Raw genomic sequence first — 72089 nt, 5'->3', positions numbered from 1 at the left:
TATTTTGTAGGAATTAATCCTTCCTGTATAACATTTAAATCTGCACCACTATCTATCATAGCAATGAAATTCTTTTTATAAGAATTATCAATTAATAAAGTAATATTAGTATACCATTTTTGAGATATTATCATACTCAAAACAGATAAATGTTTCTGATTATTATCAGGAAAGGAAATATCTTGAATATTTTCAAAACTTTCAGAAATTGAATTATTATTATTTTCAATGACTGAAATACGATAATTTAAACTATTATTGTTATTATGTAAAAATTTTACTTGTTCTTTTAGATTATCAATCTCTTTAACTAAATCCTGTATAGTAACTGGATTTTGTTGACTATATTTTTTCTGTAAAAGATTTTATACTTCTTTCATAGAATAAGCTTGTTCTTGTTTAACAAGAATGTTATTTTCATTACTACTTGTTGAAGCAGTATTCTCCATTTGATCAATAATTCTAGATTTTAATATTGGATCCTTAATCATTTTAAGGAATTCTAAAATATTATTGTTAGTTAAAACATTAATACTTAAATCTTGAAATTGAGACATAAGTTTATAAAACTCATCATTTTTATTATTATCCTCTATATGATTAATACAAGATTTTCCTAGTATACAATTACTGCATTCTTCTAAATCTGAAATATCAGATTCATTATCAACAATTTCTTCTGAATTATAAGATTCTGAAGAATTTTCAGTTTCACTATCAGAATAATTAATAGAATTCATTATTATTTTAAATAATGTTTCTTTTAGATTATCATCTATTTCTAAATTATTAATTTTATTTTTAGCCCAACATTGATTAACATAATGTCCTGGCTTTTTACATTTTCTACAAATTATTATTTTATTTTTATCTTTATCAGCTTTTCTCTCAGCTTTCCATGATTCACGGAGTTCTTTTCTTTTCTTCTTTCTATCTTTTTGTCTATCAGACAAATGTCTTTTCTTATAAATCTTATCAACTTTTTCTTTAATTTTATTTTTACCTTTATCGGGTAAATCTATTCCAAATTGATCACAAAATTTACCTAGTTGTTTTTTCTCTAGTATATTCTGTCTTTTAATTTGATTGTTTAATTTTATTTCATTACAGAGAGCTAAACCCTCTTGAATAAAAGTATTTATCAAATTACCATAAGTATAATTATCATAAGAAATATTTATATCATCTTTTCTTAAAACTTTTCTAACCCTTTCAGCAAATAAGAAAGGTAAACCATCTATGGATTTAGCTTTCCACAGACTATTATTACAGTCTGGAATTTCATATATACGAGATAAGAAAGTATCTTTATACCATCTAAAATCAGTAAGTGTTTTACATTTTAGATTACTTAATAAAGTTCTAATTTGCTCACTATTATCAGTGAATTTTCCAGTGAAATATTCAATCATAGTTAATATTAATGTATAAACTACATTTTCTGATTGAATATTATTATCTATTTTTATGGAATTAAAGATTTCATCTTTTTGAGAATAATGTAAATAATTATCCCACCAACCTTTAAGTTGGCCAGTGAATCCTGCTGTTATCATTCTAGCAATATTTTTGTCAGTATTACCTGATGATTTACACACAGTACTATACATAAGCATTCTGTGAGCAGTATTATAAATTTGTCTATCACTATAACCATCAGTATTCCACTCATAAATGTTTTTCCCATTATAACTATTAGCGAAAATATATTCATTTTCTTCAATAAGGACATCCATGAGAGTAGGTTTATTATAATAATATTTGGATGTAGTAGGTCTATCAGCCCATTTAATTTTATTAATTTCTTGCTCAGAATGATTATTAATCTTATCTAATTCTTCAAATTCTTCATTAAGAGTATTCAAATTAAGATTTCTAAATTTTTCTTCTAATAATTTTTCTATATCAGAAACAGAAGATTTAAATTTAAAATCCTTAATATCAGGAGGGGATTGTATAGATGAAGTAGCAATAGAAACAATATTATTTTTGGTTCTTCTATGTGAACATCTAGTTTGATTTTATTGATAGCTAAAATAATTTTATCAACGCGATCTTTAAGAGAATTTATTTCTTCTCCTATAATCGTAAGATATAAATTTGTATAATTCTGTTTTTCAATTATCTGATTTATATGTTTAACAGTAATTTGTAACATATCATTCTCAAATAATTTTGAAAAGGCGGTAAAATTTAAAATTTTATTATTCTTTTCTATAATAAAAGATTGTTGAGGAGGATAAACAGATTTTTGAATCTGTCCTGAAGAAAGCTTATAATTTCTTTCAAGAATAGAAATATAGTCTATAATAAATGTTTTAAAAAACCAAGGAACAAAATGTATTAATTTATTCTGGTTTTCACAATATTTAAAAAATGTTGAAACAATATATTCAAACTCTTCTTCAGAAAAACTTTTAAAGTACCAATCTCTGAAAGATTCCATTTGGGTAAATAAAATTCTGCATTGATCTTTGCTCTAGCAGAAGATCCTTTAGTAAAATCAATTTTTGATTTACTATCCATTAAATACTAAAATTCATTTCTGAAACTGTATCAGTTTCTCTAACTTTTTGAAATTTACTTTTATGAACAATATTGTTTTGATTTATAATTAAATCATCTACTGTATTAGTAGATTCTAATTCTTCTCTAACTTGAGAAGTAGATGCTCTAGAAGTTTTTGGTATATCTACCATATAATCTAGAGGTGAAATAAAAGAATGACTAGATCTTGATCTAGCATATATAGAAGATGATAATAATCTTCTTTGTTCATTATTAAACTGTATTTGAACAGATCCTTCATTATTTTGAATAATTTGTTGTAAATATCTATTTATTATAGGATTTCTAGGAACAGCTTGTTCAATTATCCAGTTTTCTGGAAATTCAATTTCTTCCCATTTTATAGATCTACGGGTTGTAATATTAGATCTATTAAAATTAGTTTCTATAAGAATAGTTTTATTTAATTTTTTATCTATTCTTTTACACATAGGATTCAGTGTAAATAATGGTTTATAATATATACGATAACAGATACATATAACTTCTGTTCCAGGAGTATAATTATAACCATGAGTTTTAACATTTAATGTTAAAGAATCTAATATATTAATATAAGACAAAGATAAAGATAAATTTGGATAAACATCAAAATATATGGACCATGAGCCAGACTAGATTGAATTATTCCCATAAGGGATTGTTTCCAATTCAAATTTCTACCATCTCTTAAAGCAGCTATAAAGCTTTCTGGTAAACCTTCTAAAGTTAAAGGTCTAAAAGCAATTTGAATTAATCCTATATGAATAAATTTATAATTTTTCATGTAAGACATAATATCTTTATTGTTTAACAATCTAATAACCATTTCTTCATTATGAACATGTACTGATGATTCTGTAGTTTTAACTACTTGTTTAAAACCAATTCTTTCAAAGGTTCCTAACTTATAGATCATTTTAGATTCTATCTTAGGAATAGTCTATTTATTTAATAAATCTAAATTTTCAGGTAAATCATATTCTTCATTTAAACTGTTATGAACAGTTTCTTTTAAACTGAAAATATTCATTTGAATAAAAAGTGCTAAATTATTAACCAGACTATTTCCATGGCTCTGATACCATCTGAGGCTTGGAATCAAAGAGGAATCTGATACGTGGCATTGTTTTACCAAACGTTTCCTTAGTGGCTTTCGCACACATGGAGATTATTGGTTTCCAGCCTATATACCATCTTCAACTCAAATTGAGCTAAGAAAAGGAAAAATTTAAACTCCAGAATAATAATGAATATAAGATTCTTATTTGGAATTTTACAAAACATAAAAGGATTTACTAAAGATATTCCAGAGAAATATTATTAATGGTTAATAAATACATTATAATATAATTATATGTGAGTTTCAATATAATGAAATTATTAGAGTCTTTATGGGAGAGGAACTCCTAATTAGATTAGGAATCTCATTCTATATATACACCAATATGATTCATAATTACTAACCTAATTTTGCACATAAAAAAAAATTAAATTCTCTCCAATCCCTCAAGAAAACTCACGGCCAACCATAGAAAATTGAAGCAAGAAATTTTCGGCCATCAAGTGCTCTTCCATGCCGCGACGCACGTCTTCGGATTTTTTCAAAATATTGGGTCGAATAGATATTATATTAAATATGGACGATTTTACCCCTACAATAATTTTGATAAAATCGATTTCTTATGAAATAAATAATTGAAATATGATTTTAATTATTTATGGTAAAATGTGTTTACAAGAAATTTAATTATTTGAAATTAAGTAACAGTGTTTATTTAATTTGATAATTATGGCGGTCAATGTTAATTTACGAGATACACGATTTATTAATAATATGTGATATTATCGGATTTATATAATATATGACATTATATGGTAAAAGGATGATCGAGAGCTATGACCAATGTGCTAGGTGTATGTTAGGATTTTTTACATGTTATAATTTTTTATTATTTGATAATTAAAAGTGGACATGGTTTATGGTTCGTTCCCACCTCTAAATTTGTATCCCAATGTGCCATGGATATTTTATGTAAACATTAAAATTAGTGAAAGATCAAGATTTGAATACAGTGGGCCCGATCCTCGGAAGGAGTTTTGAAGATCGAAGACATGGCTCGTACGGATCAATTAGCTCTTGGTTATCGATCATCTTTTAATATTTATGATGTATATAATATATTATAAATAATCAGTATGTGTGTTATTATTAATATAATCACAAGAGCGTGAATCCGGCAATCATACAAACAAACATGGCACGAGTTTTTTAAAATTAATGATGAGACAAATTTTTAAAATTAAAAACCCTCTTTTGGATGAGATCCAAAAATTAAATCAAGCTCATTAAAAAGGATAATTTAAAGAAAGTTTAATAATTCCATGCCTCCATCAATGGTGGTTGCATGATGAACGCTACCCGCGCTCTGTGTTTGGCTCATATTATTAGGGAGACCTAAATGTCGGAAATCTGTGACTTCTACCTACATATTTGATGTGAAATACGTTGAATTCTCATGACTTCGGCTCATATTATTGGGGTATCTCATAGCGACAATCCATTAAGGTTCGACATTGATGGGTCGGGCTCAACACGTGAAGAGAAAGTGGATCATATTATTGGACCATCCTCAAACGTGAGGCAAAATTATGTAAGGGTTGCAAGGATTTCAATTGGGCTCTACCTTTTGGAAATTATGGTTGGCTGATATTATTCGGGATCATGAATTTGCAATTGGACCTTGTGTACTGTAGTAACCCGATTCCTAATTTGAGTTAATTATCGGATTAATTATATTTTCGGTGGGATCGGAAGGACCGAACAAGTTCGGATCGTCCGATGAGTTCGGATCGTCCGATGAGTTCGGATCGTCCGAGCCAGTGTCGGACCGTCCGAGACAGGTGGCTGGACACGTGGAAGGGTTCTGGACACGTGGTAAGGTTCGGATCATCCGATTGGGGTTCGGATCGTCCGAGACAGGTGGCTGTACTCGTGGAAGTCATGCAAGGATCGGATCGTCCGATCAGAGTTCGGACCGTCCGAAGTGTGCCGGATCGGAGCTTCCGAAATGGTTCGGATCGTCCGAACATTGGCTATAAATAGAGGCGCGAGGCTTCATTTGTGACTCGCCAATTCAGAGAGTTCCATAGCATTTCAGTCGTTTCTGTGAGATTCTAGTCTTTTTCCGAGGTTCGGGCACTAGCGGGGAGCTGCTGGTCTTGTAGCGGAGCTGTGCTCTAGTTGGGAGCTAGCGGCATCAGTGGGCTAGCGACGGACGAAGGTTTGGAATTGTATCAGTATTATCTCAGGATTATCTAGTTAAGTCTGGTAGATAAGTTTTAGTGATGGTTTTCACTTGATGAATAGGCTTGGACTAGACCTGTTGTCTGGTTATTCCAGTGGATTAGGATTGCTGTGATAGAGGTACGAAAGTACTATCCGAGATATCCTGGTTGAGTATACATCCTTATATGTGTTGCATGATTATGTGGTGCATTGATATATGTCATATGATGCATGCTATTATGTCACGTTTATTACTGCATGTTGCATTTCATGTTGAGCCGTATCTCCTTCGAGATAGCCTTTACTGTTGAGCTGTATCTCTTTCGAGATAAGCTATATATCTTGTGGGGCCGCTCAGCCCTGTCTTGTCTTGTGGACGCATGGACACCGAGAGTACACAGTGGCCGACGGGTCGGGAGGGCTTCGGTGATCCGGGACATTTTAGGTCCACGTCTGTTCTTGCAGTGGATGCAGTGACCCAGAGGTAGTACCGCGCGGCACTATCCACTTGGCGCCTCTAGACTGAGCATTTTGAGATCTTTTGTGACTCCTGTTTCTTGACTACCCTGGTATCATATCATAGCATGTGCATTTCATATAGGTTTGTATACTCATGCTTTTGTACTGGGCGTTCTTATCGCTCACGTCCTCGGTTTTGTTTATCTTGGACACCCCATTTCCACGGGGCAGGCCTCAGGTTGGATGGCTCAGGAGGAGCAGGAGGAGGACATTGAGTAGCTGGTTGGTTTAGTTTTCAGTGTTTTCCATTTGATTTGATATGATTGTAGCAGATACTTTCAGTTAGTTGAGTATTTTGGATTTCGATTGGGTTGTATAAACTATTGTTGTTAACCATATTTCCGCTGTTATCTCTGATTTTTATTAATTAAGTTAATTGCATGCTTAGTTCTCAACTAGTAGGTGATTCTGGAACGGGTCACTACATTTATGGTATCAGAGCATGCTTACGATTTTGGGATATAGATTTCTGTTTTGGGATTTTCGTTGACCATTTTACCCCATTCTATCTTGTAGCGATGGCTGACCACTTTGATGACGAGAGTAGTCAGGGGAGTGTAGGTCGTTGGGGCGACCAGGATGATCATAGGCGTCATCGTGAACATCGTCATCGTCGGGATGGTCCTAGGCGTTTTGAGTTGCATCGTTTTATTCAGATGGGGCCTAAGCCTCTAGTCGGTGGAGAGACTCCCGATGATGCTGAGGACTGGTTAGAGCGCATGGAGAGTTGTTTCCGTGCATTTCAGTGCACCGAGGAGCAGAAGATAGAGACCCTTAGCTTTCTTCTCAAGGGCCGTGCGCGCAAGTAGTGGCGATCGACTTCTGCGCCGATAGTCCAGTCCCAGGGTAGGGTGACTTGGGTCGATTTCCGTGCAGCTTTCATGCAGCTGTATTTTCCTCCAGCCCTTCGCCAGGCGAAGACGATTGAGCTCCTGAACCTTAAGCAGGGGAGTATGTCTGTTGATGAGTATCAGCAGAAATTCTTCGAGTTGTTACCCTTCGCTCCTCATATCAGTGGCAGTTCTGAGGCCAAGTATGACCATTTCCTCCAGGGTCTTAACCAGGAGATCTTTGACCGAGTCACTGTCTGTGATAATCCTACTTCTTATGATGGGTTAGTGAACCGGTGTCGCCAGGCAGAGATCAGTCTCCAGCGTGGTAGGGCTATTCTTTCTTCTAGACCTCCGAGTACTTTGAGGCCTCGATCTCAGTCGTTCAAGAAATCTGGTTCGTCTTCTTCTGGATCTGGATCTCGATCTAGCGGTGTTTTCCGTTTTGGTAAGAAGAAGGAATCTTGTGCGCATTGTGGGAAGAACCATCCATCGGAGCAATGCCGAGCAGCCGCAGGAGCTTGTTATCAGTGCGGAGAGATGGGGCATATTAAGAAGAATTGTCCTCAGTTGCGAGGTGGAGCAGGATCCAGTTCTGGATCTCAGACGACTGTTCAGCAGAGGAGGCAGGGTCAGGCAGTGGGTAGTTCGAATCTTCGACCTCGTGCCCAAGGTCAGGTGTTTGCGCTGAACCAGGATCAGGCTGCAGATGAGACCGGGAGAGTCATAGCAGGTACTTTTTGTTTATGCGGTATTCCTGCTTTTGTTCTTATAGATACCGGAGCATCTCATTCATTCATTTCTGCACGATTTGTTAAGCGTCATAAGTTACCGTATGTTTCTCTAGACGTTATTCTTTCTGTTTCTACCCCGATGGGTCATTCGGTTTTAGCCAAGCGTCTAGTGATGGGTTGTCCTTTAGATTTTGAGGGTAACGAGTTGACTGCGAATCTTATGATTCTGGAGATGGAAGACTTTGATTGTATTTTGGGTATAGACATTTTGACTACCTACCGAGCTACTGTGGATTGTTACCAGAAGCTTGTTCAGTTCCGTACGACTGAGAGCTCTAGTTGGTTTTTCTATGGTGAGGGAGCGCGACCTCCGATGCCAGTGGTATCTGCTCTGAAAGCCTGTCGTGCTTTAGAGGCGGGCGGGGAAGGCTACCTCATCTATGCGATTGATACGTCCACAGGTAGTGTTGGTATAGAGGATATTCCAGTGGTTTGTGAATTTCCTGATGTTTTTCCAGATGAGATTCCTGGTTTTCCTTCGGTTAGAGAGGTGGAGTTTGGCATTGAGTTAATGCCAGGGACTGCACCGATTTCTCGTGCCCCTTATCGTCTTGCGCCGTCAGAGATGAGGGAACTGAAGCAGCAATTGCAGGATCTTCTTGATAAAGGTTATATTCGCCCGAGTGTTTCACCTTGGGGAGCTCCAGTTTTGTTTGTCAAGAAGAAGGATGGATCGATGCGATTGTGTATTGATTATCGCCAGCTGAATCGTGTGACGATCAAAAACAAGTATCCATTACCTCGTATCGATGACTTGTTCGATCAGCTTCAGGGTACCTCTGTTTACTCCAAGATTGACTTGCGATCGGGTTATCATCAGATGAGAGTCAGAGATGATGATATTTCCAAGACTGCATTTCGTACTCGTTACGGGCATTACGAGTTTCTAGTTATGCCATTCGGATTGACGAATGCGCCAGCGGTGTTCATGGATCTGATGAACCGAGTCTTTCGTGATTTTCTAGATCAGTTCGTTGTGGTTTTCATCGACGATATCTTGATTTATTCTCACAGTGTGGAGGAGCATGTCCAGCACTTGAGGATTGTGTTGCAGATTCTTCGCGAGAAGCAATTGTATGCTAAGCTGAGTAAGTGCGAGTTCTGGATTGATCGTGTAGTATTCCTTGGTCATGTGATTTCCAAGGAAGGAATTTCTGTGGATCCCAGCAAGATTGAAGCAGTGCTGAATTGGTCACGTCCTACGACGGTGGCCGAGATCCGTAGTTTTCTAGGTCTGGCAGGGTATTATCGTCGCTTCATCGTGAATTTCTCCCAGGTAGCTAGACCTTTGACGCAACTTACTCGGAAGGATGTTCCATTTGAGTGGTCATCTGAGTGCGAAGATAGTTTCAGAGAGCTTCGTCGACTTCTGACTTCTGCACCTGTTTTGGCGTTACCGTCAGGATCTGATGGTTTCAGTGTTTACACCGATGCCTCTTTTCAAGGCTTAGGATGTGTGTTGACACAGAATGGTCATGTGATCGCTTACGCTTCCAGGCAGCTGAAATCTCACGAGGAGAAGTACCCTATTCATGATCTAGAGTTGGCAGCTATAGTGTTCGCACTGAAGATCTGGCGTCATTACTTGTACGGGGTTAAGTTTGAAATCTTTACTGATCACAAGAGTCTGAAGTATCTGTTCACTCAGGCTGAGTTGAACATGAGACAACGTCGTTGGATGGATCTACTGAAAGATTATGACTGCGAGATCAAGTACCATCTAGGCTCTGCGAATCTCACAGCCGATGCTCTTAGTCGTAAGGTGAGAGCCTCTGCACTTCAGACCAGTGCTATGATTAGTACTATTCAGGATTGTTGTTCGTTGGGATTTAACTTCAAACATCGGAAAGGTATGGAGAGCATTCGTGTTGCTACCATTTTATCTGAGCCAGCTTTGTTCGCTCGGATTCGAGATGCTCAGATGTCTGATCTGAAGACTCAGAGATTAGCTCGGTTAGCGGGTGGAGATAGCGGTTTCCATTATCAGTCTAATGGTCTTCTATGTTTGTCTAATCGGGTTGTAGTACCAGAGGATGATAATTTGAGGGAAGAGATCTTGTCTCAGGCTCATCGAAGCAAGTTGAGTGTCCATCCAGGAAGCAATAAGATGTATAAAGACTTGAGGACACGATTTTGGTGGAAAGGGATGAAGCGCAGTGTTTATCAGTTTGTTTCCAAGTGTCTTGTTTGTCAGCAGGTTAAGGCAGAGCACCGTCGACCTGGAGGATTATTGTTGAATCTACCTATTCCTGAATGGAAGTGGGAGCATATCACGATGGATTTCATTACTCACTTGCCATTGTCTTCGAGGAATAGTGATGCTATTTGGGTAGTGGTGGATCGACTCACCAAGTCTGCTCATTTTCTGCCTTATAACCGTGACTTCACTTTCGATCGGATGGCTCGCTTGTACATTCAAGAGATTGTACGTTTGCATGGAGTGCCAGTCAGTATTGTTAGTGACAGGGATCCTCGTTTTACCTCACGATTTTGGGGTAGTTTCCAGTCAGCATTGGGCACTTCACTGAGTCTGAGTACTGCTTATCATCCGGAGACTGACGGTCAGTCAGAGAGGACTATCCGTACGCTTGAGGATATGTTGCGAGCCTGTGTTATGGATTTCGGACCCGCTTGGCAGGATCATTTGCCTTTGATTGAGTTCGCGTACAACAACAGCTACCATCGTAGTATTGGTATGGCACCATTTGAGGCGTTGTATGGGCGACGTTGTCGTACTCCATTATTCTGGGATGAAGTTGGGGAACGACATGTTGAGGGACCGGAGTTAGTCCAGCAGGCTATTGATAAAGTTGCAGTAATCAAGAAGCGGATTAAGATCGCTCAGGATCGACAGGCTAGTTATGCGAACACCAAGCGGCGACCTCTTTATTTTCAGCCAGGTGAGAAAGTGTTTCTCCGAGTTTCGCCTTTTCGCAGGATTTTGAGATTTGGTCTCAAGGGTAAGCTATCTCCGAGATTTATTGGTCCTTTTGAGATTCTGGAATGTGTGGGAGATTTGGCTTACAGGTTAGCATTACCTCCGTATCTGTCTGGGATTCATGACGTGTTTCACGTATCCCTTTTGCGACGATATGTGGCAGATGAATCACACATTTTACATCCATCTGAAGTTCAACTTGAATCGGATTTGTCTTACGTGGAGCGACCAGTTCAGATTCTCGATCGCAAAGATAAGGTGTTGCGGAATAAGATCATTCCTCTTGTCTTAGTTCAGTGGCAGCGTAGAGGCACTGAAGAAGCCACTTGGGAGCTAGAGAGTCGTATGCGTTCGGAGCATCCAGAGCTCTTTTGAGTTGTACTGTAGTTGTACTATGGATGTATGTATGTTTTCCGTTGTAATCCAATTATCAGTTGTGTTTGGCAACAATTGAGATGTAATAACAATGTTGTTATTTCAGTTTTGTTCATCCTATAAACTTGATTTCGAGGACGAAATCTTTTAAGGGGGGGGAGAATGTAGTAACCCGATTCCTAATTTGAGTTAATTATCGGATTAATTATATTTTCGGTGGGATCGGAAGGACCGAACAAGTTCGGATCGTCCGATGAGTTCGGATCGTCCGATGAGTTCGGATCGTCCGAGCCAGTGTCGGACCGTCCGAGACAGGTGGCTGGATACGTGGAAGGGTTCTGGACACGTGGTAAGGTTCGGATCATCCGATTGGGGTTCGGATCGTCCGAGACAGGTGGCTGTACTCGTGGAAGTCATGCAAGGATCGGATCGTCCGATCAGAGTTCGGACCGTCCGAAGTGTGCCGGATCGGAGCTTCCGAAATGGTTCGGATCGTCCGAACATTGGCTATAAATAGAGGCGCGAGGCTTCATTTGTGACTCGCCAATTCAGAGAGTTCCATAGCATTTCAGTCGTTTCTGTGAGATTCTAGTCTTTTTCCGAGGTTCGGGCACTAGCGGGGAGCTGCTGGTCTTGTAGCGGAGCTGTGCTCTAGTTGGGAGCTAGCGGCATCAGTGGGCTAGCGACGGACGAAGGTTTGGAATTGTATCAGTATTATCTCAGGATGATCTAGTTAAGTCTGGTAGATAAGTTTTAGTGATGGTTTTCACTTGATGAATAGGCTTGGACTAGACCTGTTGTCTGGTTATTCCAGTGGATTAGGATTGCTGTGATAGAGGTACGAAAGTACTATCCGAGATATCCTGGTTGAGTATACATCCTTATATGTGTTGCATGATTATGTGGTGCATTGATATATGTCATATGATGCATGCTATTATGTCACGTTTATTACTGCATGTTGCATTTCATGTTGAGCCGTATCTCCTTCGAGATAGCCTTTACTGTTGAGCTGTATCTCTTTCGAGATAAGCTATATATCTTGTGGGGCCGCTCAGCCCTGTCTTGTCTTGTGGACGCATGGACACCGAGAGTACACAGTGGCCGACGGTTCGGGAGGGCTTCGGTGATCCGGGACATTTTAGGTCCACGTCTGTTCTTGCAGTGGATGCAGTGACCCAGAGGTAGTACCGCGCGGCACTATCCACTTGGCGCCTCTAGACTGAGCATTTTGAGATCTTTTGTGACTCCTGTTTCTTGACTACCCTGGTATCATATCATAGCATGTGCATTTCATATAGGTTTGTATACTCATGCTTTTGTACTGGGCGTTCTTATCGCTCACGTCCTCGGTTTTGTTTATCTTGGACACCCCATTTCCACGGGGCAGGCCTCAGGTTGGATGTCTCAGGAGGAGCAGGAGGAGGACATTGAGTAGCTGGTTGGTTTAGTGTTCAGTGTTTTCCATTTGATTTGATATGATTGTAGCAGATACTTTCAGTTAGTTGAGTATTTTGGATTTCGATTGGGTTGTATAAACTATTGTTGTTAACCATATTTCCGCTGTTATCTCTGATTTTTATTAATTAAGTTAATTGCATGCTTAGTTCTCAACTAGTAGGTGATTCTGGAACGGGTCACTACATGTACTCACTAAAGAAATTGGATTTCTCTTTTTTCATCAGAGGGTTGTCAAAATGTCAAAATAGTAGGAGAAAATTCGTAAAAACAAAAGTCTACATTTTTATGTCTTAATTTTTTTTTATAGTCAGTAACTTTTATGCTGTTTCTTTTCAGTATATTTACAATGTCATCTCGAAACCCACTATCTGTTATTCTAGACCAAAACAAGCTAACATGACCGAATTATCATGATTGGCTGAGGAATTTAAAAATTATTTTCAATTCCAAAAAGATTGCATATGTGCTCACTAAGTCTCCTCCTAAGACGGCTAAACAAAATGCCACTGCGGAAGAACTATATAATTTTGACAAACAGTGGGACCATGACTTGCAAGCTAAGAGCTATATGTTAAATTTTTTGTCAAACGAGCAGCAGAGGCGGTCTGAGGAAGCTGTGAATATTGATGACATTTACGGCCACCTACAAGAGTTTTATGGTGAACAAACGCGTACACTGAGGCACGCTACTGTCAAAGAACTCATGACATCATGTCTGCGAGAAGGGGCCTCGGTCCATGATCATGGCCTGAGGATGATTGGGCTCATTGAAAAGTTAGTGGGCCTGGACCTTGTTATCCCCAATGAGTTGTCCACGGAAATTCTACTGTTGTCGCTACCGTCTTTGTTTAATGTTTTTGTGTTGAACTTCAATATGAACAAGTTGGAGGCCAGTTTTCAAGAGTTGATCAACATGCTGACTAGTTATGAAGCCACCATCAAAAAGGAAATTTTTTTTTTCTTCGTTGGCTCTTCGCCTGGGACGAAAAAGGGGCCAAAAAGGAAGGGCAAGAAGCGTTCTCGTCCTTCCAAGACAAACAAACCCAACAAGAAGCGAGTAGCAAAAACTTCTAAGGGGCCTGAAAAGACTGACAAGGGAGAAGACATTTGCTTCCACTGCAAGAAGCCTAGACACTAGAAGTGAAATTGCAAGGAATATCTCGCCCAGAAGAGTTCTGGCAATGGTATATTCTATATTGAAATAAATGTCTCAATTAAATCAACTTCTTGTGTATTTGATACCAAATGTGGATCTCATCTTTGCAATAATTTGCAGGTGATGACAAGAAGTAGAATACTGCGGAGGGTGAGACCTTCCTAAGGATGGACAATAGAGCAAGATTTTTTACGATAGCCATAGGGGACGTTTATTTAATATTAGAAAATAATTTTAAGTCACTTTTGAGAGATGTTTTCTTTGTTCCGGATTTAGTTAAAAACATTGTTTATATTTCTATGCTTGATAAAGATGGATTTTCTTGTATATTTAGCAAATGTGTTTGTAATATTTACAAGAATGAATTTTTGATTATAATGGGTAAAATACAAAACAACCTCTATAACTTAAGAATAAAAGATATTCCAAACAAACATGTCCAAGTAAAAACGATAACAAAAACGACAAACAAAAGAAAACAAGATAGTCTAAACCAAGCACAATTATGGCACGCTAGGATAGGACATATTTCCCAAAGAAAGATGCACAAGCTAGTGGGAGAGGGCATGCTTGACTCGTCAGACATAAACTCTCTAGAGACATGCGGGTGCTGTCTGAAAGGATAAATGACCAAGGCTCATTTCCTAGGGAAAATGGAATGTTCACATGATCTGTTGGATTGGATCCATACAGATGTGTGTGGCTCGATAAGTGTTAGTACGAGATTTGACCAATCCTATTTCATTACCTTTACCGATGATCACTTGAGATATGGGTATGTGTATTTAATGAAATACAAGTCTGAAGCCCTTGAAAAGTTAAAATAATTCAGAGTAGAAGTAGAGAAACAACTAGGAAAGAGTATTAAAACACTACGATCAGATCGAAGTTGAGAATACTTGAGTATTGAGTTTCAAAACTACCTTAAAAAGAATGAGATTCTCTCATAGTGGACTCCGCCTGCTACACCCTAATGAATGGTGTGTCAGAATGTTGTAATCGGACATTGATGGACATTGTCCGATCTATGATGGGATTAATTGAATTGTCGCCATCCCTTTGGGGATATTGCCACGCCCCGTGTCCGAAGCATTGGTGACATCCGGCATTTTTTAACAATTAAATTGAAAACAATAAAGTCTCGTATAAAATCAAACAAATTTTTTCATAAATAAAGTATTGTGTTACAATGACAATGAAATAAAATACATCAGAGTTTTAAATAGCGGAAACGAAAAGAAAGCAAAATCTTGAGTTCTGATCTTGATCTTCGATTCACCAACCCCAGAAAGCATCTTGCTCTTCTTCATTCAGTTGCTCTTCATTTTTATCTGAAATTTGTAAGGGGTGAGTGTTATGGGAAACACTCAGCAAGTGGGGGTCGATCGATTTCCAATGATACATATAGAACTTAATCTTTAAAACATTTCTTTAACAAACTTTCAAATCTTATTACTTTTAACTCATCATAACAGAAACGAAACAAATATGAGACAGAGGTTATCAGACGATTCAGAGCAATTTAGAAATAGATCGATTCAGAACAGAAAATATCAGAACAGACAAAACACTGTTACTCATCTCATTCCCATGGTCAAATTGTCCCCAATATGTTAGTCCTCTAAGGGGTGAGGCCAGAACATGGTTTTATACCCACCAATGGGGGCCGAACAGATTAAAATTCTCGTCCCATTTCAAATTCGAATCGTAACAGTGCAACATAATTCAGAGGTAACAGACAGAACTTTTCAGATTTTCAGATTTCAGAGTTTCAGACGGATTCAACGGAATCAAAGAATTTCGAAGCATAGAATAAAACACATAATCGATCGAAATTTTAAACAGAACAGATAGCAATTTTCGAAAATGAAGACACACATACATGCATGTCATGATATACATCTTCAAGTTTAAAAATACAAACGAATATATATCAAAAGCCCACTTACCGTATTTTGAAGGTAGATTCGAAAATGCAGACTTTGGCACGAACTTGTCACTTGAAAATTTGGCAGCACTTCGACGTAATTTTAACAATTACTGTCTTCACTTCGGCATCACCTCGACTTAGAAATTTATCACTCGAACCGCACGAGCTCCTCCTTCCCTTGGACGAAAATTTGGGACGATTTTTGTGGAAGGCTGAAAGTTGAGAGGCTTTTTGGAGTTTTTTTCTTCAACCCTTGTGTCCTATTTATAGATGCCAAAATGTCTCCTCACCTAGCCATGGCCGAAATCTTGAGGCCCAAGAATACATTGATTGTGATCATAATTGTGGTCAAGCTCCATCTTAAGCACCAAGGGTCATTTCCTGCATCAATAATGTGTCCTGGTCTCTTAGATCCTCTCTTAGCTCCTTCATGGATTATCTCAAGGGTCATTTCTTGCATACTTAATTTGTCTTAACCTTTAGCTCATCTCTTAGCTTCTTCCTTGGTTATCTCAAAGGTTGCTTCTTGCACATTAACTTGTCCAAGCTTTAGTTCCTCCTTTAGCTCCCTTTTTTGGTCATGTTAGGACAAGCTTGGTTGAGCTGCTTTGAGCTGAAAGATCGAGTCCTTGAGCTGGGGTTTTACTCCTCCCGTGACAATACTTTGATGGATGTGGTTACTTGTAGCTTAGCATCCCGATGAACTATTCCTCGAGCTTAGAATCTACTTTCTCGAGTTAAATTTGATGAAATTTATGTTATTATTCAAGTTGTTTAGTTGAAACGAAAATTGTTGAACTTATTCTAATTCATTTTCATATTAATTACTTGATTTGCTTCGGTCGAAATTTCCGGGTTATCACATCCCTCCCTCCTTATTGAAAGTTTCGTCCTCGAAACTTGCATTAACTTGATCTTTCGAACAAATGAGGGTATTGTGATCGCATCTTCTCCTCGAGTTCCTAAGTTGCCTCTCTTTCAGTATGATTTGACCATTGTACCTTAACATAAGGTATTGTCCGATTCCTCAAAACTTGATCTTTTGTGTCCACTATTCGGATAGGGACTTCTTCATATTTGAGTTCTTCGTTGAGGTTTCCCTCACTCATCAGTGGCACAACTTTGAGTACATGACTTGTGTCTGGGACATACTTCCTCAGCTGTGAAATGTGGAAAACGTCATGTATTTTGGACATATTGGGTGGTAGCGCCAATCGGTAGGCTAAGGTTCCTAACTTCTCTAGTATCTCAAACGGTCCCACATATCTCGGATTCAACTTTCCAGATTTACTGAACCGAACTACTCCTTTCATGGGAGAGACCTTAACGTAAGCTTTTTCGCCAATCTCTAATTCTAACGGTCTTCTCTTCAAATCGGCCCAACTCTTTTGCCTATCTTGGGCTGCCTTAAGTCTTTCCTTGATTATGACTACTTTATCAACGGTTAACTGAATGAGTTCCGGTCCGGTAACAGCTTTTTCTCCGACCTCGTACCAATATATAGGCGACCTACACTTCCTTCCATACAATGCCTCATATGGAGCCATCTCGATACTACTATGATAGCTGTTGTTATAAGCGAATTCGATCAGGGGTAACTGTTCACTCCAATTCCCAAAAAAATCCAGTGCACATGCCCTCAGCATATCTTCGAGGGTTTGAATTGTCCTTTCGGTTTGACCATCAGTCTGGGGATGATAGGCCGTGCTGAGAGTAACCTTGGTTCCCATAGCCTTTTGGAAACTTTTCCAAAATCTTGATACAAATCTTGGATCTCTGTCAGACAAAATACTTGCTAGAACTCCATGTAGCCTCACTATGTTGCCCATATACAAAGTGGCTAATTTATCCAAATTATAATTCATCCGAACTGGCAAGAAATGGGTAGTCTTGGTCAATCTGCCAATGATCACCCAGATCCCATCGTGACCTTGTCTTGATCGTGTTAGTCCTACTACGAAATCCATGGAGATGTTATCCCACTTCCACTCTGGTATCTCCAATGGTTGTAAAAGTCCTCCAGGCCTTTGATGTTCTGCCTTGACTTGTTGACAGACTAAACACTTAGCAACAAAGACAGCTACATCTTTCTTCATACCGTTCCACCAGTAATTATTTTTCAAATCCCGGTACATCTTGGTGCTTCTCGGATGTATTGAAAATCTCGATTTATGTGCCTCGGTCATCAATTCTTCTCGAATTTCATCGATGTTTGGCACATACAATCGTTCTTTCATGCAGAGTATTCCATTTTCGTCAATTTGAAATTCTGGAACTTTTCCTTCTTGGATTTGTTCCTTAATTTTAAGGATGGATGTGTCTTCACTCTGCTTCAATTTGATGGTCTCTCGAAGATTTGGTTGTACTGATAGGGAATTTAAGTTCACCTTCCCATGGTTCCTTCGATTTAACGCATCTGCCACCTTATTTGCCTTACCCGGATGGTAATTAATTGACAGATCATAGTCCTTGAGAAGTTCCATCCACCTTCTTTGCCTCATATTTAATTCCTTTTGAGTGAAAATGTACTTAAGGCTCTGGTGATCGGTAAACACCTCACATTTTACTCCATAAAGATAGTGCCTCCAAATTTTAAGCGCAAAAACTACTGCGGCTAGTTCCAAATAATGAGTGGGGTAATTCTGCTCGTATGGTTTCAATTGCCGTGAGGCATAAGCAATTACCTGAACCTCTTGCATAAGCACATACCCTAATCCTCCCTTTGAAGCGTCACTGTATAAAGTGAAATTATTACCATCCTCGGGAAGAACTAGTACTGGTGTGGATGCAAGTTTTGACTTCAGAGTTTTAAAACTCTTTTCACAAGCTTCATTCCAAATGAATTTTGAATTTTTCTGAGTAAGTTTGGTAAGTTGAATGGCTATCGAAGAAAATCCTTCCACAAATTTCCTGTAGTAACTAGCTAAACCCAGAAAACTCCTTACTTCATTCACCGTCTTTGGTTGTGGCCAATCCCTGATTGCCTCTACCTTCTTAGGATCTACTGACACTCCTAATTCAGAGATTATATGGCCTAGGAATGCCACACTTTTTAACCAAAATTCACACTTCTTTAATTTGGCATATAGTTCCTTTTCCCGTAGTGTCTGCAAAGTGAGACGCAGATGTTCTCTGTGTTCTTCTTCACTTGGTGAGTACACAAGGATATCATCTATGAAAACAACCACAAACTTGTCGAGGTATGGTTTGAATACCCGATTCATCAGGTCCATGAATGCTGCAGGAGCATTCATTAGGCCAAAAGGCATTACTGTGAATTCGTAATGTCTATATCTTGTCCTAAAAGCAGTTTTAGGGATGTCTTCCGCTTTGACCTTCAACTGATGGTAACCAGATCTCATATCTAGTTTTGAGAAGACCTTGGCTCCCTTTAACTGATCGAAAAGATCATCTATTCTTGGGAGTGGATACTTATTCTTTATGGTGATCTTGTTCAACTCTCGGTAGTCGATGCATAGTCTCATGCTCCCATCCTTTTTCTTTACAAAAAAAACTGGGGCTCCCCACGGAGATTCACTGGGGCGAATCTGCTTCTTGTCTAGTAATTCCTGTAGTTGCTCCTTTAGCTCTTTTAATTCGGCTGGAGCCATTCGGTATGGTGCCTTTGATATTGGCGCAGCACCAGGGACCAAATTGATTTCAAATTCTACTTCCCTATCTGGTATCTCTCCCGGTAGTTCCTCGGGGAAAACGTCTGGAAATTCTTGAACAATTGGAATATCCTCAAACCTTGGGACTTTTTCTTCTTTGAATTTATTGATCACTGCCTTTTTCTTCTTTGAATTTATTGATCACTGCCAAGTAAATTTCTTCTCCTCCCTTTTGGCCTTCCAGGCTTTTGAAGCCGATAGTAGAGATTTTCTTTCTTTGGATTTTTCGTGATATATGACTTTCTCCTTAGTCGAAGTTTGAAGTCTAATATCTTTCTTTTGAAGTCTACTATGGCGTGGTTTTTAGCTAACCTGTCCATTCCAAGGATGATGTCAAACTCAACCATATTGAGTTGAATCAATTTCACTTCAAAAGTTTGATTGTTGATACCAATTTTACAGTTTTGATACACTTTGTGTGTTTCAATTGTTTTGCTGGCAGGTGTTGCTACTCTTAACGGTTCACTAAGAATATCATGCTCAAGTTTAATCTTCTTAACAAATCTTCTAGACACAAATGAATGTGTGGCACCACAATCAAACAAAGCATATGCAGGCATTTTATTGAGTAAGATGGTACCTGCCACCACTTCATTAGTGTTATCAGTTTCTTCTTGGGTTATTGCATAAACCCGAGCATTAGTCTTGTTTTCATGTTGCTTGCTGGGCCCCGTCCCTTTGTCCTTCTTGTCTGGACAATCTTTAATTCTATGGCCCAGCCTTTCCACATTTAAAACAAGCGCCTGACTTCCGATAACATTATCCAACATGCTTCCGTTGACATGTATCACACCACTTTCCTTTGGTGTTTCCAGCACTGCCAGAATTTCCTTTGAAAGTCCCACCTGAATAATTTGGTTTCTTAAACTTGGGACCATTCTGAGTAGATTGACTGCTCATCGGTCTTTTGTTCTTGTTTTCTTCCTCGCGTCGCTTGATATCAGTTTCTGCGCTCATTGCAGCGCCCATCAAATCAGCAAAGCTGTTTAGCTTGAATACTGCCAATGCCGACTGAATTCGACTGTTGAGTCCCTTGTTGAATCGATGCATTTTTAACGTTTCATCTGACATGATCGTTGGGACATAGGTTCCCAGATCGTTGAACCGTGAAGTGTATTCCATTACTGACATGTCCGGAACTTGTTTGAAGTTTTCGAATTCTCCCATCTTCTGTAGTTGAAATTCAGCGGGATAGTATTGATTCAAAAATTCTCTCTTAAAAATCTGCCATGTTATCTCTTCCACTTCTGCCAAAGATGGCGACATAGTTTCCCACCATTTCATAGCTCGGTCTTCTAAAAATGGTGTTACAACCTCCACTCTCAGCTCTTCAGGTATTTCCAGTAAATGCAGTTGTGTTTCGACGTTCTTGAGCCAGTTGTGACTGACCTCTGGGTCTGGGTTCCCATCGAAAGTTGGAACTCGATTCCTTCGGAGGGATTCATAATGGTATTTAATCCCACGAGGTTGTGGTTCTTGAGGTGGTTGAATAGCGTTAGCCAATGGGTTTACGAATCCTTGCAACGTCGCTGCTACGATAGTGGCTATTGCCATCATATCCTCTTGACTGAGATTCACTCTTGGCGGTGGTGGTGGGTGGTTTTCATCTTGGTTGGTGCCACGAGGGTTACGGTTGTTTCGGGGTGGTCTACCTGCCATTTCCTATAAACAGGTATTTTATTAATTTGTTTTCCACAAGATTTAATCAAAGAAATAATTTCATTAAATTGTAAAAATTTTCATACAACCAAATATTTTTCAAAACAACCGATTAATAAATATTTCTGGATATAATCGAAGCCTATTCTAGAACTCTCTCTCGCTACTCGTCCATTACTTCTCAATCCCCTACTGCTTCATTAATTTCTTCCTCCACAGGGTTCTCTCCCAGTTGTTCTATGAGTTCTTCCATATTGACCATCTCATTTTTTAGGTGCTCAATGTAATTCTGCAGTTGTGTGTTGTGGTTATCGAGGTTGTTAACTTGATCCTGCAGCTCTTGTATCGCTGATTGATTTACTTTCTCGTCGTTTTCCTGCTCGTCAATTTGTTTTTGAAGACGATGTTGAATTTTGAGAAGACTATCATTTCTGATTTGAAACGAACCAATCCTATCCTGAGTTTTGTTTAACTCTTGCTTGGTGATCTCATGACGACGTTCTGACTCTAGGTGATAAGCTGCGTATCGCCTAACGTCTTCGCGTAGTTTCTTTTCTTCCACTCTGGCTTCACGGAGATCCTCCATCATGCACACGTTGTTTCAGTCCAACTGATAGTTATCTCTCTCAAGTTTATCATTCTTTTCTTTCAGCGTTTTAATTTCTGACTCCTTTTCTTGAAGTTGTGTTTGAAGTTCGTTTATAATGCTTTGGGGATCCATACTGGTTTCCTATAAAAAAATTTTATAGATAAGATACTCGTCATATTTGCAATAGAAGTTTCAAAATAATTTGATACACATAATTTCTCAGTCGCAATTTACTTCAATCTAGATACTTTATCATAACACTAATCTAATCGAATATCTCTCCGTTGTCGCTATCACTGTCGACTCCATCCACTTCCATCGGTGCTACTTCTTCTTCCTCCATGTTCTCTATCACTGAATGTAGGTAGTTATTTTGGTCTTGAAGCCTGTCAATAGCTCTGTGGATCTTCGAAATGTACCGATCCTGCCTGACGATGAACTCCTCCTGGCGTTGACGGGACTGAGCAGCACGCCCTCGCTCTATCTCCACTTTCTCCAATAAGTCTTTGTTAAGTGCAGCCAAGCGCATGATGCGAGCGGAGTCGGTTGGTATCTGCAGCAGTTGGCTTTCGGCCAAGTCTAGATGATGGGACAATCACTGTACCTTGGTCTCAAGTGTGTGACTACTCTCACTAAGCTCCAGTTTCTCCAACTTTTCCTTTGCCAGTTGCGCCTTCAAAGTCGCAATCTCCCTAGTTTGATTATCTATGGTAAGCTGATGCATACGGAGAGCATCCTGAGCGCGGGTACGAGGAGCAACCATTTCCTAGGATAAAAATGGAAGGTAAAGTATCATAATCGTATAAAGGGTGGAAAAACACAAATAAAAAAGCAATCGTGGAAAATTGTCGATACTAAGAGATTTCAGAACGATTGAAGGAATAAATTTTTGAAGTCCATTCGAAATTTAGGAAACAGATGAAAGTTAGACTTCAGGAATAGATGAAAGTTGGACTCAAATTGAGATACACTAGGCTTTTGCCAAAATTTGATTCGTCAAATTTTGTCTGTCAAAATCCCAGCGGGATTATGAACCTGGCGGCTCTGATACCACTTAAATGTCACGCCCCGTGTCCGAAGCCTTGGTGACATCCGGCATTGTTTAACAATTAAATTGAAAACAATAAAGCCTCGTATCAAATCAAACCAGTCTTTTTCATAAATAAAGTATTGTCTTACAATGACAATGAAATAAAATACATCAGAGTTTCAAATAGCGGAAACGAAAGGAAAGCAAAATCTTGAGTTGTGATCTTGATCTTCGATTCACCAACACCAGAAAGCATCTTGCTCTTCTTCATTCAGTAGCTCCCCATTTTTATCTGAAATTTGTAAGGGGTGAGTGTTTTGGGAAACACTCAGCAAGTGGGGGTCAATCGATTTCCAATGATACATATAGAACTTAATCTTTTAAACATTTCTTTAACAAAATTTCAAATCTTATTACTTTTAACTCATCATAACAGAAACGAAACAAATATGAGACAGAGGTTATCAGACGATTCAGAGCAATTCAGAAACAGATCGATTCAGAACAGAACATATCAGAACAGACAGAACACTGTTACTCATCTCATTTCCATGGTCAAATTGTCCCCAATATGTTAGTCCTCTAAGGGGTGAGGCCAGAACATAGTTTTATACCCACCAATGGAGGCCAGAACAGAACATGGTTTTATACCCACCAATGGGGGCCAGACAGAACATGGTTTTATACCCACCAATGAGGGACAGACAGATTACAATTCTCGTCCCATTTCAAATTCGAATCGTAACAGTGCAACAAAATTCAGAGGTAACAGACAGAACTTTTCAGATTTTCAGATTTCAGAGTTTCAGACGGATTCAGCGGAATCAAAGAATTTCGAAGCATAGAATAAAACACATAATCGATCGAAATTTTAAACAGAATAGATAGCAATTTTCGAAAATGAAGACACACATACATGCATGTCATGATATACATCTTCAAGTTTAAAAATACAAACGAATATATATCAAAAGCCCACTTACCGTATTTTGAAGGTAGATTCGAAAATGCAGAATTTGGCACGAACTTGTCACTTGAAAATTTGGCAGCACATCGACGTAATTTTAACAATTACTGTCTTCACTTTGGCAGCACCTCGACTTAGAAATTTATCACTCGAACCGCACGAGCTCCTCCTTCCCTTGGACGAAAATTTGGGACAATTTTTGTGGAAGAAGTGGCCGAAAGTTGAGAGGCTTTTTGGAGTGTTTTTCTTCAACCCTTGTGTCCTATTTATAGATGCCAAAATGTCTCCTCACCTAGCCATGGCCGAAATCTTGATGCCCAAGAATACATTGATTGTGATCATAATTGTGGTCAAGCTCCATCTTAAGCACCAAGGGCCATTTCCTGCATCATTAATGTGTCCTGGTCTCTTAGATCCTCTCTTAGCTCCTTCATTGATTATCTCAAGGGTCATTTCTTGCATACTTAATTTGTCTTAACCTTTAGCTCATCTCTTAGCTTCTTCCTTGGTTATCTCAAAGGTTGCTTCTTGCACATTAACTTGTCCAAGCTTTAGTTCCTCCTTTAGCTCCCTTTTTGGTCATGTTAGGACAAGCTTGGTTGAGCTGCTTTGAGCTGAAAGATCGAGTCCTTGAGCTGGGGTTTTACTCCTCCCGTGACAATACTTTGATGGATGTGGTTACTTGTAGCTTAGCATCCCGATGAACTATTCCTCGAGCTTAGAATCTACTTTCTCGAGTTAAATTTGATGAAATTTAAGTTATTATTCAAGTTGTTTAGTTGAAACGAAAATTGTTGAACTTATTCTAATTCATTTTCATATTACTCACTTGATTTGCTTCGGTCGAAATTTCCGGGTTCTCACAGATATGCGCTAAAAAAAAAACGGCAAATTTGTTGAATCAATTCCGTACAAAGGCAGTGGATAAAACTCCATATGAGATATGGATGGGAAAGCTATCCATATATTCTAACCTAAGAATATGGGGGATGCTTTGCTTACGTGAAGTAGGCAGTGGGAGACAAATTAGATAGTAGAGCCAATTTGTGATAATTTGTGAGATACCCAAAGAACTCTATTGGATATTACTTCTATTATCCCAGTGAAATAAATGTGTTTTTTTTCAAGGTGCCACCTTTTGTAGAAGGAGTTTCTATTGGATGGAAAAGGCGGGATGATAGAACTCGATGAGATTTGAAAACCACCTACTACACAAATTTCAGAATCCACACCCCAACAGCCAATCAAAGAAACACAAGCTCTTAAAAGATCCGAAAGGATCTCAAGGCCGCCTAATAGGTTGAGTCTGCTTCTTGAAGAGGGCCAAGATGAGCCATTCCTGGATGTGAATCCAAGAAATTTCAAGGAAGCATTGTCTGATGTTGATTCATCTAGATGGATTGAAGCCATGCAGTCCGAGATGGACTCCACGTATTCGAACCAAGTATTGTCTTTAGTAGATCCACATGAGGGAATTGTTCCCTTAGGATGCAAATGGATTACAAAGGAAACTTGGAGCGGAAGGTGGTGTGTAAGGTCCAGGAATTTAATTCGTGTAACTTAAGTGCATGCAATCTAGGATTTTTAATTTTAAATATGTGCTTAATTATTTTATGAATTTTATGCATAATTCATGCATGATAAAATTTAATTCATGAAATTTTAAAAATTCACGCATTAGGATTTTTAAACACATTTCACGTTCGAACGAGGATCGGAGATCGGAGAATTTTAAGGAAAATTATTTTACTACACGATCTATTTTTATAAATTAAGTTAAAATATTTTTAGTATATTTTTCATAAACTGAGAATTTTTGGGTTTCTTTACCCGCGGGATTTTTATTTTTATGGTATGTAAATTTTATCGAATCGTGGGACTTTTTAATAGTTCGGTTAATATTTTCAAAAAACCTTTCCTACACGAAATATTTTCGGGAGTGAGTTTGGACTTAATGGACATACTTTTAAGTTTATGGGGCTTATTTACTTAGGCCCATTAACTAATAATTTATCTATATATATAATTAACCCTTAAGCATATTTTACCCTAAACCTAATATTCAGTAGCCGACAACCCCTACCCCAGCTGCTTCCTCTCTCGGGTTCAGTGTCGTTCTCCAACAAAAACTGTCGGTGGCCTCTTGTCTTGCTAAGGGAGCTTCACCCCTCTCGTTCTTGATCATCATAACACCATAAGGCACGCTTGTAACATCCTTTGTGCATCACACATGCTTATATTACTGATTTATGTGCATACATCCCATGAAACTTTCGATCCAAGCATAAACAAGAATGGGTTTCGATTTTTGCATGTATTTTGCACCCTACGTTTTACACTCACATTTTTGGTTTTCTGTTGCAAAGGACTGCCATATTTGGTTGGAAAGGGGCTGTCTAGATGGTGACACGATAGGGTTTGAGTGCAGGTGTGTAGATCGATCGAGTGGGAGAAAGAAGGGGGTTCGATCTAAGATCTCGGGTTATAACAACTGTGCGAGAGCCTCCTCCAGCCCTGGACCAGACCCTGATGGGTCTAAGATGGGGTCTGGTGTGGCTTGAAGCGGGATGGAGGGACAGAGAGCTCGATCGGTGCAAGTAGAGGCGCATGGGTCTCGGTAGGGAGCTTGGGGTTGTCCTCGGTTACTAGCTGTTAGCCGCTTGCATGGGGAGGTTGGCTTGGTTCAGGGGTGTTCCTTGGTGTCTAGGTTAGGCCTACAGTAGGTGGGTTCATGGTTGGAACGAAGGATTAGCGTGAAGTGTGAGTTTGTGAGGGAAAGGTGTGTTTGAGGTGTTGAAAAAGAGAGGACCGAGTAGTGTAGCATGTTCTGGACTTTTACCGTAGGTTTAAGGAGACTAATGATAGTGTTTTAGGGCCTATTAAGTGTTTTTATGATATGGTATAAGTTGTAGAAGATTTGGGTAAATTTTGGACCGATTCGGATTAAAACCGGAACCTCGAACCGAGTTTTTAAAACGAATTAGATAAGTTACGATACGGGCTCGAGTTTACGTCTAGGAATACTTTTAAAAATGTTTTGGGATATTTTAAGGAGTTTGGTAAGCTTCGGGTCAATTTTTGAGGGTCTAGGGTTAAAACGATAATATTTGGGTTTCTAGGGGCAAAATGGTCATTTTGCACTCGGGGTGAGATTTGAGTCCTGGCAGCGCCCTGAGCACAAAATTATGATATTTTAAATGTTCATGCATCATTATTCGTGATTTTTAAGATTTTATGAGAATATACGTTGCATGCTTGAATTTAAAGAAAATTGCATTGGAGTATGATTTTATAAGTGATGAAAATGATAATGTTTTGAATGATGGGAATTAGTTGTGGCTATCGAAGTATATGTAAATGATGATGACGATGATGATGAGGCCTAGGCATAGTGGATAGGTAATCCTGTCACTGATGTCCGACAGCCACCCGGTACCGCGGTTCTATGTATGATGGATCCATAGTAAATGATGATGTACGATAGTAACCTCTAATGAACTGAATGATAAATGATAAATGATGAATGATGATTAACGATGAGCTGTTTTGACACGTCACGATTGCATATGATACGTTTAAATTAAGCTTTTAAAGTTCATGAAAGGTATGTTAATTATGATATTTTTCACTACTGTGTGCTACGTATAGGTATTTGTTGTTTATGGTACAGGCGTGTTGAGTCTTTAGACTCACTAGGCGTGTGTGATGCAGGTGAGTTCGATGTCGAGGAGACTGGAGGTGATGGACTCTGAGTCAGGGGTGGTGGGCGACAAGACCCGAGGACCTATGATTTTTCCGCACATTAAGATTTATTATTTTTGAGGGTATATGATTATTTTGCACTCTGTTTTATTTTACAGTGGATTTTAGGATTTTACTCGTTTTTACTCCGCGTCATTTTATTGGTAATTGCTTATGCTTATTTTTAAACGATGATTTTTTTTACGAAGGATTGTTTGAATGGAATTTATTTAAATGTTTTAAAATATATATATATATATATATATAATATATATATATATATATATATATATATATAATATATATACATTTCGGAATTTTAAATGAGTAGCTGTTACAATTGGTATTAGAGCAAGGGTCCTGTATAGGGTTGTGCCACCGCCAGCTTCTGCCGCTCAGTCTCCAAAGCCTCAAGTCTGTAAGCTTTACGATTTAAATGTTTTAATTGATTTATTGTTATCACCAGCATGATTTCTTGATTTACGCATTATGATGATTTACTGATTATATTTAACTGTTTTTACACTGTAAGGTCCATTAATTTCAAAACTAGTTTTAATTTAATGAGGGGTTATGTTTTAATTGGACTGTATTCAGATATGTCTCCTAGACGCGCGCCCAGGATGGTCAGGATGGACGATCTCCTGAGGGTGGCAGGGGACCTCCACCACCACCACCGCAAGGGGATCCAGCTGCCCGAGTCCTTGAGGGTATGGCTAGACTACTGGAGCAGGTACAGCAGGCTCCGAGACCGTAGACAGATATCTTTGAGCAGTTCCGTAGGATCAACCCGAAGGAGTTCGGGGGTACCACTGATCCATTCGTAGCTGAGGGGTGGATCAGATCACTGGAGCTTCACTTTGACTACCTGCAGATGAGGGATGGCGACCGGGCTAGGTGCGCCATGTATATGCTGAGAGATGATGCGTCCCTATGGTGGGAGGGAGCCGCGCATGCTGTGGACTTGGCCACCCTTACCTGGGCCAGGTTCAAGGAGTTACTCTACGGGAAGTATGTTCAAGCTGACGTTAGGGGCCGCCTGACGAGGGAGTTCATGAGTCTCCGACAGGGGGATTCATCTGTGGCGGAGTTCATCTGCAAGTTCGACCGGGGCTGTCACTTTGTGCCCATAATAGCAGGGGATGCCGCCCAGAAGCTGAGGCATTTCCTGGATGGTTTGCGACCCACCCTCCGTCGTGACGTCATGTTGATGAGGCCGGCAGATTACGATGAGGCCACCGCCTGCGCGTTTCAGGCGGAGCAGGCTCTGCGGGATATAGATTTTGAGATGCAGCGGAAGCGGCATTAGGCTCAGTCCAGTTCCCAGCCTCAGAAGAAACAGTTTTCTGGACCACCGAGACAGCAGGGGCAGCAGAAGCCTCAGGGGCCGTATAGGAGGCCACAGCAGCAGAGACCTCCACAGGCGCCAGGGGCGCCCAAGCCAGATGAAAAACAGCCTTGCCCTCAATGCAACAAATTCCATATCGGGAAGTGTTTATGGGGGACATACAGGTGTTTCGTTTGTGGCCAAGAGGGCCACGAAGCAGCGGACTGCCCTAAGGGCAAGGGCCCCACTACCGGCAGGGCATATGTGATGCATGCCGAGGAGGCGGAAGCAGCACCAGACTCGACATTGATTACTGGTAACCTTTTTGATTTAAAAAATTTTAATTTACTGTGCAATTGCATGGATTTTATGCTTGTATGAGGACTCAATTGTGGGATTATTAACTTAGAAAGATTTAGGATGCATGTTCTACTTGGTTGAGATTAAGAATTTAATTGTTGATCCGAGTAATTATAAGGACCTAATTGTAATAACAGATAATTGAAGGACCAAAACGCAGTTTTTGAAACCTTAAGGGGTTAGTTTACAATTTTTGGAACTTTTCTAAGATTGAATTTTGAATCTTTGGGGAATGATATTTGGTTAATTTAGTGTTTAATTCGAGGATTTTGGGATTTATTTGACGACACGAAGCTCCTTAAGTTCAACTCTATTAGATTTGATGGTATGTTTGTCGTAGGGAGGATATATATTTCAGGTGTGGCAGCGCATGCACTGCTAGATTCAGGGGCTACACACTCATTTATATCTGAATCTTCCGTGAACCGACTAGGTATCATACCTGTAGCGATGGATTTGGGTTTCAGAGTATCGATCCCATCCGGGGATCAGATGTTCACTCCCGGATAGTGAGAGGATTGGAGCTCAGATTGCAGCAGAAGACTGTACAGGCAGATCTGATAGTACTACCGCTGCCCGAGTTTGATATCATACTGGGCATGGACTGGCTCTCTTCCCATGGAGCAGTCATAGATTTTCGCCAGAGGTCAGTGTCTGTCAGACCTCCCGGTGGGAAGCCGTTTGTATTTGAGGCCGCTAGACATCAGGAGTTCCCGCATGTTATTTCCTGCTTGTGCGCGAGGAAGCTTATTAAGAGAGGCTGCCAGGCATTTTTAGCCAGCATCGTATGGGTGGCAGAGTCAGTCAGGTAGAGGCTGGAGGATGTAGATGTGGTCAGCGAGTTCCCCAGCGTGTTCCCTGACGACGTTTCAGGTATTCCACCAGCCCGAGAGGTGGACTTCTCTATTGAACTCATACCAGGGACATTGCCGATATCTAAGGCGCCTTACCGATTAGCGCCTGCAGAGATGAAGGAGCTCAAGGATCAGATTCAGGATCTAATGGATAAGGGTTTCATTCTCCCTAGTTTTTCTCCTTGGGGCGCGCCGTTGCTATTTGTTAAAAAGAAGGATGGCAGCATGCGACTGTGTATTGATTACAGAGAGTTGAACCGGGTCACAGTCAAGAATAAGTATCCATTGCCGCGGATCGAGGATTTGTTTGATCAGCTTCAGGGAGCCTCAGTGTTCTCCAAGATAGACCTCCGATCCGGTTACCATCAGCTGAGAGTGAGGGAGGCAGATGTGCATAAGACGGCCTTCCGGACGCGTTATGGGCACTACGAGTTCTTGGTGATGCCCTTCGGTTTGACTAACGTGCCAGCGATCTTCATGGATCTCATGAATCGCGTATTCCAGCCATTCTTGGATCAGTTCGTCATAGTCTTCATTGACGATATCCTGATCTATTCGAAGAGTAGGGAGGAGCACAGTCATCATCTGAGGACAGTATTGCAGTCTCTACAGGATAGACGACTGTATGCCAAGTTTTGCAAGTGTGAGTTCTGGCTCGACAGGGTGGCATTCTTGGGCCACATTGTATCTCAGAATGGCATAGAGGTCGACCCCAACAAGGTAGAGGCAGTCAGAGATTGGCCGGTTCCGAAGAGCGTGACAGAGATCCGCAGCTTCTTAGGATTTGCAGGTTATTACATGAAGTTCATCCAGGGCTTCTCTTCTATTGCGGTACCTATTACTGCTTTGAAGAAGAAGAACGCCAAGTTTGTTTGGGGACCAGAGTGTCAGGAGAGCTTTGACAGACTGAAGCAGGCCTTGACCACCGCACCAGTGCTAGCTATGCCATCAGGGCAGGGAGAGTTTGGGGTATATACAGATGCATCGAAGCTTGGGTTGGGCGCAGTTCTGATGCAGCAGGACAGAGTGATAGCATATGCGTCAGACAGCTGAAGGTTCATGAGAAGAACTATCCGACTCATGACCTCGAGCTAGTAGCAGTGGTATTTGCCCTGAAGATATGGAGACACTATCTGTATGGGGAGAAGTGCAGGATTTTCACAGATCACAAGAGCCTGAAGTACTTCTTCACCCAGAAGGAACTAAATATGCGACAGAGGAGGTGGCTTGAGCTAGTCAAAGATTATGATTGTGACATTAGCTACCATCCGGGTAAAGCTAATGTAGTCGCAGACGCTCTGAGCAGGAAGCACGCAGTGATCGCACATCTGTCAGTGCAGAGACCACTACAGGCTGAGATTCAGAGATTTGAGCTTGCAGTTTATGCCAGGGGCGAGGCCCCGAATCTCGCTACTCTGACAATACAGCCGACCCTGAGGGACAGGATTCGTACAGGGCAGATTTCGGATGAACAGTTGTAGAATGGAGACAGAGGGATGAGGTTAAGGACCAGAGACTGTATACAGTTGTGGACGGACATAGTCAGTTATAGGGATCGCCTATGGGTTCCTGACAGTGATTCCCTTCGAGTAGATATCCTGAGTGAGGCCCACAGCACCCCGTACAACATCCATACAGGGAGTACGAAGATGTATAAGGATTTACAGACTCTGTACTGGTGGCCGGGCATGAAGAGGGATATTCTGCGGTTTGTCTCCGAATGTTTGACATGTCAGCAGGTCAAGGCAGAGCTTCAGAGACCTGCAGGGAAGCTGAGACCACTCCCTATTCTTGAGTGGAAATGGGAGAATATTACTCTGGATTTTGTGACAGGGCTTCCGAGGACTACCGGAGGATACAATGCCATCTGGGTGATTATTGATCGGCTCACTAAGTCAGCTCACTTCTTACCGATCAGGAAGACATTCACCATGAATCAGTACGCAGAGCTGTACATCAGAGAGATAGTCAGACTGCATGGGATTCCAGTATCCATCGTGTCAGACAGGGATCCGAGATTTACGTCTGCTTTCTGGAAGAGTCTTCAGCAGGCTTTGGATACGAAGCTACTATTCAGTACCGCTTTCTATCCTCAGACAGACGGTCAGTCAGAGAGGGTGATTCAGATTCTGGAGGACCTACTCTGAGCTTGCATGATCGACTTCCAGGGCAGCTGGGAGCCGAAATTACCTCTTGTGGAGTTCACATACAACAACAATTATCAGGCATCGATAGGTATGGCTCCATACGAGGCACTTTACGAGAGGAAGTGTAGGTTGCCAGTATATTGGGATGAGGTAGGCGAGCGAGCAGAGTTGGGTCCGGATATTGTCAGACAGACAGTAGATTTAGTGGCCAGGATTAGAGACCGGATGAAGACTGCCCATAGCCGTCAGAAGAGTTATGCTGATCAGAGACAGCGAGATCTGGAGTTCGCAGTAGGGGATCATGTTTTTGTTAAGGTCGCGCCTATGAAAGGTGTGATGAGGTTCGGGAAGAAGGGCAAGCTCAGCCCTAGATTCATCGGACCATTTGAGATCCTAGAGAGAGTCGGGACACTCGCATACATAGTCGCTTTACCGCCGAATCTGGAGGGAGTTCATAATGTGTTCCACGTCTCTATTCTGCGAAAGTACATGTCGAATCCTTCACATGTGCTTAACTATGAGCCACTTCAGCTGACACCGCACCTATCCTTTGAGGAGAGAACTGTGCACGTTTTGGACAGACATGAGAAGAGACTCGAGATTAAGGTGATCCAGATGGTCAAAGTCAAGTGGCTGAATCACTCTGAGGAGGAGGCCACGTGGGAGATAGAGACCGAGATGAGGAGTCGCTACCCGGAGTTATTCGGTACGTTCTAATTTCGAGGACGAAATTTTATTTAAGGGGAGGAGAGTTGTAAGGTCCAGGAATTTAATTCTTGTAATCTAAGTGCATGCAATCTAGGATTTTTATTTTTAAATATGTGCTTAATTATTTTATGCATTTTATGAATAATTCATGCATGATAAGATTTAATTCATGAAATTTTAAAAGTTCACAAATTAGGATTTTTAAACACGTTTCACGTTCGAACGAGGATCGGAGACCGGAGAATTTTAAGGAAAATTATTTTACTACACGATCTATTTTTATAAATTAAGTTAAAATATTTTTAGTGTATTTTTCATAAACTGAGAATTTTTTGGTATCTTTACCCGCGGGATTTTTATTTTTACGGTACGTAAATTTTATCGAATCATAGGATTTTTTATGGTTCGGTTAATATTTTCAAAAAAATATTTCCTACGTGAAATATTTTCGGGAGTGAGTTTGGACTTAATGGGCCTACTTTTGAGTTTATGGGGCTTATTTACCTTTTAATCTTTAATTAAACAAGTTAGGCCCATTAACTAATAATTTATCTATATATATAATTAACCCTTAAGCATATTTTACCCTAAACCTAATATTCAGTAGCCGACAAACCCTACCCCAGCTGCTTCCTCTCTCGGGTTCAGTGCCGTTCTCCAACAAAAAACTGTCGGTGGCCTCTTGTCTTGCTATGGGAGCTTCACCCCTCTCGTTCTTGATCATCATAACACCATAAGGCACGCTTGTAACATCATTTGTGCATCACACATGCTTATAATACTGATTTATGTGCATACATCCCATGAAACTTTCGATCCAAGCATAAACAAGAATGGGTTTCGATTTTTGCATGTATTTTGCACCCTACGTTTTACACTCACGTTTTTGGTTTTCTGTTGCAAGGGACTGCCATATTTGGTAGGAAAGGGGCTGTCTAGATGGTGACACGATAGGGTTTAAGTGCAGGTGTGTAGATCGATCGAGTGGGAGAAGGAAGGGGGTTCGATCTAAGCTCTCGGGTTATACCAGATGTGCGAGAGCCTCCTCCAGCCCTGGACCAGACCCTGATGGGTCTGAGATGGGGTCTGGTGCGGCTTGAAGTGGGCTGGAGGGACGGAGAGCTCGATCAGGTCCAAGTAGAGGCGCATGGGTCTCGGTAGGGAGCTTGGGGTTGTCCTCGGTTACTAGCTGTTAGCCGCTTGCATGGGGAGGTTGGCTTGGTTCAGGGGTGTTCCTTGGTGTCTAGGTTAGGCCTACAATAGGTGGGATCATGGCTGGAACGAAGGATTAGCGTGAAGCGTGAGTTTGTGAGGGAAAGGTGTGTTTGAGGTGTTGAAAAAAGAGAGGACCGAGTAGTGTAGCATGTTCTGGACTTTTACCGTGGGTTTAAGGAGACTAATGATAGTGTTTTAGGGCCTATTAAGTGTTTTTATGATATGGTAGAAGTTGTAGAAGATTTGGGTAAATTTTGGACCGATTCAGATTAAAACCGGAACCCCGAATCGAGTTTTTAAAACGAATTGGATAAGTTATGATACGGGATTGAGTTTACATCTATGAATACTTTTAAAAATTGTTTGGGATATTTTAAGGAGTTTGGTAAGCTTCGGGTCAATTATAGAGGGTCCAGGGTTAAAACGATAATATTTGGGTTTCTAGGGGCAAAATGGTCATTTTGCACTCGGGGTGAGATTTGAGTCCTGGCAGCGCCCTGAGCACAAAATTATGATATTTTAAATGTTCATGCATCATGATTCGTGATTTTTAAGATTTTATCAGAATATACGTTGCATGCTTGAATTTAAAGAAAATTGCATTGGAGTATGATTTTATAAGTGATAAAAATGATAATGTTTTGAATGATGGGAATTAGTTGTGGCTATCGAAGTATATGTAAATGTTTAAGATGTATATGTAAATGATGATGATGATGATGATGAAGCCTAGGCATAGTGGATAGGTAATCCTGTCACTGATGTCCGACAGCCGCCCGGTACCGTGATTCTATGTATGATGGATCCATAGTAAATGATGATGTACGATGGTCACCTGTAATTAATTGAATGATAAATGATGAATGATGATTAACGATGAGCTGTTTTGACACGTCACGATTTCATATGATACGTTTACATTAAGCTTTTAAAGTTCATGAAATGTATGTTAATTATGATATTTTTCACTGCTGTGTGCTACGTATAGGTATTTGTTATTTATGGTACAGGCTTGTTGAGCCTTTAGACTCACTAGGCGTGTGTGATGCAGGTGAGTTCGATGTCGAGGAGATTCGAGGTGCTGGACTCTGAGTCAGGGGACCTGGTGGGTGACACGACCCGAGGACCTATGATTTTTCCGCACATTAAGATTTATGATTTTTGAGGGGATATGATTATTTTGCACTCTGTTTTATTTTACAATGGATGTTAGGATTTTACTCGTTTTTACTCCGCGTCATTTTATTGGTAATTGTTTATGTTTATTTTTAAACGATGATTTTTTTTACGAAGGATTGTTTGAATGGAATTATTTAAATGTTTAAAAATATATATATATATTTTCGCATTTTAAATGAGTAGCTGTTACATGGTGACTTTCAAAGCTAGACTGATAGCAAAAGGATATACTCAAAGGCAAGGTATTGACTATGACGAAACCTTTTCTCCAGTCACAATGTTCAAGTCCATTAGGTTACTTCTAGCCATAGCAGGATGATATGAATATGAAATATGGCAGGTGGATGTGTAAACATCGTTCCTTAATGGGGAGATTAAGGAAGAGATTTACATGTCTCAACCTGAAGGATTTACATCAGTAGGAAGTGAGCATAAAGTATGCAGACTTTAGAAATCCATTTCTGGACTCAAATAGGCATCAAGGAGCTGGAACCTCAGATCTTACAACACTATCAAAGAGTTTGATTTTGCCGAAAATCTTGAGGAACCTTGTGTATACAAGAAGGACAGTAGAAGTGCAGTGACATTCCTAGTACTTTATGTTGATGACATAATACTCATTGGGAATTATGTTGGGATGTTGCAGTATAATAGAGTATGGTTAGCTGGTAAGTTCTCCATGAAGGATATGGGTGAAGCTTCATATGTATTAGGAATACAGATCAATAGGGATAGATCAAAGAGGATGCTAGGGCTCACCCAATCCACATATTTCGATACCACACCGAAGAGATTCTCTATGGAGGAGTCCAAGAGAGGATATCTCCCATGTCTCATGGTGTGAATCTATCCAAGTCTATGTGTCCTAAGACTGATGAAGAGATGGAAACCATGAGCCACATTCCATATGCGTCTGCCATAGGCAGTATTATGTATGGTATGATATCTTCTCGACCTGATATTGCATATGCATTGAGTGTTGCAAGCCGTTATCGGTCGAATCCCGGTCCACTATATTTGAAAGTAGTGAAGGATATTCTTAAGTACTTGAAAAGAACTAAGAATTTTTTCTTGGTATACGGTAATGGAGAACTAAAATTGGAAGGTTCGACTGATTTTAGTTTCCAATCAGATGTGGATGATTCATAATCAACCTCTAGATTTGTATTCAAGCTCAATGGTGGTGCTATCTCTTGGAAGATTTCCAAGCAAGACACCACAACGGATTCAACCACTGAGACAGAATACATAGCTGCATCGGCTACAGCAAATGAGGGTGTTTGGATGAGGAATTTCATCCAAGAGTTGGGTATCATTCCTCAAACAGTTGATCTAGTCCCGGTTTACTATGACAACACCGGTGCCAGTAGCCCAAGAGAAGGAACCAAGGTCTCATTAGTGATCCAAACATATACTAAGAAGTTCCACATAATCCTTGAGATTGTGGGAAGAGGAGACATTTTGGTAGAGAGGGTCGCCTCCGAAGATAACGTTGCTGATCCACTGATGAAGCCCCTGGCATGACCATTGTTTGAGAAGCATCGCGAAGCAATGGGTCTAGGATCTATGGGTAGTTCGCTATAGGACAAGTGGGAGATTGTTAGATAAGGTGCCCGACAAGTAAACTTGTGGCTCCGATTTTGTTGACTCTGATTTAAAAAAATCTTTATTTTAATAATAATTTACGATTTTATTCGATTTTGGCATTATACTTTATTTGTATACCCATGCAAGCGACATAGATAAAGTCCTTGAATATACAATAGGTACCATGAGGTCTGCATCACAACATAAGATCATGAAACTCATTAAGTAGTGTACCGAATATTCTAAACAGGTTTCTAGTTGAATCAACCGCCAAACACAAGGATAAATGTCTCTAGAGCTCGAGACTAGAGTCTGTGATGTAAACGCCATGTTTCATTGGCAAGGGCATGGAGATGCCCATTCACACAGATGTGTGATCATATGATGATGCCCTGAAAAACCCTCCCTCGGACTATCCAAGTGGTTCTCACTTATCGAGTGGAATAGTCCGCAGTTATGGTTGTACACCATTAGTCCTTTGACCTGGGACAATGTAAGGGCTATACGTACTAGCATGAATTTTGATCCGTTTATCGACTCCATCGAGGGTCATCAGGTGGCGACGTTGGGTGTAGTTTCAAAATACGTACGAGTAAATGAATTGTGTTCGGGGATTCACCGTTCACCTATGGGTAATGATATTGATGCGAAACCTCGTACGAATGAGAAGCAAACACGATTATCGAAATCGCACCCTCAACTCAATAACAAACAAGGATCGATTTGTTGACCCGATCTTTTGAAACAAGTAACGGTTTGTGATATTCACCTCTAAGTTATTAAAACTTAGCAACAAATATCAACGATAAAACAATTGAATTTCAAACGAACCTTCAAAGATCTTGTTTTGACAATCCGAGCGAAAAACAATCGACAAACGCCACAAAGATGCAATCTTTGATAAGTTTGATTTGATTTTTAAGACAAAGTATTTTTTGCCTTGTAAAGTTGAGAGAATTCTCAAGAACTTTATATATCATTCAATTATTTCGTTCAACCTTGATACAATGCATATAAATACAATAAAATAACAAGAAAGTTGTGTGAAAAGGCTTAAATAAGATAACAAGCAAATTTGACACGGAAGTGCGTGCAGTGGCGCGAGATCTCGCGCTGGGGCGCGCAGCATACTGCCTTATTTTCTTCCTTGGGCGCGCGGTAGCGCCGGATCATGCGCGGGCGCGCGCGCTATATTGCCTTATGCAACACCCGGCGGGCGGCCGTGCCGGAACTCGCGCGGGGGCGCGCACGCCATGCGCGTGGCGGCGCCAAATGTGGTGCGGGTGCGCGTCACCTGCTGCCCGTTTGCGCGCGGTTGCACGAGATCCTGTGCTGGTGCGCGCATGCTGCTGTCCTCATGGTCATTTAACACTCGAATAACATTCCAAACACTTCAATTGCTGTGTCCATGTTCCCCAAGCTCTTTTATTTTAGACATCCAACTTGTAGGTCCTTTTTGGTAGCTCATCATGAATCCTTGAAGTGCTTCTTTAAACTTCTTGCTACGTCCCCTCGTTATAGGTCCTTCGGGCAACTCCAACGACTCCCATGCTTTCTTTGGTGCTTGATCAACCACGTTTGCATCATTCTCCCCTTCTTGAAAAGGATTTGTCCTCAAATCTTGATCATCTCCTACATCAAACAAGGAAAATCACTAACATTAAAAGTAGAACTAAAATTGTACTCACCTGGTAGATCTAATTTGTAGGAATTGTCGTTGATCTTTAAAATCACTTGAAATGGTCCATCACCCCTAGGTAAGAGCTTCGAACGTCGTTTTTCTAGAAATCTTTCCTTCCTCAAGTGCAACCACACCCAATCTCCCTTTTCAAAAACCATCCTTTTCCTCCCCTTATTGGCTTGCTTCGTGTATTGTAAATTCTTCTTCTCGATGTTATCCTTGACCTTCTCATGAAAACTTTTAACGAATTCAGCTTTCTTTTTGCCATCCATATTCAACCTTTCACTCACAGGCAAAGACATCAAATCCAAAGGAGTTACAGGATTAAAACCATAAACAATCTCAAATGGTGAATAATTCGTAGTAGAATGCACGCTACGATTATAAGCAAACTCAACAAATGACAAACATTCTTCCCAATTTTTCAAGTTCTTTTTGAGTATAGCACGCAAAAGTGTTCCTAGAGTTCTATTAACAACTTCCGTTTGTCCATCCGTTTGTGGATGACATGTAGTAGAAAACATCAGTTTAGTGCCAAGTTTAGCACACAAAGTTTTCCAAAAGTAACTCAATAATTTAACATCACGGTCAGATACAATTGTTCTAGGCATACCATGCAACCTAACGACTTTCTTAAAGAACAAATCCGCAATGTTTGATGCATCATCAGTTTTGTTACAAGCAATAAAATGTGCCATCTTAGAAAATCTATTGATAAGTGCAATTTATTGTACTCTTATTACTTGTTTTTAACTTGAAATTTTGTGATTCTTGAGCAGATTTTATGTGATTTGTTGTTGTTTTTGTTATTGTAGTTTGGAAGCTTAGACATGAGATTTTGGAGTAGTATAATGATGAATTAGAAGGTACAAAGGACAAAATAAAACGAAGCAGGACAGCACCCGCGCTCCAAAACATGAGTGCACCTGCGCTACATGCCGAAGCATGATCGCACCCGCGGTCATGCTAGGACCGCACCCGCGGTCTCACACACTGCAAAGGAAAAATTCTACCGAAAGCAAACCGCACTTGCGGTCTTGTTATCACCGCACCCGCGGTCGTGCACAGACATATTCCGGAAATCATGAAACTTTGGTGTGCTGCGCATGGGACTTGAAGACTTTGGTGTTTTGCGTGCAAGACTTGTCTAGGACTATAAAAATCCTCCATTATTCATCATCTAGGGTATCTTGGAGAGCAAAGGCAAGGAGTGGAGGCTAAAAAGAAGAGATTGAAGATCAAGTTCATCCTTGGAAAAGTTCTTGCACATCTTTGGACAAAAGCTTCATTTGAACTCCAAAACTCTTGTTCTAAGTTCTTCTTTCTTTACTTTCATTTTTATTTACTATGTCTTGTTTATGATTTGTGTGTTGTGTTATTTTTATCATGAACTAATTCTTATTTCTAGAGGAATGATGGAACAAAACTAGAAACCATGTGTTGGGATTTATGATTTATGCTATATAAGTTTCCTTATTGTTCATTTGTATTTTTCCAATCTTAATGCTTTTATTTTATTGGCCATATCTTGAATGATTTGTATGTCTATAAATTATCACTTGGAAAAGGGAATTTATAAACAAGAAAGGGAAAAATACATCGATGGTATTTATATAGTTCGAGAGGACATATAGTGCTATTGAAGCCATTAAAAGATTTTAGTGCTTATTGTGTTATTTAATTATAGATTGTTGATGGGGACGTTACAATCTTTTGTTAGATAATTAGTATCTACTTAGCACTCGGGAGAGGGAGTAGATAATTATAGAGTTCTTGGTTAATGAATAAGAATGACAATCATAATATAGCTACACAAAATAGCACATGGTGGATAGTTGCGTGAAGTCAAACCTCTAGATCTTTTATTCCATTATTGTTCACTACTTTTTGGTAATATAATTTAATTTAGTTTCAAATCTAGATACTGATATAAACAAATCTGTCAATTGATTATTCTAAATAAAGTCGAGATTATTTCAATTACAAGCATTAATATAAATTTAGAAATACATTCCTCGTGGGATCGACACTTGTACTCAAAAATTACATTTTACTATAACTTGACGTTGTGCACTTGCAAGCAATTAAGAAAACACGCAACAAGTTTTTGGCGCCGTTGCCGGGGAGCGTTTATTTTGAATTTATATTAATATTGTTACCAATTAGTCTAAATTTTAATTTAGAGATGTTTTTATTATACTACATTAAACATTGAATTTTTTATTGTCTTTGTTTGACAGTGCATGCGAAGATCGCAAAATCTTGACTTGCTTATTTTTTATCCTGAAATCGAAAGAACCGCAAGAAGATTAAGAAAGGCAAGAAGAGAAGAGATTCGAGCAATGGCTGAAAACAGAGACAATGAAAATCCACCCCCTGCAATACCCATCAGAGATCATTTTAGGCCGGTATTGAATGCTCATTATTCGGGTATAGCACAAGGAACTATTAATGCAAACAACTTTGAGCTCAAGCCTGCATTGATAAACATGGTTCAACAGAATCAGTTTGGGGGAGCAGCTACTGCAGATCCCCATCTACATCTCAGAACATTCCTTGAAATTACTGATACGGTAAAAATAAATGGTGTTTCTGAGGATATAATTCGATTGCGCTTGTTTCCTTTTTCTCTTAGGGATCAAGCAAGAGGATGGCTCCAATCGCTTCCTTTGGGGAGTATCACTACATGGCAGGAGTTAGAAACGAAGTTTCTTGCAAAATATTTCCCACCTGCAAAGTCTGCACAGTTGAAAATAGAGATAAGTACTTTTAGGCAGACTGATTTTGAGCAATTATATGAGGCATGAGAACGTTATAAGGAGTTGTTGAGGAGGTGTCCAAACCATGGTTTTGAAGATTGGGTACAGATTGAATTGTTTTACAATGGTTTGAATGGACAAACAAGAGGTACTGTGGATGCAGCAGCTGGTGGCACGATATTTGCAAAATCACCTGATCAAGCATATGATTTGCTTGAACAGATGACCATTAACAATTATCAGTGGCCGTCTGAGAGATCAGGAGTAAAGAAGCAAGCTGGAATTTATGCCATAGATCCTATTACATCACTCACCACTCAAGTTTCAGCTTTAACAACTCAAATTGCAGCAATGAATAAGACTGGTACATCAGAGGTTGAAAATGCATCGGTTGTTACTGAAGAACCACAAATTCCTGATGAGGCTCATTATATCAATAATAGGAATTTTGGTGGCTACGGAGGATATCGAGGTAACCTTCCCTCTAACACTTATCATCCTGGTTTGAGAAATCATGAAAATTTTTCATATGCTAATAATAAGAATGTGTTGAATCCTCCACCGGGGTTCAATACATCAAAGGGGGAGGGAAAGCCTTCATTTGAAGATTTGGTAGGTAGATTTGTTGCTGAGTCTGGAAAAAGGATGGCGAGAGCTGAATCTCGTCTTGACAATATGGAGACTCACATGGGAAACATGGGTGCCACAATGAAATCTTTGGAAACGCAAATCGGACAGTTGGCCAACGCTCTAAAAGATCAGAACAAGGGGCAATTTCCCAGTAACACAGAGGTGAACCCAAAAGAGCAGTGCAAGGCAGTCACTTTGAGGAGTGGGAAGGACTTAGAGGTACAGAGTCCCAAAGAGAGAGTGGAAAGTGAGAAGACAGTTGAAGAAAGTGAAGTGGAGGGATCCACGGCTGAAATCAAAGTTGAACCACCTCTAGTGTATAAGCTGACTCTACCCTATCCTCAGAGATTCAAGAAGAAGAAATTAGATTATCAGTTTGCAAAGTTCTTGGAAATTTTCAAGAAGATACACATCAACATACCATTTGCTGATGCTTTGGAGCAAATGCCGAATTATGCAAAGTTTATCAAAGATGTGATGTCTAAAAAGAGGAAGATGCAAGAGTTTGAGACAATGAAGCTTACTGAGGAGTGCAGTGCCATCCTACAAAAGAAATTACCACAAAAATTGAAAGATCCAGGGAGTTTTACTATTCCTTGTTTTATTGGTGGTTCTCATTGTATTAAAGCTTTATGTGTTTTATGAGCAAGTATTAATTTGATGCCATTTTCTATTTTCAGGAAATTGGAGCTTGGAGAAGTTAAACCAACTACTATCACCCTACAGCTTGCAGACAGAAGTCTCACGTATCCGCGTGGGATCGTCGAGGATGTATTGGTAAAAGTGGATAAGTTTATTTTTCCTGCTGACTTTGTGATTTTAGATATGGAAGAAGATCATGATGCTCCATTGATCTTTGGGAGACCATTCTTGGCGACTGGAAGGGCATTGATTGATGTTCATAAGGGTGAACTCACCTTGAGAGTTGGTGGAGAAGAAGTTATTTTTAACATCTATCACGCCATGAAGGGATCGAATGAGGTAAGCACTTGTAAAAGCATTAATGTTATAGACTCATGTATGTCTCTTGATTGTGCAGGAATGAGGGATCCCTTGGAGAGTTGTCTGATAGGTGCGGCAGGAACTGTTGATGAAGATAACTGGGAAGTGAAAGAGCAATTGGTGGCTCTTGAAGCACTACAAAAAGAAAAGAGAAACGATGCAACGCACGATGAGTTGGATGTAAATGAGAAACTAGAGGTAACACCACCTTCCCCTGAGTTGAAAGAGTTGCCAAGCCACCTGTGTTATGCTTTTTTAGGTGAGAAATCGACGTATCCGGTAATTATCTCTTCCTTCCTTTCGTGTGATGAAAAAGATAAATTATTGAGAGTGCTGAGAGATTACAAAACTGCTTTAGGATGGTCGATATCTGATATTAGGGGAATTAGCCCTACTATATGCATGCATAAAATTTTGATGGAGGAGTCGTATACTCCTTATGTAGATCACCAGAGGAGGTTGAACCCAGCAATGAAAGATGTTGTGAAGAATGAGGTACTGAAATTATTAAATGCTGGTGTAATTTATGCTATTTCTGATAGTAGCTGGGTATCTCCTGTACAAGTAGTACCAAAAAAGGGTGGAATGACAGTGGTAAAAAATGAAAATGATGAATTAATATCTACTCGTACTGTAACTGGTTGGCGAGTATGTATTGATTATAGAAAGTTGAACAATGCCACACGAAAAGATCATTTTCCATTGCCTTTTATTGATCAGATGCTTGATAGACTTGCAGGTTATTGTGACTACTGTTTCTTAGATGGTTATTCAGGTTATAACCAAATTGCTATAGCTCCGGAAGATCAGGAGAAAACAACATTCACATGCCCCTATGGCACGTTTGCCTTTAGGAGGATGCCTTTTGGGCTATGTAATGCACCTGCCACTTTTCAGAGGTGTATGATGGCCATATTTGCAGACATGGTGGAGGAGATAATGGAAGTCTTCATGGACGACTTCTCAGTATTTGGCTCGTCATTTGATCATTGTTTACATAACTTATCCCTTGTTTTGCAGAGATGCCAAGAAAAGAATTTAGTTCTTAACTGGGAAAAATGCCACTTTATGGTCCAAGAGGGCATAGTCCTTGGACATAAAGTGTCGTCTCGGGGATTAGAAGTGGACAAAGCCAAGGTGGTTGTCATTGAAAAACTTCCTCCACCAAAGAACATCAAGGGAATAAGGAGCTTCCTCGGACACGCGGGGTTTTATCGTAGATTTATTAAAGATTTTTCTAAGATCACTAAACCCCTGTGCAATTTACTTGAAAAAGAGTCAACTTTTATATTTGATGATAATTGTTTTCAGGCATTCGAGAAGATAAAAATGGCATTGGTGACTGCACCAATTATGATAGTGCCGGACTGGGAGCAGCCCTTTGAGCTGATGTGCGATGCAAGTGACTATGCGGTAGGTGTAGTGTTGGGCCAGAGACGTGATAAATTCTTTAGATCAATCTACTATGCAAGTCGTACCATGGATGCGGCACAGCAAAACTACACAACTACCGAAAAGGAGATGCTTGCAGTAGTATTCGCTTTTGACAAGTTCAGACCTTACTTGGTAGGTACAAAGGTAATTGTTTTCTCTGATCATGCAGCTATCCGATACTTATTTGCCAAGAAGGACGCAAAGCCACGCTTGATAAGGTGGATCTTGTTGCTCCAAGAGTTTGATTTTGAAGTAAAGGATAGGAAGGGATGCAAAAATCAAGTGGCTGACCACTAGTCAAGACTTGAGCTAGAAGAGAAGGAAGAAGAGGGAGCCATACAAGAGAAATTTCCAGATGACAGCTTTTTGAGGTAAACTCTGTACTTCCTTGGTTTGCTGATATTGCTAATTTTTTGTCTTGTGGAACCCTTCCCCCAGATATGAGCTACCATCAGTAGAAGAAATTCGTCCATGACATAAAGTTCTTCTATTGGGACGATCCGTTCGTGTATAAGAGGTGTGCTGACCAAGTGATTAGGAGGTGCGTGGAAGGTCTTGAAGCACAACAAATTTTGGAGAAGTGTCATTCTTCACCATATGGTGGACACTTTGGAGCGTCACGAACAGCGCTAAGGTATTGCAATCCGGTTTTTATTGGCCTAGTTTGTTTAAAGACAGCTATACCTTAGTAAAGTCATGTGATAAATGCCAAAGAGTTGGCAATATTTCTAGACGACATGAATTACCACTAACAAATATTTTGGAGGTGGAACTTTTTGATGTCTGGGGTATTGACTTTATGGGTCCATTCCCATCCTCTTTTGGTCAATCTTACATTTTACTTGCTGTTGATTATGTGTCAAAGTGGGTGGAAGCAATCGCCACCAGTACTAGTGATGCTCGAGTTGTTGTTAAGTTTGTCCACAGGAACATCTTCACAAGATTCGGAACGCCTAGAGCCATTATCAGTGATGAAGGTACGCATTTCTGTACCAAAATTTTTAACTCACTATTGGCCAAGTATGATGTGAAGCACAGGGTGACACTGGCATACCACCCGCAAGCTAATGGGCAAGCGAAGATATCCAACCGGGAGATCAAGCAAATACTAGAAAAGACAGTGAAGACAAACCGGAAGGATTGGGACAATCAAGCTAGATGATGCATTATGGGCGTACAGGACTGCATACAAGACCCCTATTGGGATGTCGCCGTATAGGTTGGTCTTTGGAAAAGCTTGCCATCTACCTTTGGAACTGGAGCACAAAGCATTTTGGGCTGTCAAAAAGCTCAATTTTGATATGGGAGCATCAGGAGAGCAACGACTGTTGCAGTTGAATGAGATGGAAGAATTCAGGAATGATGCTTACGAAAATGCCAAGATATACAAGGAAAAGACCAAGAAATGGCATGACAAGCAGATTCTTCGACGAGAATTCAAACCAGGACAACAAGTGTTACTATTCAATTCTCGACTGAGATTGTTTCCTGGTAAGCTAAAATCACATTGGTCAGGGCCGTTTGTAGTGGAAACAGTATATCCTCATGGGGCCATCGAGTTGAAGTGCAATGATGGACGAACTTTCAAGGTCAATGGACAGAGAGTTAAGCCATATTATGGAAATGAAGTAAGGCACCTTGACAACATTCCTTTGGGCGGATCAACTTGATATAGACTGATGGTAGTCAGGCTGATGACGTTAAACCAAGCGCTTATTGGGAGGCAACCCAAATTTTTGTTTTTCTTTTTGCATTTTGATTTCGGTTTTAATTTTATTTTATCATGTTAGCTTTGGTTGTGTATTTTTAATATAGTGTGTGTTTATATCTACCCAAATTTAATGAATCCCAATTTTTTTCTTTTCAGGACTGAAAATTTGACAAGAACAAAATTTTGACGAAGCTAGACCGCACCCGCGGTGATACCTATACCGCACACGCGCTTGTGGTGAATTGAAATTACAAGAAAATTCGAAGCAACACCGCACCCGCAATGTTACCTACACCGCACCCGCGGTATTGCTATGTTAAAACAAAAAAATGCAAGAAATGCCGAGCCAATACCGCACCCGCGGTACATTGCACACCGCCCCCGCGTTCTAAGAATGCATACACTGCCGAAGATATACCGCACCTGCGGTCTTGTTATTACCGCACCCGCGGTCGCACAACATGAAAGAAAAAAATTAAATCGAGAGCACACCGCCCCCGCGGTGTTGTTAATACCGCACCCGCGGTCTTGCGTTTTAAAGCTAGAATCGGGCATTCTTATGCATTTTCGAAGAACACCAATCAAGAACACCCTCTCCATTTCGAAATCCTCACTCCAACAAACACTTTTCACAATCAATTTTTGAGATTCTTACAACAAATCTTTCACTCCAAACCAAAATATCTTCACTCATTCCATAAAAAATCAATTCCTTTCCACAAAATTTCAAATCCAAACCTAGGGTTTGAAAAGGGGGCTCAAAAATTTCTTCAAGATTTGAGTGGAGCTTTGATTTAATTCTTCAAGAAACATTTCAACACACTCAAGGTGAGCCAATTCATTGCATATTTGTTGGAAAATTCGAGATTGTTGGTGTTAGTGGCTATAGAAGAAAATTATTGGTGAATACATTCTTGATTTTGGGGATATTGTTGATTGATTGTTGTGTATATTGTTGTGTTGTGGATATTGTTTGTATTGAGTTTGGGGGAGTGAAAAAATCATTGAATTGTGAGAATTGGGTTGAAGTAAAGTTGGTGTTTGAAAGGTGTTTGACAATATGCCTCCAAGAAGAAAACAATCTAAGGGTGCTTCATCCTCATCAACTGTGAATTATGATGAAAGTCGGTTTTATGATGAGAAGGCGGAGGAGCAATATGGCAAGATTTTGAATCGAAGCATTATAAAAGAAAGGGGATTTGATCTTAGTGCCCCTAATACTCAAATTGGAGAAATTCTTAGGGTTCGGCAGTGGGAAGAATTTGGCAGGCAGCCACAAGATGCTGTCATCTCATTGGTGAGAGAGTTCTATGCTAACCTCAGGGTTAGATATGATCGGTTGACGGTTTTTGTCCGAGGACAATCGGTAGCCTTTGATGCACATACAATTAACACGATATATGGTTTCCCTGCAATCATGCACGACGAATATGAAGAATACCGGGCAGAGCATGTTGATTATAACAGTATTCTTCAAACAATTTGTATACAGGGAGCCGAATGGAGAATGAGGGACGATGTGCACGTCAGCCTAGCTAAGTCTGACCTCAAGGAAATGGCCAAACATTGGTATTCATTCATTTCTGCTAGGATCAAACCTACCGAACACACCACTACCGTCATCAAGGAGAGGGCCATCCTCACTTTTTGCATCATAACAGGAAAAACAATTGATCTAGGTCGATTGCTTCAGAATTCAATTCTCGATTATGCAAGAGGTAACTCTCCGAGTGGACTTCTCCACCCCTCTCTCATCACTATATTGTGCCAACATGCGGGAGTGACTTGGGCTCCGAATGAAGAAGTTCTGAAGCCGAAAAATCCCATTGTGGTACTTCAGCCATTTGTGGGAATCAGAAATGCTGCAGCACGAAGAGCTGAAAGGGAATTCAATAGGAGAGCTGCAGAGAGACGTGCTCAAGCCCAGGCTCAAGAACCACCACCACAACACAGGCACAGGAGAGATAGGTTGAGCCAGCTGGAAGAGGATATGAGAAATCAGCAACAAGAAATGCACCAACACCGCCAAGACATGGATGCGTTTCGGTATAGGGCCGATACATTCATGGGGTACATGATGGATTTCACATCGGTGTTGGCTCAGCAATTTCCATCTGCTTCCACTTCTGGCCATCCTTTTCCACCTCCACCACAGTGGCCACCTGTTTACCACCCGCCGGAGTTCCAACCAACCAACGACGACGAAGATGAGGATGATGGCAATGACCACTGACGGTCGTTGCCCAGTGTATGTGTATTCTCCTATTTATCTTGCTTATTTACATCGAGGACGATGCACTTGTTTAAGTTTGGGGGAGATTTAGTTTATTTTATTTTTGTTTGTGTTTTTATTTTTAATAATTTGGTGTGTTTATTTATTTAGTTATTTTGTGTGTTTTTAGTCATGAAATTTTTTATTTTCGAATTGGCCAATGATGAAAATATTTTTTTTAATTGAAAAGAAAGGTCATGCATTATATTCATGTTAATCGATCAATTTGAAAAATTTAGAGAATAATCATGAGAATTGGTAAGTTTGAGACTTATAATTTCTATAAAACTTTGTGATTTTCAATGGATATTGAAATAAATTTTTTGCAAACACATAAATGATTGAGGCAATTTTTGATTTTATTTGGGCCATTTGTATTGTTCATAAACATTCATTTGAAGCCCTTTTGAGCCTATATGAACAAAAAAATTGTGTTTTTGAAATTCCTTGGAAGCCAAACACTTTTCTTTTTGAATATATATGTATTTGGTTGATGCATTGAGACACTATTTTCACGATGATTAGATTCTACTCTGCGGACAACTTATGATTTAGGTGATTTTTGGATCGATTGAGCCTTTCAAGCTACCAAATAAAATTAATTTATCATTTGTCACCTCTTTGAGCTAATATGAATTCGAATGGCACACGTAAATATGTGTAAAAGACCCTCATTCGAATATTTTTTTTTTCAAGTATCCCATAATTACCAACCTTTTGAATATCTTATACAATTATTTCCTACCTTCTCAAGGGAGTAAGAATTCAAAAGATCTCCTACAAAAGAAGACAAAAGAAAAAAAAATGAATGATTATACATTGATGAAGTTGGAGAAAATGGGAGAAAAAGAGATGAAAAGAAATGTAAAAAAAATGGGAGATCAAAGAACAAGTGGAGTTTGCAAAAGAGATAAAATTCAAGTTACTCCCTTATTTGAACTCCTAATCTTTATTTGTAGCCATGAACCAAGGCCTAACATTACAACAATTTAAAATCCTATTAACCTAGTCATAGTTGTCCAATATATTAGTGGAGAGTGATTGGGAGGATCTAGCCTATGGACAATCGATAAACACTTTCATTGAGTAAGAATCTTGATCAATTTTACACACACCTCATTGCATCAAATATTTATTGGGTATCCTTTCTTGAATGAATACTGCTTTTAACCCAGTTTTTACCGAAAAAGACCTTGTGATGTGTGTTTGTAAAAATTTGAAATCAATTGAAAATGATTTGAAACATGGTTGAAGAGATTTGAAGTTAGAGAATTAACCAGTCACATGATTTTATCCGGATGAATAAGTGGTTGAATTGATTTGAATTGTAAATGCATGAAGGATTTTAAATTTATCTTGAGGCCAAGTTCTTTAAAATATTTCATGACTTGTTTGTTTGTTTGTTCTTGTTGTTTTGTTTTGCTCGGGACTAGCAAAATCTTAAGTTTGGGGGAGTTTGATAAGTGCAATTTATTGTACTTTTATTACTTGTTTTTAACTTGGAATTTTGTGATTCTTGAGCAGATTTTATGTGATTTGTTGTTGTTTTTGTTATTGTAGTTTGGAAGCTTAGACATGAGAGTTTGGAGTAGTATAATGATGAATTAGAAGGTACAAAGGACAAAATAAAACGAAGCAGGACAGCACCCGCGCTCCAAAACATGACTGCACCTGCGCTACATGCCGAAGCATGACCGCACCCGCGGTCATGCTAGGACCGCACCCGCGGTCTCACACGCTGCAAAGGAAAAATTCTGCCGAAAGCCAACCGCACCCGCGGTATTGTTATCACCGCACCCGCGGTCGTGCACAGACATATTCCGGAAATCATGAAACTTTGGTGTGCTGCGCATGGGACTTGAAGACTTTGGTGTTTTGCAGTGCAAGACTTGTCTAGGACTATAAAAAGCCACCATTATTCATCATCTAGGGTATCTTGGAGAGCAAAGGCAAGTAGTGGAGGCTAAAAAGAAGAGATTGAAGATCAAGTTCATCCTTGGAAAAGTTCTTGCACATCTTTGGACAAAAGCTACATTTGAACTCCAAAACTCTTGTTCTAAGTTCTTCTTTCTTTACTTTCATTTTTATTTACTATGTCTTGTTTAAGATTTGTGTGTTGTGTTATTTTTATCATGAACTAATTCTTATTTCTAGAGGAATGATGGAACAAAACTAGAAACCATGTGTTGGGATTTATGATTTATGCTATATAAGTTTCCTTATTGTTCATTTGTATTTTTCCAATCTTAATGCTTTCATTTTATTGGCCATATCTTGAATGATTTGTATGTCTATAAATTATCACTTGGAAAAGGGAATTTATAAACAAGAAAGGGAAAAATACATCGATGGTATTTATATAGTTCGGGAGGACATATAGTGATATTGAAGCCATTAAAAGATTTTAGTGCTTATTGTGTTATTTAATTATAGATTGTTGATGGGGACGTTACAATCTTTTGTTAGATAATTAGTATCTACTTAGCACTCGGGAGAGGGAGTAGATAATTATAGAGTTCTTGGTTAATGAATAAGAATGACAATCATAATATAGCTACACAAAATAGCACATGGTGGATAGTTGCGTGAAGTCAAACCTCTAGATCTTATCATATGTCACTACTTTTTGGTAATATAATTTAATTTAGTTTCAAATCTAGATACTGGTATAAACAAATCTGTCAATTGATTATTCTAAATAAAGTCGAGACTATTTCAATTACAAGCATTAATATAAATTTAGAAATACATTCCTCGTGGGATCGACACTTGTACTCAAAAATTACATTTTACTATAACTTCACGTTGTGCACTTGCAAGCAATTAAGAAAACACGCAACATCTATCAACAACAACAAATATTGAATCTCTTCCCTTCTCAGTCCTCGGCAAATCTAAAACAAAATCCATAGAAATATCAATCCAAGGTTCACTAGGAACAGAAAGTGGTGTATACAAGCCATGTGGTTGTGTTCTAAACTTTGCTTGTCTACAAGTAATGCATTTTTCACAAACACGTTCAACATCACGTTTCATATGTGGCCAATAAAATGCTCATGCAAACAACTCAAAGTTTTATCCACACCAAAGTGCCCCATCAAACCACCACCATGTGCCTCCCTCACAAATAATTCACGAATCGATGACTTAGGAATGCACAATCTATCTTCTCTAAACAAAAAACCATTATGCAAATAAAATTTATCATGTGGACCATGCATACATGTTTCAAATATCTCCTTAAAATCCTCATCCAACAAATATAACTCTTTCACATGCTCAAATCCCAAGATTTTCGAATCCAAGGTAGAGATTAGTACGTACCTCCGTGATAGTGCGTCGGCCACTACATTATCCTTACCTTGTTTGTATTTGATTATGTAGGGAAATGTCCCTATGAATGCCACCCATTTGGCATGCCGCTTGTTCAGTTTCTGTTGTCCCCTAAGGTACTTTAGAGACTCATGATCGGTATGGATCACAAACTCCTTAGGCCTCAAGTAGCGTTGCCACATCTCCAAAGTCCTCACAAGCGCGTACAACTCCTTGTCATACGTTGGATAGTTCAGCGCTACTCCATTGAGTTTCTCACTAAAGTACGCCACTGGTCGTCCTCCTTGCATCAAAACACCATCAATACCAACACCTGAAGCATCACATTCAATTTCAAAAGTATTAGAAAAATCAGGCAAAACAAGTAAAGGCGCATTAATTAATTTTTGTTTGATAATATTAAAGACTTCTCTTGCTCCTCGTCCCAATGAAATGGAACGTTCTTCTTAATCACCGCCGTCATCGGTGCAGCCAGTGTGCTAAAATCTTTTAGAAACCTCCTATAGAAGCTTGCAAGACCATGAATTTTGATCCGTTTATCGACTCCATCGAGGGTCATCAGGTGGCGACGTTGGGTGTAGTTTCAAAATACGTACGAGTAAATGAATTGTGTTCGGGGATTCACTGTTCACCTACGGGTAATGATATTGATGTGAAACCTCGTACGAATGAGAAGCAAACACGATTATCGAAATCGCACCCTCAACTCAATAACAAACAAGGATCGATTTGTTGACCCGATCTTTTGAAACAAGTAACGGTTTGTGATATTCACCTCTAAGTTATTAAAACTTAGCAACAAATATCAACGATAAAACAATTGAATTTCAAACGAACCTTCAAAGATCTTGTTTTGACAATCCGAGCGAAAAACAATCGACAAACGCCACAAAGATGCAATCTTTGATAAGTTTGATTTGATTTTTAAGACAAAGTATTTTTTGCCTTGTAAAGTTGAGAGAATTCTCAAGAACTTTTATATATCATTCAATTATTTCGTTCAACCTTGATACAATGCATATAAATACAATAAAATAACAAGAAAGTTGTGTGAAAAGGCTTAAATAAGATAACAAGCAAATTTGACACGGAAGTGCGTGCAGTGGCGCGAGATCTCGCGCTGGGGCGCGCAGCATACTGCCTTATTTTCTTCCTTGGGCGCGCGGTAGCGCCGGATCATGCGCGGGGGCGCGCAGCTATATTGCCTTATGCAACACCCGGCGCACGGCCGTGCTGGAACTCGCGCGGGGGCACGCACGCCATGCGCGTGGCGGCGCCTAAATGTGGCGCGGGTGCGCGTCACCTGCTGCCCGTTTGCGCGCGGTTGCACGAGATCCTGTGCTGGTGCGCGCATGCTGCTGTCCTCATGGTCATTTAACACTCGAATAACATTCCAAACACTTCAATTGCTGTGTCCATGTTCCCCAAGCTCTTTTATTTTAGACATCCAACTTGTAGGTCCTTTTTGGTAGCTCATCATGAATCCTTGAAGTGCTTCTTTAAACTTCTTGCTACGTCCCCTCGTTCTAGGTCCTTCGGGCAACTCCAACGACTCCCATGCTTTCTTTGGTGCTTGATCAACCACGTTTGCATCATTCTCCCCTTCTTGAAAAGGATTTGTCCTCAAATCTTGATCATCTCCTACATCAAACAAGGAAAATCACTAACATTAAAAGTAGAACTAAAATTGTACTCACCTGGTAGATCTAATTTGTAGGCATTGTCGTTGATCTTTAAAATCACTTGAAATGGTCCATCACCCCTAGGTAAGAGCTTCGAACGTCGTTTTTCTGGAAATCTTTCCTTCCTCAAGTGCAACCACACCCAATCTCCCTTTTCAAAAACCATCCTTTTCCTCCCCTTATTGGCTTGCTTCGTGTATTGTAAATTCTTCTTCTCGATGTTATCCTTGACCTTATCATGCAAACTTTTAACGAATTCAGCTTTCTTTTTGCCATCCATGTTCAACTTTCACTCACAGGCAAAGACATCAAATCCAAAGGAGTTACAGGATTAAAACCATAAACAATCTCAAATGGTGAATAATTCGTAGTAGAATGCACGCTACGATTATAAGCAAACTCAACAAATGACAAACATTCTTCCCAATTTTTCAAGTTCTTTTTGAGTATAGCACGCAAAAGTGTTCCTAGAGTTCTATTAACAACTTCCGTTTGTCCATCCGTTTGTGGATGACATGTAGTAGAAAACATCAGTTTAGTGCCAAGTTTAGCACACAAAGTTTTCCAAAAGTAACTCAATAATTTAACATCACGGTCAGATACTATTGTCCTAGGCATACCATGCAACCTAACGACTTTCTTAAAGAACAAATCCGCAATGTTTGATGCATCATCAGTTTTGTTACAAGCAATAAAATGTGACATCTTAGAAAATCTATCAACAACAACAAATATTGAATCTCTCCCCTTCTCAGTCCTCGGCAAACCTAAAACAAAATCCATAGAAATATCAATCCAATGTTCATTAGGAACAGAAAGTGGTGTATACAAGCCATGTGGTTGTGTTCTAAACTTTGCTTGTCTACAAGTAATGGCATTTTTCACAAACACGTTCAACATCACGTTTCATATGTGGCCAATAAAATGCTCATGCAAACAACTCAAAGTTTTATCCACACCAAAGTGCCCCATCAAACCACCACCATGTGCCTCCCTCACAAATAATTCACGAATCGATGACTTAGGAATGCACAATCTATCTTCTCTAAACAAAAAACCATTATGCAAATAAAATTTATCATGTGGACCATGCATACATGTTTCAAATATCTCCTTAAAATCCTCATCCAACAAATATAACTCTTTCACATGCTCAAATCCCAAGATTTTCGAATCCAAGGTAGAGATTAGTACGTACCTCCGTGATAGTGCGTCGGCCACTACATTATCCTTACCTTGTTTGTATTTGATTATGTAGGGAAATGTCCCTATGAATGCCACCCACTTGGCATGCCGCTTGTTCAGTTTCTGTTGTCCCCTAAGGTACTTTAGAGACTCATGATCGGTATGGATCAAAAACTCCTTAGGCCTCAAGTAGTGTTGCCACATCTCCAAAGTCCTCACAAGCGCGTACAACTCCTTGTCATACGTTGGATAGTTCAGCGCTACTCCATTGAGTTTCTCACTAAAGTACGCCACTGGTCGTCCTCCTTGCATCAAAACACCACCAATACCTACACCTGAAGCATCACATTCAATTTCAAAAGTATTAGAAAAATCAGGCAAAACAAGTAAAGGCGCATTAATTAATTTTTGTTTAATAATATTAAAAGACTTCTCTTGCTCCTCGTACCAATGAAATGGAACGTTCTTCTTAATCACCGCCGTCATCGGTGCAGCCAGTGTGCTAAAATATTTTACAAACCTCCTATAGAAGCTTGCAAGACCATGAAAGCTTCGAACTTGACTAACATTAGCAAGTGTTGGCCAATCTCGAATACCACTTACCTTATCCTCATCCACTTGTATCCCCTGTGAACTTACCACAAAACCAAGAAAAACAAGCTTGCTTGTACAAAAATCACATTTCTTAAGATTAGCATATAATTGTTCATCCCTAAGTGTTATCAGTACAAGTCTTAAATGTTTAACATGCTCATCCAAATCTTTGCTATACACAAGAATATCATCAAAATAAACCACAACAAATTTTCCTATGTAAGCACGCAAAACATGATTCATCAACCTCATAAAGGTACTAGGAGCATTAGTTAAGCCAAAAGGCATGACCATCCACTCATATAACCCATATTTGGTTTTAAATACCGTTTTCCACTCATCACCTTCCCCCATTCTAATTTGATGATAACCACTTTTTAAATCAATCTTACTAAAAATACATGCACCATGCAACTCATCTAACATATCATCTAGTCTAGGTATGGGATGCCTATAATTGATGGTTATATTATTGATTGCCCTACAATCCACACACATACGCCATGAACCATCTTTCTTAGGAACTAATAAAACAGGTACAACACAAGGAGACATGGACTCACGCACAAAACCCCTATCTAACAACTCACTTACCTGCCGTTGAAGCTCCTTAGTCTCCTCCGGATTGCTTCTATAAGCTGGACGATTTGGAAATGCACTTCCGGGCACAAAATCAATTTGGTGCTCAATCCCCCTCAATGGTGGTATTCCTTGAGATAGTTCCTCCGGAAATATATCATCAAACTCCTGCAAAAGGGAAACAACAATGCTCGGAAGATTTCCGGCTATATCACTTGTGTTAAATAGAATCTCTTTGTACAGAATCAACACAAGTGTATCATGTGTGCGCAACAATTGTTTCATATCACTCTTTTGGGCCATATATATTTTCTTTTTAGCCTCTTTCCTCTCATTTTCTTTTTCCTCATTTTTCTTTTGTATGGCTATCTCAATTTTTTTATCACTTTTGTTTTTAGCCATTTCATTTTTCTTTTCAAAGGCCATCTCACTTTTTAATTCACTCTTTTTTTCGGCCTCATCCCTTTTTTTCTTTTCTCGTTGGTCCTCCATTATTTGTTTTGGGGACAAAGGAAGTAAAACAATGGGTTCTTTCTTGAGTACAAAAGAATATCTATTTTTAAACCCATCATGTGTCACTTGTCTATCATATTGTCATGGTCTCCCTAACAAAATATGACAAGCATGCATTGGTACCACATCACATAACACCTCATCAATATACTTCCCAATCGAAAACGCAACCAAGACTTGTTTGTTCACTTTCACTTCAGCACAGTCATTCAACCACTGTAGCTTATATGGTTGAGGATGTTTCAAAGTAGGCAAGCTCAATTTTTAAACTATCTCAAGACTAGCAACATTGGTACAACTTCCTCCATTAATAATAAGATTGCAAACCTTGCCATTGACAAAACCTCTAGTATGGAATAAGTTTTCCTTTGGTTAGTTTCTTCTTCCTTGACTTGGGTACTCATTATACGCCTAGTCACTAACGCTTCGCCCACAACTGCCTCATATCCCTCATCAGGATCCTCTAATGCAGGCATCTCATCTTCATCCTCTCTATCATCTCCCTCATTATGAGATTCATACTCCCCATAATTATTCAACACCATCGCCCTTTTATTGGGACATTCGCTAGCAATATGACCAACTCCTTGACACCTAAAACATTTAATATCTCTAGAACGATTAATAGGAGTTTCAGGTTTACCTTGCATTCCCTGCTTAGGCGCCTCCTGTTTAATATCAACTTTGGGCTTGACCACTACCTTGCTTTCTTCACGTTTAACAACGTTGGAACGCCAAGGTGTTGATGTATTCCCAGCTTGTGTGGTACGGCCAACTCCTCTCCTCTTGAGTTGTTGCTCCACTTTTATCGCCATCTGCACCATTTCATCTAGATCCAAGTAATGTCTAAGCTCCACTTGGTCTTGAATTTCCCTGTTCAAACCACACATAAAACGAGCCATAGTAGCCTCACTATCCTCATCTATGTTTGCTCTAATCATGACTACTTCCAACTCTTTATAGTAGTCCTCAACACTCTTCACACCCTGTCTCAAGGTTTGTAACTTCTTAAACATTTCTTTATAGTAGTGATTTGGTACAAACCTCTTCCTCATTACGCTCTTCATTTCAGCCCAAGTTTCTATAGGTCGCTCATTGCATCTTCTTTTAGTGGTCACTAATTGATCCCACCAAATAAGTGCATAATCAACAAATTCAACCACGACCAACCTAACCTTTTTGAGTTCAGAATAATGGTGACAATCAAAAACAAATTCAACTCGCTTTTCCCATTTTAAATAAGCTTTAGGGTCTGACTTACCATGGAATGACGTAATTTTCATTTTAATGCTTCCTATGTTACTATCTTCCTTATTCCCATCATTGTACCTACCCCGTACGGCTTCTCTTCTTCCCCTACCAAATCCTCCTCTACTTCGTCCGCTCCTACCCCAGTTCTCATTTTGACTTTCCTCTTCTACACCCAAATCATAATCATCCTCTTCTTCTTCAACTGTACCCAAACCTTTAGGCTTAGGTTTATTTTCACTAGTGCTAACATCAAGCCTATCCAACCTCTCATATAAAGGATCCAACTCGGCCCTCATCATTCTACTAAAATACCCATATAACGCCTCCATTTAAACCTTAGACAACCCCTGATTCGAACTTTCTCCTACTTCCCTCTCCATTTTACTTTTAGATTTTGTACCTGCAAGAAAATGTTAGTAGAAATAAAAGATTTTCCTTACCCAAATTCTCACGATCACTCCAAAGAAATAACTCTCGCACTCAAATATTTTTCACTCGAATTTGATAGTTCTTTCAAAGATGTGATCAATCTTTATATATATATATATATATATATATATATATATATATATATATATATATATATATATATATTATCAAACTAACAAGATTCAACTTGTGAACACTTGCAACTGTCTCACTTGGATTGCACAAAAACAAGAACGATAGAATAACACGGAAATTTTTTTTCGAGAATTCTGGATTATCAAATAACAAAGGATGATAGAAATAACGCAGATCGAACAAAGGATAACACAAAACTGAAACAGAACGAATTTTTGTTTTTGTTTTTGGTAGATATGACAATAGAAACAAAAGGATACCACAGATCTGATAATAGAATGAAATTTGAGACAGATCTGAAAAATAACAACAACGATAGCTTACTTGAATTCAATGAGCCAAAGTTCTGATACCAAATGATGCGAAACCTCGTACGAATGAGAAGCAAACACGATTATCGAAATCGCACCCTCAACTCAATAACAAACAAGGATCGATTTGTTGTCCCGATCTTTTGAAACAAGTAACGGTTTTTGATATTCACCTCTAAGTTATTAAAACTTAGCAACAAATATCAACGATAAAACAATTGAATTTGAAACGAACCTTCAAAGATCTTGTTTTGACAATCCGAGCGAAAAAAAATCGACAAACGCCACAAAGATGCAATCTTTGATAAGTTTGATTTGATTTTTAAGACAAAGTTTTTTTTGCCTTGTAAAGTTGAGAGAATTCTCAAGAACTTTTATATATCATTCAATTATTTTGTTCAACCTTGATACAATGCATATAAATACAATAAAATAACAAGAAAGTTGTGTGAAAAGGCTTAAATAAGATAACTAGCAAATTTGACACGGAAGTGCGCGCAGTGGCGCGAGATTCCATTGTTGTGTCCATGTTCCCCAAGATCTTTTATTTTAGACATCCAACTTGTAGGTCCTTTTTGGTAGCTCATCATGAATCCTGGAAGTGCTTCTTTAAAATTCTTGCTACGTCCCCTCGTTATAGGTCCTTCGGGCAACTCCAACGACTCCCATGCTTTCTTTGGTGCTTGGTCAAACACGTTTGCATCAGATATCCTATGTGGTCTGATGAGTCCATAGTACAAGGAATCTCTGGCTAGAGTAAGACATGTGCAGTTCAGAAAGGTGTTTCCTCAGTTGCGCATATCATGAAACTATTGCTCAAAGATAAATCACATTGCTATAAAATTCATATGCAACACTTGATATACCAATAGTTGCAGATTCGATCGGGATATAGATGTTGAAGAGACCGTACTGTGCGCTAAACATGACTAAAGGTTCTTGCAGACACTATTAGTGATACCTAGGGGATCATGGGGCGATGCTACTAGACGCTCTTACCATGATCCGATGGACAAATGAGTTCTGACATTCTTGATCAAGGAGTTGATGTAAAGAATGGGGTTAATTAGGGTAAACCCAAATAAGAATAAATGTTATTCTGATTCACATTGAGATGTGAACCCACGGCTAGCTGTATCCCTGAACCATTGAGGGTCACACAATTATAGGATTATGTGTTCCCGTTGAGATAGTCAAATTTTAAGGAGTTGGAATTTGGCGACCATAGTTTGATGGAGATTAAACATGAAGCTTATAAAGGAGTTTATTAGTTTATTCCATAGGATGGAAGAAATGAAAGTTAGCATGATTGGTAAATAAGGAATGAGAGCGGAACTGCCTATTTTAGTAAATCAGTTTACAAAACTGACAGCTGCCAAATATGGTAGTTGTCATATATGGTAAGTTCTAAATTTGGTAGATGAAAATTTTGACCTTCGAAATTTTGATTTTTATTATATGAAGAAGACTTGTATCCTTGATACATCGGCGCTTTCGGATCATCGATCAGAGTTGTAATGAGTTTGAAATCATTTATTTAGTGAATTGAGAATTTACTTAATAAACGATTATGCTAGTAGTGGTAACTACTAATGTAATGCACATGGGCTGTTCCCGATTGGGCTTAAGTCCCCTCACGGTTATCCCATTACCCATTACTCATAGAACTTCTCCAGCCCAGGCACTGGAGTTTTTACCTCCCCAGGATTAGAACTCAAGACCTCCTGGACTTATATAGATCTTGGCATCAATCCTGGTACCAGTTGAGCTAGTAGATAAACTGATACCAGGATTGATGCCAAGATCTAAATAAGTCCAGGAGGTCTTGGGTTCTAATTGTAATGCACATGGGCTGTTCCCGATTGAGCTTGAGTCCCCTCACGGTTATCCCATTACCCATTACTCATAGAACTTCTCCAGCCCAGGCACTGGAGTTTTTACCTCCCCAGGATTAGAACCCAAGACCTCCTGGACTTATATAGATCTTGGCAGCAATCCTGGTACCAGTTGATATAGTCCAGGAGGTCTTGGGTTCTAATCCTGGGGAGGTAAAAACTCCAGTGCCTGGGCTGGAGAAGTTCTATGAGTAATGGGTAATGGGATAACCGTGAGGGGACTCAAGCCCAATCGGGAACAGCCCATGTGCATTACCCGTAAATCAGTCTACGTTTAAGTCATCCATAATTCTAGATTTTTAAAATTTAATTGACTTCATTGCATGATTATTTTAAATGCATTTCTTTGAAGTTAATTATTTTATTATTTCAGTTCAGTAGTTTTATTTTTTTAGTATTTCAGTTATTTCAGTGAGGCCGGACCGGAGTTGGAGTTTTGAGATAGAATTTAAGATTTGAGAAATATTTCCAGGATTTAATTTAGCTAGCAAGTAAGTTAATTTAAGTTAAAAAGGAGGTTTGAGGATTTATTTTAATTATTTGAGGTGAGTAGAAAAATTAGTTCATTTAAGTTTCTTAATTAAGGAATTAGTTCACTAAATTAATTAAAGGATTAGTGAGGCTTTTAAGAGGTATTAATTTACTAGATAAACAACATTTCCCCTTTATTTTATTATGCATTTTCGGCCACCTCATCCCCAAGTAGATTTGATATCAAACAATTCAATTGCCAACTCACCTTTGACCCTTTCTTGTATTTAATTAGGAAAATAATTCTTTGATCTTTCTAGCACCTTTTAATTATCTAATTAGCATTATCCAACCCTAGTCTAGTATGTAGATTTCGGCCACCTCAACCATACTAGCACCAACAAATATTTTGTAGAAACAAGAATTCAAATTTCAAAAGTTGGAGACCAAGTCTTGCATTGCTTCCATAAAGTTTGCAACCATTCCCTCCCTCCCATAACCATCACTTCTTCTCCCTCCCCATGACCGAAAATCTGAGAGCATTTCAGAGGTAAAAATCGTGAGTCTTAGGTAGAGGAAAGGAAAGAAAAATCGAGTGCAAGGAATAACAAGAGAAGCAACTCCGTCTCCTCCGCTCCGTCTCGTCTCTTCTTTTCGTTTCTATTTCAAACGAATCCCAGGACATGTATATACTTTTTCTAAACCTCAATCAAGTCATATTAACATTATTTCCATGATTCATGATCACCATTTCATGCCAAAAACGAAATACATCACAGATTTTTTTAAGGGAACACATGCAGATTTTTTTTCGGTTTCCTTGTGCACCTCACGCTTTTCTGAGTTTTGATGGTTTCAGGTGGATGGCTCGACTCCAGGCTCCCAAGGCGACTCCTAGACACGTAAGAGGATGCATTAGGATCGTGTTTGTCCATTCATACAGCCCCCATATTGCTGAGAATTCAGAATTTGACAGCAACTCCCTTGCTGCCATGTATGCTCTTCGAAATTTCAGATTGTATGTCAAGGGGTTGGATCTGATCTTGGCTGCCCTAAGGGCTCTTAGCCATGGTTGGATCACTTCCCTAGCATTTCTAAGACGTGACTAAGTCGCCCTTTTGGTGGCTTGGTCCATGGCTCATCGGTCTGTAAATAAAACACCAGAATCGCCCCCTCCCCTCTCGGCCCTCAGTTTTTGACAGCAAGTTTGTTTCGAGTTTGGTGGCTTGGTGTGGATCTTGGTTGGCCTATGGCCCTTAGCCACGGTTCATACCATACCCCAAGATGTTTAGATCGTGCCATGGTCAATTAAATGGCCACTGGAATGACAAGGGATGTCAAACGAAGTAGTACATTCCATGCGCGCAGAATTGTGTCTCGGTTGGAATTTCGGGTTTGTTTCTGGTATGGTTCGAATTGTGGCTGGCCAAAAGCCCTTAGCCATGGTTTGAATCATTCCTTAGGATGTTGGTAAGGGTCTCTGGTCGGCGGTTCACGCCCCAATGGCCAATAGACGCGAAACCAACACAAGACGCACGAATGCGCAGCTGCTGGAATTTACAGCAAGTGGCTGTGACGTTCAGAAGGCTCTTTTGAGTTCTTGGTTGGCTTTTAGCCCATGGCCTTGGACTGGGCAATGCCTCATTGAGTTAGGAAGGTCATGTTTTTGACCGTTCGTCATTCGGATCATTTTTGAGGTCGTACGAGAATTTACGGTGCAATGTGCCAAATTGACTCTCGAAAGAGCGTTTCATGTTTTGGCCTCCATTCCACCTAGATTTCGACCCTATCATTTTAGGAGCATTATTTTATGATTTTTCAGCGTATTTTAATCATGACTATACGTTGGTTCAGTGTCGGTTCAGATTGGCTCGGAGTCATGATTAAATACGAAGTCATTAGGCGTCATAGTCGCATCCTTTGAACTAAATTGCATAGTTGGTCAAGGTTTAGCATTTGCATATTTTTCATAGCACAGTTAGGTTGCAGCGAGCCTGGGGACGATTCAATCCAATCCAGTTGGTAAATTACAGTATTTTTCATTATGCCAGTTATATTACGTGCATGAAAACAGAAAATGATTATTTTTTAGATTTATGCGATATGGCTTGTGGTTCATTCACTATGTGGGAGTGTTATTTTATACGGTCGCCAGTGACCGATCAGTTCAGTATGGTACCACCCGGTCGCCAGTGACCGGCCAGATCAGTTCAGTTTCAGCCTCCCCGGTAGCCAGTTACCGATCAGTTTCAGCTTAGTGCAGTGGCCACAGACGTAAAACATAATCTCAACAGAAAATTTTACCAGTTATTTCAGTACAGGCTCCAAGGAACAAATATTTTTACTGTGATTATCAGTTCAGTTATGCACGTATTATAATTGCTCAGTACAGTTTATTTTCAGCATGAGTACAGATTATTTTCAGCATGCCTCATGACATGAAATTTTATCCCATGCATATTTTACTTCAGATTTTACTCGTTACCTGCGATATATGCATGCTGAGTCTTTAGGCTCACTAGACTTGATTTTTGTAGGTACTGATGAGGCTAGGGCCGAGGGCGAGGACCAGTGAGCCAGCTTGGGTCGGCAGTAGTGGCACCCGAGGACCTCAGTGCAGCAGTTGTTATTTTATTCCGAAAACATTTTATCAGTCGTTGGATATTTTTAAATTGTGATTTTTGGCAAACTTTATTTTCTTCCGCTGCTATATTTTGAACATTGAACTTGATTCAGCAGTGATTTTATGAATGAGGCCATTTAAGTTCTTTTAAAAAAGAAAATTTTTAATTTTCCGCAAATTTTCAAGCAAGAAGTTTTTAGGGCCTTTACAACTAACATGCACAAATTCCCATAAATATTCTACATGAGTCTAGAATTAAATTAACCAATGAGTTAGTTTACAAATTAAATAATCGTTATTTAATTTAATATGCATATATATGTATATATTTTTCACGGTGATATAAAATATGAATATATGATATTATTATATCATGTATTATTAAAGGTTAATAAATACATTATAATATAAATATATGGGAGTTTAAAAATTATGAAATTATTAGTCCTTGTGGGAAAGAACTCCTAATTAGATTAGGAGTTTCATTCTATATATACACCACTAGGACTCATAATTACTAACCTAATTTTGCACACACAGAAAAAGTAAATTCTCTCCAATCCCTCAAGAAAACTCACGGCCTACCATAGAAAATTGAAGCAAGAAATTTTTGGCCATCAAGTGCTCTTCCACGCAGCGACTCATCTTCGGATTTTTGTAATTATGAGGCCACATTCTCAACGCACAAATCGTTTGGATTTTAAAGTGCAAACCAAACAAGGAAAACAGTCTTCGATTCTGAACCCAATTAGGCGATCAAGGTTGAAGAGCCGTTCGTAGGGATTTACAAGAAGAACTATCTCCACGTAATATACGGAATAGTTTGGAGTCCAGCGTTTAGAATGCAAAGGTATAATTCTAAATGCCCTATGAATGTTTCTAAATACACGACGCTCAAGAAAAAAATTTAAACTTACACTATGTCTTGGGTGCGAGAACACGATTCCCAATAGCATCAGCATTAGCAGAACTCTCCGCCAGCCAAGAGGCAGTTTACGGGACCTCCCAAAATTCAAGGGCATCAAAAGTCCCAAGGAAAGCTGAAAAAAACCGTCGCAGTAGAAGCCACCACAATTTGGAGCCCCAAAACCTGAAGAGATTCCACTGTGCAAAGAATGCAATCGTCCACACTATGGCAAGTGCATGTGGGGAACATATAAGTGCTTCATTTGCAAGGAGGAATGATACAAAACCATTGACTGCCCAAAGAAGAAAGGACCAACTGTTTGCAGAGCTTATGTTATGCATGCTGAGGAAGCAGGCAGAGCCAAACACGATTCTGATTACTGGTAACCTAGTTGTTTAACATTTTTATATTGCTTACATTGCATGAAATGTTAAATTGGTTAGTAGAATTGATTGGGATAATAAAGAGCTTAGAGGAAAATAGATTGCATGCTCTACTTTAGTTGGATTTAAGGGATGACATTGAGAATCATATAATTGGGCATAAATTAAAAGATTTAATAATGCAAGGAATGAATTGAACCAAAATAAGAATTTTGGAGCTTAAAAATGGAGAAAACGAGAATTTGGGGCATTTATTGCATGAATTCGAAAATTATAGTCTAAAATGCAAATCGAGAGTGAAAGCGATAATTACACTTGGCCGAGATTTCATGGGGTAATCTGTAATTTTTAAGTAGTCCAGCGACTGAAATTAAGATGACCGAAAATTCTAAGTTGAAATCTGGAATTTTCAAAATTCAGGGACTAAGTTGCAAAGTTTGGAAATTTCAGAGGCTATGTTGCGAATTCTAGATAAAACATGGTTATTTACGTAATTTTTTGAATTCAGGGACCAAAATAGTAAATTTGAATGGGATAGGGCTGAGATTGGGTGAATTCAAAATTATTTGGGGCTAGGATGCAATTTTCGAAAATTTTAAGGACCAAAATGAAGAAATTCAAAATTTAAGTGTTTGAGATGCAATTTTCAAAATTTATTTGGTAAAATGTGATAATTTTTGAGAATTTTGGGTTATTAATGAAAGAAATTCTTTAAGTTTTCAACTCGATTGGATTTGATGATATATTTCTCACACGAGGGATATTTATTTTAGGTGTAGCTATCTATGCATTGCTGGATTCAGGAGCTACACACTCATTCATATATGAGACTTTTGTAAAGAGACTAAATATTGTACCTGAGGATTAATATTTGGGCTTTAGAGTTTCCGTTGCTTCCGGTGGTCAGATAGTTACCACGAGCATTTTGAGGAATCTGGAGCTTCATTTGCTGAAGGATGTGGTTCGGGCAGACCTCATCGTACTCCCGATGCCTAATACGACATCATTCTTGGCATGGATTGGCTATCTTTGAATGGAGTTTCGATAGATTTTCGGTAGAAGTCAGTTTGACCACGTAGCGGTAAATCTTTTGTCTTTGAGGCAGCAAGGAACAAGCAAATGCTGCACATTATCTCCTGCATCTGTGCGAGGAAACTTATGAAGCGAGGCTGCCAAGCTTTTCTAGCATGTGGTATTTCAGCACCTGTTCCTGTCAATCAGAACCTAAAGGATGTTGAGGTTGTCAGAGACTTTCCTAGCGTCTTTCCTGATGGCGTTTATGGCATTCCACCTCCGGACTGAGAGGTGGAATTTTCTATTGAGTTGATGTCGGATATAGTGCCAATCTATGAGTTGTTCCACCCTATCGTCTAACACCAGCTGAGATGAAGGAGGTGAAAGATCAAATTGAAGAGTTGCTGGACAAGGGTTTATTCTCCCGAGTTGTTCTCTGTTCGGCACACCAATATTATTTGTGAAGAAGAAGGATGGCAGTATGCGACACTGCATTGAAAATAGAGAGCTTAACAGAGTCACCATCATGAATAAGTATCTCCTGCCTAGAATCTAAGACGTTTTTGATCAGTTGCAATGAGCTTCGATTTTCTTGAAAATTGATCTTCGTTTGGGATACCATCAACTGAAGGTGAAGGAGTCTGATGTTCATAAGCCGGCTTTCAGAACTCGATATGAGCACTACGAGTTTATGGTGATGTCATTCAGGTTGACCAATGCACCAGCGATCTTCATGAATATCATGAATCGCGTATTTCAGCCGTATCTAGATCAGTTTATCATAGTCTTTTTAGATGTTATTATGATTTAATCGAGGAGCAAAGAAGAGCATCGTCAGCACTTAAGAACAACTCTACAGATATTACAAGATAGAAAGTTGTTCGCTAAGTTCAGCAAGTGTGAGTTTTGGCTCGAGAAAATGTCGTTCTTAGGCCACATTATCTCTAGAGATGGAGTTGAGGTCGACCCCAGCAAGTTCGAGGTAGTTAAAGAGTGGCCAGTACCTAAAAGCGTGATGGAGATCCGTAGTTTCTTGGGTCTAGCTAGCTACTACTGGAAGTTCATTCAAGGTTTCCACTCTATTGCAGTAACCCTGACCGCTTTGACGAAGAAAAATACGAAGTTTATTTGGTGATCAAACTGCCAGGAGAGTTTCGAGAAGTTGAAGCAAGCTTTGAATTCAACGCAATTCTATCGATGCTGAAACGTCCACTACTCGTTTTCTTTAAAATATAGAGAAATTTTTTTAAAATGCTCTCGGCCGAATACTTATACCTATATAACCAACTAATTATTTAAAATCCAAAACATAAAATCGTAAACCGTCTAACCAAACCTAAAACTAGCATTTTCAAAATAGCAAAAACTCTAAATCTACTCAAAACCTCTCAAAAACATTAAAAGTCGTTAAATCTTTAAAGTAATCTTAATGCGGAAAACTATCAAAGGTCCGTCCTCGGGTTATGTGAACCATCAGCCCAGCCAGTTCAACCATCAAGTCCTCCATCATCATCAACATTATTCTCATCTGCATCATTCACACCTAATGAGTCTATTGACTTAGCAAACCTTAACCATGATAACAAGTAATACATATACAATCACATGCAACAGTGAAAAATATTCTTAATAAAAATAGATTTTTCATGAATATGCATCCTTTAAACATTTTTCATTTCATCATATCATTTTCATTTCTTCATAAACATATACATTCCTTTTCATGTGAATTCCGTTCATTAATTGTGGCCATCCTTTCATCATTCGGTCGACTGATCAATTCACCAGTAACCATGGTACTAGACGACGAGGCAACATTAACCATTTTCCATTATGTGCCTTGGCCTATAGTCGGTGGGGACATCAGCGACACTCTCACCCGTCAACTGAGCCTTGGCCTTACATATCATCATATTCTTTTGATGGAAATTCGATCGTCGGGCTCCATTTGGGGACTTCTCCGATAAACGGCTCCCTCTAGGGCTCCGTCCCTCAAGAATCCCCATTTCCTTATCGTCACAATTATATCACTTCTTTCAAAACATTTTTCCTCGTCTCCATCACTTTATAAAAATACATGCAATAATATCATTTTCTTTTAAACTAAACATACAACACATCTTTTGGCATTTATAGTTTTTCATAATAAATTTGCATAATCTTTTAAAATAAAATTATAGCATTCAGGGCACTGCCAAGACGTCTAATATTTTCCAGTATAAAATGACCGTTTTGCCTCTGAAACCCTAACTTTCCCAATTTAATCTTGGCGCTTAAAACTATGACCCCACTCCATCCAAACTTATTACATCACCTTAAAATACATCCATATGCATTTCTTCGACGTAAACTTAAGCTCCTCGACTAAATTCCCAATTCTTTTTACAGCTTGAACCTACGTCCTGGTTTTAACCCGAATTGACTCAAAACTTAACCAAACTTGAACCATAGCTTATTAACACCTAACCATAACCTATACAACCCAATTCAAGCCATTTAAAACCTTTGAACAAGCCTAGGATGCTACTGAAATCCCATTGCCCTAATTTGAAACCCTAGCTTAATAATCTTGCACCCCCTTCGACCCTAGCCCTTGGCCGACCCAACCAAGCCCTAGCTGGCCCTGCTGGGAACCTAACCGAGCCCCTTAGACACTTCCAAGACAAGCTCAACATCCCTATGACGCACCCCAACATGCCTTAAACAACCCAAAACGACGTGCAACCTTTATCCACCCTTTCCAGCCATTGCACAACCCATCTAGGACCATGACTAGACCCCCTTAGGACCCTTGAACACATCGCAAATAGCAGCTAGCAGCCGCTCCCTCCGAAGACAAAAAACGAAAACCCTATTCTTTTTAAAACCAAAATTTTCGTTCAGCATGTTGCTCTATCTTGTCCAGCCCTTAGTCATGCACTTATGGACCCTTAAACCCACTGAAATCCGACCCTTCCCATAGCCCTATTGAAACGTCGACAACTCATTTTTCTTTAAAATATACTTGAAATTTTTTTAACCTTTTGAACCATTTATATATATATATATATATATATATATATATATATATATATATATATTATATGTTCGAAAATCCAACCAATATATATATATATATATATTATATGTTCGAAAATCCAACCAATATGTCCGAAAATCCAACCAACTATTTATTCGAAATTTTTTTTTTACCTTTCGGCCGAAAATACATATATATAAATGGCCATTTAAAATAAACCAAAAAAATATTTATTCGAAAATCCAAAAGAATGCAGTGCGAAACAAAAATTCAAAACCGTCAAACCAAAACCGAAAACTAGCATTTTTCAAAATTAGCATAAACATCTTAAATCCTCTCAAACCACTCAAAAGCATCAAAAGTTGTAAACGTCATAAAATCTTTAAAATCATACTAATGCGGAAAAACTAGCAAAGGTCCTAGGGTTAAGTGAACCATTAGTCCAGCCAGTTCAACCATCAAGTCCTTCATCATCAACAACATCATGCTCACCTGCATCGATCACACCTACTGAGTCTATTGAATCAGCAAACCTTAAACATGATAACAAGTAATATATATACATTCACAAACAACACTGAAACATACTTTTAATAAAATAGCTTTTCATGAACATGCATAACTTAAAATCCTTTTTCCTTTCATCATATCATTTTTCCTTTCATCATATACATATACGCAAGCATGCAATAAGTCTTTTAGTGTTATCGTTTTCATAATAAAATTCAATAAACTCTCAAAATTAAAGTTCTAACATCTATTATAGCATTCAGGGTACTGCCAGGATGTCTAACATTTTTCATGTGTAAAATAACCATTTTATCCCCGAAACCTAAATTTCCCAATTTATTGTTAAACCAAGCATGCGATAAATCTTTTAGTGTTATCGTTTTTCATCATAAAATTCAATAAAATCTCAAAATAAAAGTTCTAACATCTATTATAGCATTCAGGGTACTGCCAGGATGTCTAACATTTTTCATGTGTAAAATAACCATTTTATCCCCGAAACCTAAATTTCCCAATTTATTGTTAGACCTTAAAACGACGACCAAAATCCATCCAAACTTTACAAAACACCTTAGAATACACCCATAAACATTTCTTAGACGTAAAATTATCTCCTCGACTAATTTCCCAATTTGTTTTAAAATTTAAACGTACGTCTCGTTTTTAACTCGAATCCACTCAAAACTTAACAAAATTTGAACCATAGTTTGTTAGCACCTAACCATACCCTATACAACCCAAATAAAGCCAATTAAAACCCTTGAACAAGACTAGAACAATGCTGGAAATTCTGCACTTATTTTTTCGAAACCCTAGCTTGATCAAACCCTATGCCCATTTTTTCCTAGCCCTTGGCTGACCCATACAACCCCTATGCAACAACCCTAGGACCATACTCGAGCCCTTAGCAAGCTACGTGTGGGGATCCGGACGCTAATCAAGTTCTTAATCACTTTTTGGGACTAATTAATCAATTAAAACAGGGTCTAAATTTTTTTTTTTTAAATACAGAGCGGAAACGTAATGTAATTTACTCAAATTACATATTAAACATGAACATACATCTCAGTATAAAAGTACAAGTCCTGTACAACATACATTTATTCAACTAGGGTTTAACAGCTAATATCAAGTGTCTAACCCTATCTCTAAACCAAGTCCGGAGCCTCCACGCTATCTTATCTTCTCTCATTCTCTTCTTGACCCTGATCCAGCCCCACCTGTTGTCATGCACACATACAAAACAAGACAACAGCCGGATAACTCCGGTGAGAATGAATCTCAGTATAAACAATGTATACATGCAATCATATAAAAACATATATAAAAGCATATAACAATATTCATAACATGTATCAACTCAGAAACATAAATCAATGTCAAGCAATGAATCACACTCAGACTCAGACTCGACTCAAACAACGCGTCGTCTCAGACTCGACTCAACTCTAATCTAGGGATCCCGATGTCTGAATAATGATAAATATACCGAATCTCAGTCGCTAGGAATGAATCAATCCCTACACGGCATCGATATAATTCATATATCCAGTATTTGGGCGAATCGGCCACAGAATTGACGAATCAGTCAAGAATTAGGCGAATCAGCCAATAACCAGACGAATCAGCCTGTAATTAAGCGAATCAGCTTAAGTTTAGACGAATCAGTCAATAACCAGACGAATCAGCCAATAACCAGACGACTCAGCCGGTGACTAGGCGAATCAGCCTATGACTCAACGACTCAGTAATCAATACATACGTTCAGTATCTAAGCAAATCACTCAATGACTAGCGAATCAGCAGTCATTACATGCAGTAACTATAAATCAATAGGCTACAAATATCAATCTTATCATACCTTAGCTATAAATCAATAGACTACAATCATAAGTCTCATCAATTGCAAATATCAATGCAATAAATGAAAGTATGTGATTTAGGGAAACTCGAGTCAAACCTCACTCGAGTTGTGCAATCCCAACTCAACATTAATTTATATCTTTCTTTCTGATACTCTGACTCGGTCGCAGTCTCGAATCCCAAGCCTGTCAATACTCAATCTGATAATAACAATATCGAGGAGTATAATATCAATACACCACTCGAATCAATACTGGATATAATCAGAATTCAATCAAATTCTGTTTCAACGGCATAATATCATAATCTCAATATATCCAGCAATACCATATCAGTCAGATATCAATTCTAACGTCTTATACTCGATAATCACTCAATCTTGATATCAATTCTTATTCAACTCAACTCTAAAAATCATAACAATTTCATATGGTATCTGTTCTCCAATCCGGTTTCGATTATACGATGTCTAACATACCAAGAACATCATATATGAATCATATCAGATTCTGACAATACCATAATTTCAAATCATATCCAAACGTAGCAAAACTTACGTCCGGTTGTAGCCTACGTCGATAGGAACACAGTACCGCAGTCGGATTCTTAATCGGATAGACGGATTTCTCACAAAAGGCGTCAATAGGATAACAGTACCGCAGTAACCCTTTCTCGACTTCTTTCCGTCTGAATTCTTAAAATGAATTGCATGTATATAAATTTCCGCCCGGGCGCGAGCTCGGCGCTCGGGCGGTCAAAATCTGCCGCCCGGGCGCGGGGCGCTCTGTCTCCCTGCACTACTCGATGGCGCTCGGGCGGTTTCTGCCCGAAGCCTCTTTTATTGAACATTGGCGCTCGGTCGCCAATAGTTCTGTCCAATTCTTGTATAAGTCATATACTTGGCCCCGTTCGGTCTCGGCATAATGCATCTATAATCATATCAGTTCATCATCAATAAATCATCTCAGATTACGTTAATCATCTCAGATTACGGTAATCAAATTCTTGGGCATTACACTACGGGACCAGG

The sequence above is a fragment of the Primulina eburnea genome, chromosome 15 (genome assembly GCF_022965805.1).
Source record: "Primulina eburnea isolate SZY01 chromosome 15, ASM2296580v1, whole genome shotgun sequence".
Classification (NCBI taxonomy): Eukaryota; Viridiplantae; Streptophyta; class Magnoliopsida; order Lamiales; family Gesneriaceae; genus Primulina; species Primulina eburnea.
This window is presented reverse-complemented; position numbering follows the sequence as displayed.